The sequence below is a fragment of the Epinephelus moara genome, chromosome 2 (assembly GCF_006386435.1).
Source record: "Epinephelus moara isolate mb chromosome 2, YSFRI_EMoa_1.0, whole genome shotgun sequence".
Taxonomy (NCBI): domain Eukaryota; kingdom Metazoa; phylum Chordata; class Actinopteri; order Perciformes; family Serranidae; genus Epinephelus; species Epinephelus moara.
The window spans coordinates 20,040,368-20,112,456 of NC_065507.1; the positions used below are offsets into that span (position 1 = coordinate 20,040,368).

At 41.9% G+C, this 72,089-nt stretch overlaps 1 protein-coding gene across 4 annotated transcripts; it reads left to right on the forward strand.

The window, feature by feature from the left end:
• Positions 1–37,432: 37,432 nt before the first annotated feature.
• On the forward strand, positions 37,433–53,345 carry scn3b (sodium channel, voltage-gated, type III, beta). Of its 4 annotated transcripts, none has more exons than XM_050074460.1 (6): positions 37,433–38,190; positions 42,253–42,443; positions 42,532–42,760; positions 46,867–47,005; positions 51,748–51,831; positions 52,365–53,345. In XM_050074460.1, exons 1-5 carry the CDS (start codon positions 38,136–38,138, stop codon positions 51,809–51,811), a joined length of 678 nt encoding a protein of 225 aa, XP_049930417.1. In that variant the 5' UTR covers positions 37,433–38,135; the 3' UTR covers positions 51,812–51,831; positions 52,365–53,345. The 4 variants fall into 4 exon arrangements, with proteins under 4 accessions (XP_049930417.1, XP_049930424.1, XP_049930426.1 ...); XM_050074467.1 differs by having other exon boundaries at positions 51,748–51,819; XM_050074469.1 differs by having other exon boundaries at positions 51,748–51,813.
• Positions 53,346–72,089: the final 18,744 nt, after the last annotated feature.

A 72,089-nucleotide genomic window follows, 5' to 3' on the forward strand; every position in this document is an offset into this window, starting at 1 on the left:
AAACGGTACCGTATGGAAACGATGCCGCCGGTTGGAGCTCAAATTGAATGGAAAACAAAGTTCAGTGTTCACAGCTGGGTGTAACTTAGCTGGGCGATGTCCGTCGATAGCTGCCTCCGTGAGAAGAGAACAGGAGGAAGGGAGGGGGGTATCACTGTCTGAGGGCTGCCGTAGAATGGCAACGAGGATGTCAGCCGACCAACACTCGCTACCCGGTCCCTGGTTGCGGCGATTTGCGATGCTGGCCAGCTAGGAATGAACTAGCAGCCAGTACAGTACAGTCCTCTCTGGTCTAGCGAACATTTAGCCTTATGTCGAATCAAAAACTAAAAGGTCGGGAGCTGGGCCAGAAAGCTCGCGACCTCGTTCCTTTCTTCTCGAATGGACTTTTGTTGTTTTCTATTAGATATCAAAAAACTCAAATACTCAGAGGTAAAAAAAAATCACTGGAGAAACGTAGAATCAGATCCAACTGAGTTTTATTGTGCACGCAGGCATCAGCACAGCACAACTCAGTGAGTCAAACTCCGGAGCAAGACTGAAATTTCTTTGTTTGCGCACTCGTTTTTATTGTGAAGATTTTCTGCTGAGTCGTCTCTTTCTTAATCCTTTCCACTTGGCTCTGATCGTAATGATGTCACATTTCTGCTGAGTTTCCACTTTTTTCCTTTCATCCTACCACCATAACGGTGTCATGTTTCTGCTGAGTCTTCACTTTTTCTCCTTTCATCCTAAACCCTGCCTCTTTACTTGTACTCGTAATGTTTTCCTGGACAATCTAAGACCGCCTCCTCTTACCAGGGTCATATCAGGACAAGCTGTAATTCCCCTAACTTTCCACCAGTGTTTCTGAGCCCATCCTCATGCTATTTTTTAGAAATGATGCCTAGGTACTTCTCCACCACAATACTTAAGTGCGCAGTGAGTGTATGTGTGTCATAAGAATACATGAAATAATAAACCAGTGTGTGATTTGTCAGTTGCACAGAGTACATTGCTTCAACACGTATCTTTAAAGGTCATCTTAAAGGTACAGTATAAACACTTCAGTAAACATTACACTACACTTACTTAGACTTACTGATCCATTAGAAAGAAAGCTAGCTGGACATCGGTTTTTAAGCCTCTTTGGTCACGGAGCTCCCTCCATCTCTTGAACGCCTGACTGAGGTTTACTCTTGTTTTTCCTCTTCTTTTATCACTCCACTTTTTGCTCTTCTTTGCCTCCTCACACAGAGGAGCTCGTTCTCTTTTGCCGTTTTTCACTTGTCTCCAAACTTTGTCCGTCTGCCATTGTGCTCGTGACTCGACTATCTCATGCCCAACTCCTCATAAGGACCAGCTCCAGTCTCTGATTGGCTGACCAACCAGTTTCGCAATACATGATGCGTTTCCTGCCGTAAAATCCTCCGCGAAATTTCGGCACCGGTGGCAGAAGCTTATTACAAAGATTGCAAAGCCACTAAGTAACCTATGTAAACGCTGATAGTCTTATTTTACTGTGGCCACTACCCTGTGCAACCCACATTATTTTCATAATGATATATTTAGGAAAAGATGCTATCTGTTGCCTCTTTAAGTTGCCAGTACCTAAAAAGAGCAAATTAATTTCACTTATCATTTTCAAGTTCCAACAACTTCACAAAATTGAGTATATACAACTAAATTTGAAGTATACTTAAAAGTTTGCAGACGAAGAAAAAGATACATTCTACTAATCACCAAGGGGGGATTATTTATATACACACAGGCCCAAAATACATACACATGCACAAAGAGGACATATACATGCTTTAATTGGCGAGACGTCAGAGCGGGGGGTGAGGGGGCTGCCTTGCAGGTGCCCCAAGGTGTTGGGGGTTCCCTATTGTTTGGAGCACCTCTGGTGTGCAGGAGGCAAACTGGCACCTCTTCAGCTGCCAGTCCACGCTCCTTACTTGGTCCGTACAAGGACTTGAAGCGATGACCCTCCGGTTCCCAAGCCAAATACTTATGGCCTGAGCTACTGCCGCTCAAACGTTAGACAGAAAATAAACATAACTTAAGACTAATGGTCATATTTACTAACCTTTTTCAAGGCAAACAGTGCCCCAGATTTTTTTTAATTGAGTTCAGCCAGATTTTACAGTGATATGAAGACCTTAAAGTTGACATGCTGGAATGTGACTTTCTTCTTGAGGAGTTGCAGATAGTTACATAGTGGTTTGCAAGAAAAACAGCTGCACTGAAATAACAGCTAATGTCAGACCAGCAAGGAACAGATTACTCCCCCCTGGAACATTAAAAAATGTGTTGGGTTAACTGTAAATAGGAGAGGCAGAATATATGGGTGTGGGAATGATGGAATTTGAGAAAATCCTCATTCTCCAGAGGGAGTGTGTGCACAAGAACAGTAATCCTCCTGATTGGACTTTTGGTCTTGCTGAAGTTGATTTATATCAGTAATATTTTCGTGGCTATTTTTCAGGTTTTTATTGCCCATTGGGCTCTGCCTACCCTCAGCCCTGTGAGGCTGGCTCTTACTGTAACCAGACTGGTCTAGATGCCCCGGCAGGACCCTGTGCTGCGGGGTATCACTGCCCCACAGGCTCTTTAAACCCCCACGCCACCCCTTGCCCCAAAGGACACTACTGCCCCCCTGGAACTCCTCTTCCTCTACCCTGCCCTGTTGGAACCATAAAAAGTGAGCTTTTGCTTTTTTGTTAAATAGCTTTAATTGTTAGATTCCTTGATTTAATTGTCAAAAGAAAACTGTTTGCTAGATTTCATATTTATTTATGAAAAGAGAGACAGTTCATGATAAGTCAGTTATCCCCTGCCCTTTTTTCGGTCATGAATTAATGACGGATGAGTAACGAGACATAATACTAAACCGAGAAATACAACACCTAATCCTCTTTGTTGCACACGTCAGTTTTTCTTGCTAATGTCCTTACATGAACCGGTGTCTATCTTTGCAGCTCAGTGGTGCAGAGGAATATCTTGCATTGAAGCCTTTTTTCTCCCCCATGGGTGCCTATGAATAATTTCAGTCAAAGTGGTTTAATCGTGTAATTGTATTGTTGTCTCGCGGCGGACAACTCGAATCCTATTAAAATGTGCTGTAGCTCCTTTGTATGGTTATGAATTAGAAACTGATGAGGGAATAGGTACTGTACTTTGCATCGAATTAACAGTGTTATCTATTTTAATGCGTTAAACACGGATGCATAGATGAAACACCAATTAATTTAAGACGTTTTTAAGAAGTCAATTTATGACCTAATCTCCAATTTATATGTATGTTGTGTGATATCCATCAGGGTCCCTCGGTGGGTCAGCAGTCGAAACTTGCCAGCAGTGTCCTCCAGGTCACTACTGCCACCAAAGAGGAAAAGCCGAGCCAAGTGGCCGCTGTGCAGAAGGCTACTACTGTCCTGAGGGACAGAGCTCTGAGAGACCACAACAACATGTCTGCTCAGTGGGACATTATTGTGAGAAGGTCATCCATCCAGTATTAGCCTTCAAGCTATTGTCTGTCATCATCGCTGAATGTTGTATGTGATGTCTCTGCATGAGTCTTCCCCCTCAGCTGAGGTTTTCATTGTCTTGACAAGTGAATTACTGCATATTTAAAGTCAATTGATGTTTCCTCTCTGTTTTTTCCTGCCTGTCTCACTCCTCTTCCTGTGCTGTCTGTCTCAGTCCTCACTGTTATTGTTGCACTATAATTATGCCCGATGATGCCTGTTATTCCACAGATATAAATTCTAATAAAATCAATGTAATGGTTGCTCCAGGGTAGTGCCAGACAGACTGCCTGCCTCCCAGGCAGCTACCAGCACAGACAAGGCCAAGGCAGCTGTCAGACATGTCCTGCTGGTTTCTATTGTCGAGATCAAGGTGACGTTGAAGGGTCGACAAATTGTTGGATGACATAAGCATTTTAGCAGCTGGGAACTTAAGTGTAGTTAACATTTAGATTTAACCAGAGAATTCTTTGTCATTTTGTTGTACTTTAGGAATGACTCTCCCACTCCCATGTGAGAGAGGATCTTATTGTCCCAGCGGATCAGCAGATCCACATCCCTGTCCAGCAGGCACCTATGGAAACATATCAGGACTGGTTGAGGAACGGCAGTGCTCACTGTGTGACCCTGGGATGTACTGCAAAGGAACAGGTACATTGCATTCACCTCTCATATCCTTTATTTGTTGTGTATCTTGCAGACAGCTCCAGTGTAAATTTAGTGATGCTTTAAAAAACAATTAGAGGTAAATGGCTGCTCTGATATTAGGGTGATAAAAACCTTGCTTGAATGATATTTATATAAAGGAAGGACGTTCCCCAGTGGGCCGTGTGCTGCAGGCTTTGTTTGTGTTGGCGGAGCATCTGAACCTTCAGCACAAGACAGTCTGACTGGGTTTCCATGCCCTCCTGGCTTCTTCTGCTCTGTGGGGACTTCTGTACCAAAACCATGCCCAAAAGGAACATTCAGGTGCAATATGTCTATATACTTAATAATCTACCCATATGGGAGGGATATTTATGATATCCATGATATTTAGGATGATGAACTCTGAAACTACGCTAATACTACAGTATTACAGTATATGGTGACTAAACATTCCTCTGTATGTATTTAGTAGCTTACTTTAGTAAAATGAATAAATGCTGAGAATAAAATGTTGGCAGTGTATGTTCCTGCAAACTGAGAATATGTTAAACGTGTACATTTCATATGAATGATGGAGCTCAGATTACATGTGTATGAGCTGAGCTTCTCATCAGGAGGGGCAGGGAAAAGTGACACACACATGAGAAGGGCGCCAAGCAGCAGAGAGCAGCCGACCACTGTTTGAGACCAACAAAAGCAGGTCTTTTTTAACAATGGTTTAGGACATGTTCAGCTGTGTTTGTCCCAACAAGGGCAACTATTTTTTGACCAGAGTTTAGGACATTTCTAGGCATGTCTGTAGTGACCAAAGCGGGTATATTTTATGACAGTTTTGGACACGTCCAGCCATGATTAAAGCGACAACAGCAGGTATTTTTTTTAACAAGAGTTAGGGACATATTCAGGTGTGTTTCTAGTGACCAAAGTGAGTATCTTTAATGACAGTTCTGGACATGTCCAGCAATATTTGTAGTGAAGACAGTGGGTATTTTTAACATAAGTTGGGGACATATTCAGGTGTTTTTGTAGTGACCAAAGAGGGTATATTTTATGACAGTTTTGGACATGTCCAGCATTTGTAGTGAAGACAGTGGGTATTTTTTAATAACAGTTATGGACATTTCCAAGTGTGTTTGTAGTGACCAAAGCAGATATATTTTATGACAGTTTTGGACATGTCCAGCCAGGATTGTAGTGACGACAACAACAGGTATTTTTTTGACAAAAGTTTGGGACATTGTCAGGCATGTTTGTAGCAACCAAAGCAAGAATTAGGGATATTTACAGGTGTGTTTGTAGTGACCAAAGCCTGTATTTTTTAGCAACAAATTGGGATATGTCCAGCTGTGATTGTAGCGACAACAGCAGGTATTTTGAACAAGACTTAGGGACCTTTCCAGGTGTGTTTGTAGTGACCAGAGTGGGTATATTTTATGACAGTTTTGAACATGACCAGCCATGTTTGTAGTGACACAAGTGGGTATTTTTTAACGAGAGTTCAGGACATTTCCAGGTGTTTGTAGTGACCATTACAGGTATTTTTAACCAAAACATGATGTTTTCCTAACCCCTAACATGGTGAGTTTTTTTGAAACGTACAGTGCCGACCTTTATTCTGGCAGCTGGGTTGTATCTAGTACTAATATGTGAAATTTTGGAGATGTAATCGAATCCACTGACACTGAAGATGAACAGGAAATGTAATCTGAAGTGTTATCCTTGAAAATTGTTTGAGGTGCTGGCATAGAGAGCTGTGCTTTCTGTGATGTGTTACTGAGCATTTTTTATCCAATTGCATGAAATCACTTGACTACTGCTGTGGTTTATAATTAGCATGCATCCTCTGACAGTGAGCACAGTGGGCTCGTGGATGAGTCTCAGTGCCGTAGCTGCAGTCCTGGCTTCTACTGTTCAGAGACCGGCCTCTCTGCAGTCTCTGGACCCTGCCTGCCAGGTCTGAAATAAGACGGAAAATGTTGGTGTGATGCAATTTCTTACTTGATATCGAAGTGTAGCATTTCACTGAAGTGTTTCTCCCCAGGTTTCTACTGTTTAGAGGGATCCCAGACTGCTACTCCAATGTCAAGTATATCTGGAGGTGTTTGCCCAGCAGGCCACTACTGTGTCGAGGGCAGCAGTGTACCCTCACCCTGCCCAGCGGGCTCTTACCAGAATGAGACTGGAGGAAAAGGCAAAGACTACTGCAAAACATGCCCTCTTGGTAAACAAGGAGTTACACTGTTTGAACATACCTCTGCAAAACTGACTTTTATTTGTACTGTACAAAGCCCCTCACCCTCTCTGAAGATGTCATTGTTTGAATGTCTTTGCCAGGCTGGTTCCAGGATTTATCAGGCCAGAAAGAGTGTAATCCCTGTCCTCCTGGGTTCCACTGCCAGTCCCTGAGTCCTAGCTCCTCCAGGGGAAGCTCCACTGGAGTCTCCAGCCCTCTGCCATGCCCAGCTGGCTACATCTGCCCCAGGGAGAGTCCAGACAGTCAGCCTCTTCCCTGCCCCAAAGGCACCTACAGTCCCAGCAACGGCCTCACCACCACAGGTAGAAACCCAGAACCTTTGTGGGTCAATGACTTGTTAAGGCAGATGTTGTGGCATAATTCTTGAGGGCTTCAGTCAAATCTGAATTTTCTTTAGACAGAAAAAAATTTCAGGCAAGGTAATTAGACCAGTCAGCCCGTTGTCATGCAAAAGTCGTCGAATACCCCCCTTTGTCAATGATTTTGGGGTCAGACACTCGACGCCAAAAGCCACCTTTCTTGGCAGTATGATAAACGGCTGGGCGGTATCAGTATCTAACACGGCTGGACGTAACCTTTCGCGTTGGTATGATATGCTGCCGGTCGGCCGGGATGGCACCTGTTGCATTGGTAGAGGATGTCAGGTTGAAGCGCTGCCAGTAACAATGAAATTTAAGGAGCTGGATAGTCCCTCTATAGAGTGGATGGGTCCAACAAGCCCCAGACTTTCACACAGGAGCCTGGTGTTTACTTCCTGAATGCTAAACCAAGAATCTGTTTTTTCTAAACCCAACCATGTGCTTTTGTTGACGTCAACAGCAGACGCAGAAGGGTATCCAAACCACAGGATGAGATGTAAACAGTCCTTTAAGTGCGAACGCGTACCTAGAGAATACACTTGCCGATGTTGACCCAGTGGAGTTTTCTGGTGGGCTCTCCCTTTGGAGGGTGATCCAGGGTACACATCTTCAGTAGTATACCCCAGATCTCATCGGGTGTTTTGGCCATTACTACTAGACACCCTCGACTGAGGAAGGCCCTATGGGGGTGATCAAGTCCCCGCAGTGTGTCTCCCAGATAACCCTCTCAAACGGGGGCCCAGCAGGAGTCTTGCCTCTTCATCCACAGCCACTGGCTGCTTCTCTCAGCTGCCTCTGACACTGCCTTAATAGCTTGGCGCAAGCTCTGGCCTTTGATTCCCAGATCTCTACCTAGTGTGTAACATGTAGACGTGAAGGGCCACTGACAAAGCGGTCATTTGTGATGACTTGGGATGAGAACGTGTCGGACTAGCCTACAATGAAATAAAACTTTTCAACATTTCAAGTCTTGCAAAACAATTTCTTTATTTCTTGAAATGCACTTTTAACAGCCGTCTCAGAGACATACCCTGTAGGTAGCTTGTTTTGCTGTTTGGACTGAAGTCAAAGCTGTCAATCTTTATTGGCAGGTGAGTGCCTTGTGTGTCCAGTGGGTCAGTTTTGTGGGTCTGAAGGTTTGGTGAGGCCTTCAGGATCGTGTGCTGCTGGGTTTCTTTGTCTGATGGGTGCCACAGTGCCGAACCCAGCTGACAACAGAACTGGATCTCTCTGTCCACCTGGGATGTTCTGCCAACAGGGACTGACAGCAGGTAGGTGGGATAAAAGACACCTAAAATAACAGTTTACATTTCTCAGTACGTTTTTATATTTAATGCAAATTTCTCCTGATTCTTGGAATTTTAATGACAATATCCTCCATTTGAATGTGTTGTTTCAACTTATGTGCCCTAGGGGAATGCTGGGCAGGGTTTTACTGTGACTGGGGCTCGAGCAGAGCCGATAATGCTTTGTGCCCAGCTGGTTTCTTCTGCCCCAGAGGCACAACAGTCCCAGTTCCTTGTCCTGCGGGGACATATAGCTCTGAAACAGGCAACACACATCAAGACAACTGCACCACCTGTGTGCCTGGGTACTTCTGTCAAGGTGGGAAACATGGATTGTCTTAGAGGAGCAATATTCATTAAGAGAAGAATCCACGCACTGGGGGCTAGAGATTGTAATTCATTTTCCAGCAGTAGTCACAATAGATTAGCATGCAGTGCAGCCATGTTTTAACAAGGGACACAGCTAAGATCAGAGACGTGTTTAAAGGACACAAATCATTGGCTAGCCAGCTGCCAAATGAGCCCATATGTTCCCTTTTTAATGAAAGTGACAAATTCTCACCCAGTCTATGGGGATTGTCCACAGCCACTCTGTGAGACACATTAAGTAGTTTTACTTTTCGGAGCAGACCTAATGCATCTTGAGGACAGCTAATGGATGTTACACCTTAATTTATCTCAGCTAATCTATGTAAATGTTGACTGATTGTCAGCGTCAGAGTCTGTTTCTTTAATTGTCCAGCTGTATCTTCAAAGACAATGATGTTCGACATTCAAAGATTCAAAACACTGTTTATTTTATTGGTCTCATCTGATGTTATCTGTGTTCGTTAATTCTTCTTGGTGTGGCTCAGTTGAAGGGACTGTACAGCCTGCACTGTGTCCCGTTGGATACTACTGTCCTCCAGGACTGACTCTGGGACTGGAGTTCCCTTGTCCAACTGGCACTGTGCAGAGCCAGCTGGGAGCCTCCAGTCTTGATGCCTGCCTGCTCTGTCCTGCTGGTGTGGAAAGGATTAGTGTTTTGTTCTACATCATAACCTGACCCCTCATTCATTTAATATAATTTTACGTCACTCTCTTTCAAATGTTTATGATAATTCATGTATTCCGTCGGTGTTTCCTGCAGGAATGTTCTGCTCTCAGCCTGGTCTGTCCGAGCCATCAGGACTCTGTGAGGCAGGATACTACTGTCCTGCTGGATCAACCAGCCCCAACTCTACCGAGTATCAGGTGTTGTTCTTGTTCTCTGTTGCTTCAGTTGGTCTGTAACCTGGTAATGCTGGTCAGTGATGATTCTGGTGACATTATGACTTTCATCCAACGAAACTTCGTATGAAAGTTTCCACGTCCAGAAGGAATAAAATCAAAATCTGATCAGTAGTTTGACTGAGCACATTAATCCTCCCTGTTTTCCCTGTTTTACCCATTTTTCTGTCATTATCTCTCCTCTAGCAGCACCATTAGCTGAAAATGTCAACTTTGTACACAAGCTATAAAAAATGGCCCCATTTGCATTTAATTAGCTACACTTATTGATGGTTGCTTGATGATAAATCACTCTGCCTCCAGCAGTACCATCATGCCTAAATTTTCACTGGCACACGAGAAATATTTAAATCCAACAGTGAGCTTACCAAGACTGTCACTGGACACATTCCTGCTCTCCATTTTGGTCCCTCCATAAGCTTTCCTTAATATCATGGGCAAAAATGGCCCACACAACATATTGCACACAACAAATTAAATCAAATATTGCCATATTGCTGAGCACATTCATACTTTTACTTAAGTTCTGTGTTCATTTAAACACTTTTGCATTGTGGGGTGTACTAAACATTTCAGCCTCTAGAGAGGGCATTAGTCTGGCACATTAGAAGACATTAAAATGCATGCAGGCAGTTCATACTTATGTATATGTATTTAGTAATATGTATATGTTCTTAGGAAGTCATGCCATTAAGAATACAAATGTTATTTGTGTTGTAATGTTTTAATTTTTTCTCCTTTTAAGGGGAATTCTACCAGAAGTAACCTTTGCCCCTCTGGTCACTACTGCCCATCTGGCACTGGCTATCCACTCCCCTGCCCCACGGGTTCTCTTTCCATCTCCCGAGGACTGAGGGGTGTGGATGAATGTGCACCCTGCCCCCCTGGACTGTTTTGCGACAGGCCTGCTTTAGCACAGCTCTCAGATATTCTCCCATGTAATGCTGGGTAAAAACTTCCGCTCTTTGTTTTCCTTTTTTGTTTTTCATATAAGGTATCATTCTCATTTATTGCTTGGCAGTTTTAAGCTGACCTGGAGAGAGAGTGGTCAAGAAAATTGTCATGCTTTCATACAGTTTCTCTTCTTTTGTATGCTTCTGAGCCATTTCTGGAGGCATTATGTTTTTGGGGTGTCTGTCTGTCCCATTTTTGTGAACACGATATCTCAAGGACGGCTTGAGGAAAGTTCTTAACATTTGGCATTTACGTCTACTTGGACTCAACGATACGTTTTTGGTCATTACTCAAGAATTCATATGGTAATTGTGACCAAATTCACACAAATGTCTAATAGAATATAATGATGGAGTGAGGTGAAGACATTTGATATCCAAAGGGTCAAGGGTCAATGTCACTGTGACATCATAATGTTCTGTAAAAACACTTTTCTGGCCTTTTTTAATGTTATAACTCAGGAACAGAATGGGAGACTGAATTTGGATACTGAATCTGTGACACTGATCGTGGGGGTCCACCTAGGTTGAAGATGTGTCTGAAGCATCCACATTTTAGAATTTGTCGCTTCTTTGCATTCATATTTGAAGCATTGTCAGCTATCATGGTTACATACGAGTCTGGACAGACATGGAAGGAAACTGAAACTGCAACTTGACTGGTAAGCGGAGGCATACAACCGCAAGGTGGTAGCTCTAGGTCGATTTTATTTTTTAGAAAAAGGAAATTTATGTATCTCAGTCTCTCTCCTGCTTTCACTCTCGTCCTAATGTTGACTGCAAAGTGGTCTCACCTTGTCCTCTGAAAGTATATTTGGATTTATGTATAGGATTTATACAGGGATTAAAGGGACCAGACCAATATCCCAGCAAGATATCCGGTGTTCTAAAATCAATCGTAAGCCAGCGTACACATAAACAACAAAATCAGACGGATAATTGAGGGCAGCAGATGGCTTTTACATGAGAGTCTGTTGAGCCTCAGCAGGAGAGGGAGCAGGTGTCTTCAGCAGAATAAGATCCACACTCGAAACACTTTGCTATCTGTTGCATTGGGTTGCAAATGTGCCCCGCAATAAATAGTCAGAGATAAAACCCACTTTAAAGCACCTGTAGCACTTCACCGTGTCTGCTGCTGTTTATTTCTACTCCGTTTATCAGCGGTAAATGAGACAGTCTGAGAGGAATTTGAACTGGGGGGAAGCAGAATTAAAGTTCAGTGCAGTTCAAAGACATTGTGTCCATAATGTGCCCATGCAGCAGAGGGCCATAGGCTGGAATTAAACCCACGGATAGTGTGGCAAGCACATTGCCTTTGTATATGGGATGCCTGCTCTACCCACTAAGCCGCTGAAAGCCTGTAATTCTGAGTCATTAGAACTTAATAATTATAATTATATGACAGTAATGGTAACTGCATTAGCATTAAAAATACTGCGGAGTGCATTTCAAATGATTTAGATTGTCAGTACTGGTAGATTGGAGTGTTGCCCATTGAAATTGTGCCTCATTAAAGTAAAGTTTGGGGCACATCCTGAGGGCTGTGCTCTACCACGTTACATTACACATTAAATACCACTGCAAAAATGACAACTTCTCCCAAGTTTGGAGAGTATATTGCCTCACTGACAGATTTTTCAACATTGCTAATGGCAGCTTGTGGCGATACTTGTGACATCAAGATTGTTTTCCCTGTTTATGCCTACAGGTATGTGTGCTTGGGTGGCAGCTCCAGTTCCACCCCATCTGATGGTTCCCATGGCTACATCTGCCCCGCTGGCCATAGCTGTCCTGTTGGCTCAGCAAGTGAGGTGCCCTGTGAGCCAGGCACTTACAGTCCTGCCCCTGGAGCAGCCCACTGTATAACGTGCCCCAAAGGGACCATGTGCTCCTCCTCAGCTACTCGAGAGCCCTCTATCTGCCCAGCTGGTGAGGATGGTGAAAATAAACTTTAAATCTACAGCAGCAATACTGTCCAGTGGTCAAGTTCTGGTGTACTGATGAACCAATATTTGATAAGTGCTCTCTTTCTAGGTCATTTTTGTCCTGCTGGGACAGCCCTGCCTGAGCTCTGCCCTTTAGGGACTTTCAGCAACCAGACAGGAGCCTTTTCTCCCTCTGTGTGCACACCATGTCCCTCTGGACTGTACTGTGGCTCATACGGAGCGTCAACACCACAAGGTGACCACACACAAAGGCCCTGTGTAAGCCTGGTATTAACATGTGTCTCGGATGATCCAATTACAAGTGGACAGCTATGAGTTCTGTTCACACCTCACTCAGATCTCACTTACCCACTCTATATGCACATAAACATGTATATCATCTCCATTGGCAAAGACTGAACATGTTGTTGTTTTGACTGGCAAGAGCAAGCAGCAACCTCCAGGGCTGTGAAATGAAGCCAATGCATAACTGCAGTTCTTTGAATGGCTACTTGAGGCTGGCTCCAGAAGCGAGTCAGTCCCCATAGACCCCCATGTTCAAGTGCCCAAATTTACAGCAGAAATAAACATGTTTACAGCCTGGTACAATGTTTTGATCTTTGTAGATGATTTCAACATTCATGACAACTGTACAGGCATGAATTTTTATGTAATTCACCCATTTACATTTTATTAGGGCTTAAAATTATGCATTTTTAAGGGCTTGAGTGCCCAGCGAGGCAATGCTACAGTCTATGAGTCAGATCCATCCCTCACTCCTTCACCACTCTGCCCACTCCTCCAAGTATGGATACCTCTGGCTCCAAAAAAACAAGATGGCGACAGCCGAAATGCCAAACTCAAGGCTTCATAATGGGAAAAACGTGAACCAGTAGGTGAAGTCACGGCTGATCAGACCAACCAGCCTGTGGTCTGAGTGATCAGATCTTAAGACACAATGAGGACGAATGAGGGGACGCACGTCGAGCTGTCCACTTGTGATCTGATCATCCAAAACACATAGACACAAGATATTTGATGACACATTATTCAAGCTTTTTTTTATAAAATGTACACAGCCTTATTATACTAGTTCAGCAATTCATTGACAGAGACACAGATTGATTGTGTCTCTGTGTTTTGTCCAGGTCCTTGTTTGCAGGGTTATTTCTGCCAAGGTGGAGCCATTGAGCCAACACCGCAGCGCACCGACAACTCCTCCAGGAATGGCCCTTGCCCCGTGGGCCACTACTGTCCAGCAGGGTGCCTCTCCCCACTTCCATGCCCTCTTGGAAGTATACGCAACACCATCGGTACACATAGTGTTTACACTCATCATGAAATGGCATTTTAAGCTGCAACCTGCAGTTCTATACTTGGCTGATTGGTTGGTTCACAAAATGTTCCCCATCTGAAGAGGTCAGGGGTTTATGTGTGTGAAGATGTCATCCCACTGGTAGTGTGGAAAAGATTGGACAGGTAATTGACTGTTCACTTGACAAAAATGTGTGGATGCATGCCCATATGTGGTTGCAGCTATTGCAAATCCACGCTTGTTTTCCATTAGAGTCCCACCATTGTGTGATGGATTGAATAATTTGATATCCATAGCATCTTTTTAATTAGGAGCTAGCATTTGCATTTGAAAGAGGTCCTAATGGGATCTTTTGTTGTCGGCTTGTCTGATCTGCATCACTGTTATCTGTTGTCATAGGAGGGGTGTCCATGGAGAGCTGCTCTGCCTGTCCTGCTGGTCACTACTGCTCCACCGAGGGTCTGACCGACCCCAGTGGCCCCTGTGCTGCTGGTTTCTTCTGCCCTTTTGATTTCTCTTCAACCACTCCATATGCCTTCCTTTGTCCCAAGGTATGGGTTTTCCATATACAATTTAATTACTTTTTTTTTCTCTGTATTATCTCTCTTCCACTGATTTCCCTTCTCTGTCCTTCCCTTTTCCATTCAAACTATTGTTTTCTTAGCAGTATCTCTCCTGGAGAAGCTTGTGCCATATTGATTATTATTAATGTCCTGCTGCATTGAATCACATCCTCTTTGTCATTCTCATTGTCTCCAAGGGCCACTCCTGTCCACAAGGCTCTGCCCTGGCCCTGCCTTGTCCTACAGGAGAGTACCAGCCGAACCCAGGCTCAGATAGCTGCATCCCATGCCGACCTGGGTTCTACTGTGAGGAGGCCATAGTGGGAGAGCCATGGCCATGCCCACCACACTCATTCTGCCCTGCAGGTAATCTAAAAGGACAATTCTGACTACAGGGGTACATTTAATTTATGTGTAACCTTAAAAGCCATCCCCAAGAACACCAAAAATGTCTGTTATTCTTGTGTTCTAGTCCAAAAACATATTCCTTTGTAATAATCACCATGCAATTAATCACACTGTCAGTCTCCACTCTGTTGCCTCTTTTTTTTCCCAGGCACAATGGTGCCTCAGCCCTGTCCTAATGGGACATACACTCATTCAAACCAAGGAGGGCTACAGGATGAGAGAGAGTGTTTACCCTGCCCTCCGGGGAAGTTCTGCAGGTACACTGGATACATCACAGCCCCTGCGTGTGCATGCATAAGCTCTCAAATGTGCACTTGTCTCACATTCACAAGCATCCAGAAACACACGCACACAGAGGAACACACAAATGGCTACACGCACATCCCGCACAGACACATGCTCGAGGCAAACATTCATCTCTGCCCTGATTATACTCACAATTAGCACAATGCAGGAGTATATCATGTTCAGGAGTCATGGTTCACTGAACAGTCAAATTAACACCTTAATATGCATGAATATAATGAATGTAGATATGGCGGGTGAAAATGTTAGAAACAATGTAATTACCACTCTGTGTATCTAATGAAGCATACGCTGTAGTGTCTTTGAATTGTCTTTGTGTGTATACGTGTTTCTGCGTGAGTTTAAACTAACCCTGTGTATATATTCTTCAGGGCTGGTAAGATCCAGGGTTTGTGCGCGGCGGGTTATCTTTGCCTTTCTGGGAGTGCCGATTTCACCCCTCAGGGACCAGTGTCTAATCTGACCCAGTGCCAGTGGGGCATGCAGTGTGCTGGACCATGTCCGCCAGGTACAATACATCAATTATTTAACAAACAAACGAACAAAAACACTTTCATTTTTATGTTTTTTGTTGGTGTCATACTTATCGTACATTCTTTGACATGTGAGATTAGTTTTCCAACTTTTTAACTTAGAGATTTAATCATTTTACTCTTTAAATATTTAGAATTAATTGCTAATGCCTGCAAGTATTTTTTATTCCAGGTTTCTACTGTCCTGAGGGCACAGAGGAGGCTGAATTGTGTCCTGCAAACACCATGAGGAGCTCCCCAGGAGCTGCCAGCCTTCAGGACTGTCTACCCTGCCCACCTCAGTATTGGTGTAAACCTGGTATGAGCTTCTCTTTATGTCTGAGTGTTTCTGTAGCTAGTGTAATCCATTTTTCAGATTAAAAATGCAGGGTGGAGTTTTAATTATGAAGAGGCCTTTTTTGACAAATTGGTTTTGAGAAGTGATGAAAAGGAATGGCAGAGTTTGAGACATTGATTCAGGCAATCAAAGCAGCTCTGACAGTAATTAACACTGGTCATTTCTATTTTTGGTCAAGGAGACGGTTTTCAATTCTGATGCTTGGGAAGCAGCATAGTGTTTGCTTGCTGTCCTACATGATAGTTAATTGCAGCCACTGTGTGTCTCATGTGTAAACTGAGTTATAAGTGGGTTCCAGCAGGATCTTTGGATTACAGTTACAACCACAGGCTGTGAATTGGAAAGAGCCCTGCCTTAAAAAAAATACAACAGAGGATGGGATAATGAAGGGTGCACAGGTTTGAAGGGTAGCCAGGGGCGAGTACTTGATGAGCCTTAAAAGCGATCAATAAAGTATTGAACAGGATTCCTTGACTGATCGGCAAAACCATAACAAATATGGCATAAAATAACCTCACCATGACAAATCCGAAACTTTTCTTTTCCTTCCTAAATGTTGGCGTGTGTGTGTGTTTGCAGGAGACCCAGTCCTTCATCTGTGTCCGGTTGCTCATTACTGCGATGGTCTGCCTGGCAGTGACTTTAACGGAGGGACAGGACCCAGGCCATGTCCGCTGTACACCTATCGAGATTCCCCCGGAGCGGGCAGCAAGGGTGACTGCCTGCCCTGCCCTCCTGGTTCACACTGTAACAGCACAGGTCTGACATACTGCACCCCACGCAACAGGCTACAACCACTCATTAAGAATATAAACTTAACACATATGTTACAGATTCCTTCATTTTCCATTACGGGTGATTTTTCTCTATTCTCATTCTACTACATCCTGTGCCTGCAGTATAATGAAGTGTAAAGTACACCTTGGTAGTCCTTTCTCTGGTGGGTTCAATTTACATTTGTAAGGACAGATCAAAGAAAATTACCTCTCAAGGTTGTATTAATTTCAGTATGTACCTACATTATTATATGAGTGCCTGAGCCTCTGCCTGAGATAAGAGTGAAGGAGGTATAATGTGACAGAACACATTGAATTTAAAACTTGTTATATCTGAGGCTATAGTAATGATTTAGTAATGGATTTATATATAAAAAAAATTCAATCTTCTTCAAAAATGCTTGACATTATTCAAAATATAATCCACATTGTTACTTTATCTAGAATAGTGGATTCCCAGTATGTGGTCTCCTTCCCTCTTCTCCCTCTGGTTCTTTGTAGCCATAAAAAAGGCTTCTTAAATTGTGGGTTGTAACTTTGGAGTCACTTTCATGAGCTTATTAGTTCCGCTTTTATTCATTTAAGGTCCTGCTCAATGTGTGTGGACGATGATGCAGCAGATTTATTTCTATTTTGCTCATAGCATGTGAAATGATGAGCAGTTTTCAGAAAAGTGTTATTTTCCAGGACTTTCGGACTACTCCAGCAGTCCTTGCCCACCTGGTTTCTGGTGCAGTGGGTCTGGACCCCCCATCCTCTGCCCTGCAGGCACCAAGAGGCCTCTTCCTGGAGCTGCTGCACCCAGCCAGTGTGAGCCGTGTGCAGGTGGGACCTTCTGCCCAGACCCGCGGGCCACAGGGAAGCCTAATGAGGAGGGGATCCCCTGCAGGGCCTCCTATCAATGTCCCATGGGTAGGTTTATTGACACAGTGTATAATGTTGGCATTGTGTGTAATATTCTGTTTGCAATAACTTTGAGTCTTTCATTTTAATAAGCACCTTTCTCCCTAAAGACAGTAAAGAGGTACTGCAGTAATGAATTTTTGGTCGTAATCCAGGTGCAGTCTCAGAGAGGCTGTGCAGAGCTGGCTCATACTGTGGACCTCAGACTGCTGAGCCTCAAGTCTGTCCTGAAGGGTATTTCTGTCCGGAGGGATCTCAGTCCTACCAGACCCCCAAACAACTGTGAGTGCATAAAAGGTCCAATACTCTGACACCTGGAATGCAAACACACGTTTGTAAAATTGACATGGACATGTAACTGAAAAGCTTAATGAATTTTGCCTGATCGTACACCATGTGGGTAAAAGCTTTATAAATAACCCTGTTACTATGCCCCACAGCTGTCTATTTCCCTACTACTGCCCAGCCAACAGCTCTGCCATGAAGTCCTGTGAAGGGGGCTCCATGCCTGTGAATACCAGCGGGCTCAGAGGATCCAAAAACAGCTGCTGTAGTGTGTGTGAGGGGGGCACCTATCGTCCGTACCTTTCCCCCATCCCACATTGCCTTTCATGTCTGCCAGGTTACTTTTGCCCCCCAGGTACCTTACTCACCACCATACATCATCCCAGATATCAATGTATGTGTACAGTCTGTTGTTATGATAGGCAAACTCTGAGTAAAGTGTGACTATTATAATTCAACAGGTGCAGACCACTACAAGAGTTTCCCTTGCCCTCTTGGGTATATTTGTCCTATGGGGTCCACCCAACCAATACCATGCCCCCCTGGCTCCTTCGGTAATCTCACTAATGCTAAGACAATGGATGACTGTCATCCATGTCCAGTGGGCACCTTCAACCACCTGCCTGCTCAAAAGGCCTGTTTTCCCTGTGGCAGCTCCTCCACCTCACCAGCAGGTTAGATCCAATCAGATGTTCTTAGATATCCTTATCATGTTAATTTGGTATTCTTCAGACTGGACCCTATTTTTCTTTGCCTCTGTGTCTATGTGACTAATGGAAACAACAGTTTTTGAAATTGGTCAAGTATTGAGTGAGATTGCTGCAGCAGGCAACTGCAAAACAGGCTGCAATGTAACGTTAATGGGCAAATGTGCACCATCAGTTGACTTCCACTGAAAGTGCTTATCTTGACACTTACAGGCTCAGATTGTCATTCTAAGTGTCTGACAACATTATGTAAGGGATCCCTGTAGAGTCAGACCTTTTTGTTAAAGTATAAGATTTTTATACTTTAACTTTAAGATTTTTAACTAGAAACAGCCCCAAAAATCCCTACTGCTAAATCCACCAGACTCCACTTAAATAAACAATCATTTTGTCATTGTAAAACCACATTGTTCAAAGTCATCAGAAACAAAATTAAATGCAAAAGCACATTTTGGTTTGCCTTTCCATTGTTCTTACAATCATCAGCTCTGGTTTTCTTGGAATAAACCATTGATTCACCTAGTTAGATGTGAAAATATGCTGTCTCTTTAAATGCTAAAATGACTGTTTATTTGAATTGAGGCTGGTGGATGGTGACAGTGATTTTGGAGCTGTTTCTGGTTAAATGTTAATTTGTTAATTCTTTAACAAAAAGGTTTATCTCTGTAGGGATCCTTTCCATAATGTTGCCAGACACTTAAAATAACAATTTGAGCCTGTCAGTGGCAAAAGCAAGCACTTTTTGTAGACGTAAATTGATGGTGCACAAATGCCCCATGTAATTACATTGCAGCCTGTTTTGCCACTGCCAGCTGCAGCACTATTGCTCAATAATAGAACAATCTAAAAAATCGCTGTCTCCGTTAGTCACTTTGACATGAAAGCATGGGAAAATAGGGTCCTGGGTGAAAAACACTAGAGCTACCCTTTAAGTTAATTTACAGTTTAAAAAGTGTTTTTCATCTGCACAGGGAAATATGTCCATGTGTCACACTTGTTTCCTCAGGTTCTTCTTCTTGTACCTGTATTGGTAAGAATCGTGCATTCCAGCACTCGGATGGTTCATGTTTGTGCAGAACTGGTTTCATCTTCTACAATGAACTGGATTTCAAAAGCTCTACTTCTGACAGTGAACTGGACTGCCAGCCTGAGGTCAGTAGCATAATCAGTTCCTGTATCGAATTTCCAGTGATTCACATCTCTGGGCAGTTCATCCAAATACATTCACTTCCATCCAAAATGCTTTTTTTCAGAGTTTAAATTTGCCATGTCTTCCTTTCAACATTTTTTAGGGAAATGCAGTTGAAAGTTTGATTGGTTGAAAGTCTGCCAGACAGATCTGTCCTTGTGTAGTTGTATTGACTGGAAAAATGCTGAGCTTCAAAGACAAATTGTGAATGGAGAGTTGCTAAGCACCCTGCTGTCAAGTGTCTTCTATTGAAGTCCTCTGGTGTTGACTACCACAAATGAATTATCAGCCTGTGGAAATCACTGCCTCGATGTTGAGCATTGATTGTGCCTTGAAATTATTTTTTTCAGAGGTAACACTGTGAGATGGGGGAAATACTCTTCTACTGGTTTTCAGCCATGAATGATGTAACGACCAGCAAGGTCAATGTGTTTGAAGTCCTTTTAGATGTCTGTACATGCAGTGTGTTTGTGTATGTGTGTGTGCTTCAGGCAAACAGACGGTGTGCCACAGGACAGGTACGTCTGGCAGCATCCAGAGAGTGTGTGTCACCTTCCATCCACTCCTGTAATATCACCTGTGGGCAACATGGAGGAAGTCTGGATGTGGAGATGGGCATGTGAATATCTTTTATACTTTTCAATTCAACGTGGTCCTTCAAAATACCTTGCAAAATCAATTACTACACCTAAAAATCACCATGTAGAAACTACTAAAGGTAGATGTAATAAAGAATGCACTACCTCGTATTGGTAAATAGTCTGATATGCTGTCTTTCTGTCTCTTGTCTTATCTGCCTATTCCTGATGCCCCAGCTGCCAGTGTGAGCGATACGTGTCCGCTGAAGAGCTTTGCAACACTTCCTGCCTTTCCAGACTACCCCAGCTGTCTGCCCAGATCTCGCAGGATGGACACCTGCTGCTCAGCCTTAAAGAAAGAGACAAGATGGTCTGGGCCAGAGTAAGAGAGTGGTGACAGGGCTATTGGCAAACTGATGATTGGCTATACCTTACAAGATAATGGGTTTCTTATTTACCTTTTTACTCATGTATTGCACTAAATGTGTGTTTGAATGAGAGGAAGGATTTTTTGGAAGCTGCTGCAACCAGATAAGAATAAGCACAAATCTTATATTAGTGTGTACTGATGCAGCCAAAAAACTTTTTCGGTCTGTAGGGTAGCTAGATGGGTTAGTTGGCGGAAAGCTTGCTGAGGGATTTATCACGGTCTTGGCCAGGCTGAGTCTCAGCAGGACACCTGGAAAAGTGTTGCAGTTGCACATTCAGTGATATCATTGCATTACAGCAAAGGGAAAATGATAAAGAACGCCTTTCTCCATGCAGGAAAATGGATTTAGCAAACAAAATAGCTACTTGGTCTCATAATTTAAGGTAGTTTCATTGCCTATGAATGTAAATGTTTTGCGTGCACTGGGTTGAGTCCTGTTTAGAGATATTTGGCGGCCATGAATTGTATAATTTTTAGACAGCTGTCTGTGAAATATCATTTAATCACAATAGTATTTTCTCCAGTAGAGGAGCCTTATCTACACTTCAAAGGTATACTATGCAGGATTGTTGGTTTCATTTGTAAAGAAGAAAGTGAAAACCAACTCCAGATTTACTCTCCTTTATTGGTTGCATTGCTATATTTGCATTTTTTTAGGTGCTGTGTCTCCTGGATGAATCTGCTTACAGTCTGACACCTGGTCACTGCTGTATCATAAAGCAGAGATAAATTCAGCCATTATTTTTACCATAATCTTCATGTCTAGCCATTGAAACAAAAGTTAAATATGTAATGTACAACTATTTAAAATAGACATTAAAGCACATCGAACAACGAACACAATATGACATAAATATTCTTATTGGTTTTCCAATGAAATGCAAATGGATGCCTCATCAGTTTAATGAGAGAAGACATCTCCAAATCACTTATCGATATCTTGTCATATTATTTCTTGAATTTATGTAGTAGTAGCAGTTCTTATTGAGCTTGTGTCTGTTTACTTCCAGACTGTAATGAATGTTTTAGGACCAGATATCCATGCAACGAGTATTGGTAAAATCCATTTGGTCCAGTTCGACCCTGACGGGGTGTTTGGTTGGATTCCCACACAGACAGAGCTCATCAATCAGTTTCTGACAGGTGCCTGGTTTTGTAATAATTTTAACCAAACCATTTAATGTCTGTATTCAGCATCATTTAAAGGAACAAAGTGATCGTCTAAACCCTGAGCACAGATTTACCTTTATTCAGGACCAATAGAACTCCTGAATACAAGACCCAGAAAGAAGAGAGACACAGGACATGATGAGGATGATGATGATGCCAACCTAGCTGTCCTTCCTCGTATCCCCAACCCCATCGCCTGTCTGTCCTCTGGTGACATGCTCATTTTCCATCTCACCATCAACCACACTGGTACCGATTTTGTTTACCTTCATGTTAGTTTTTACATCATGACAGTGGGATTTCCTTTTGCTTTAAACACACCTTGCGGTAACTTTCTTTTTATCCCAAAGACCGCCATCTCAGCCACTTCCCGGTGTACCAGAAGGACCACCTGTTTAACAGTAATCCCAGCTGGGACTTTGGTGCCTTCAGACGTCTGCAGATACTCATGAAGCAGACAAACTTCAACTCCACCAGGTATAGTTGAATCTGTAGGTAGGAGCCTCAAGCGTTGATTATCTGAAATCTAATTTTGTGACCAAATCCCCTCTATACCACAAGCTTTTCTCTGCCCCTCTCCTTTTCTCAGGTTTGCCCATGTGTTTTTAGAGACAGGGAAGTATGTGTTTGTTGACAGCGCTGTCCCAGAGTGGAGCATTGTGGTTGTGGTCAGTGAGGAGGGGACAGAGTGTGACCCTCGGGCCTCCGTCTTCCAGCCCATGACCCCGGCACAGCTGGTTAAGTACGGTATTGTCAAGCAGCATAGACTCAACCTTCTACCTGACTGGGGAGTGATAGCAGGTGTGTATCCTTACTGTTCACTATTAATGCTGACTCAACATTTTATCATGCAGGTGCCTGGCTGTAATGAGTTTGCTTGTTATTTTATCATGACACTGACTGTGTGTAGGGATCCTGAGTCTGCTGCTGGTTGTCGTTGTGGTGTTGACCACCACAGTGCTAGTTCTGCGACCGGGCAAAGCAAAACTTGTCTCCCAGTGGAGGACTAAGCCAAAGTGGCGCAGCCTTGGGAAGCCCTTCTGTCCAGTGGATTGTGTTTGCAGTGGAGACAGGTCTGTTGGCTTGAGATCAGAAGTGATGGTGTGTGTGTTTTATCCTGGACACTGATGTTGGGTTTCCTTGTAGCACATAGGCTACTATGTCCTGTATGTACCCTTAATGATATATTCTGTCTCATTTATCAGGTCAACCTCTCTATATAAACCATGTAAAATGCATAACCTATGTTATACGCGTGGCTTTGTATTTGTGTTTTAGCATAGCTGTCCCAAGCCCAGGTGGCTTCCTGGGCAGTAGAGGTGTAGGAGAGGGAGCAGAAGCTGAGGAGCCCGCTATTTCAAAAGGAGGTAAGCTCACAGTTTATTATTCTGTGCTTAAGCAGGTATAATATTTACCATGTCCACCGTCTTAGTTTAGTTTCACAGTATGCTAACGTTTGCCAAGTAGCACTAATCACAAAGAAGGGCAGAGGCTGATGGGAATGTCATTGACTTCACTGGTGTTCAGTCACAAAGCAAAGTGCTGGACAAATTCCTGTCTATTTCAGTCTGGATCAAGGTAGTAGACATACCAAACCCCTGACAACCCGTCATTGCCATCCATAGAGCAGGCCCATAGGTAATGTGCCAGGCTTTAAAGCCAATTTTCATAGTGGCCAAACAGTGTAATTACATCTGTCACGTGCTGCCATTTGGCCCGAAAAGACTTTTTCCCATTGACTTAAATGGGCAAAGACACGTCTGTAAATCAGTGGTTAATTTGTTTTGAGTGTCACAACCCCCACAAAATGATTCATTTCATTATCAGAATTTGATCCATTCAGTCTGATAACATTTGGAAAGTGTAGAAGAACTGCAGTAATGAATCATTTTATCCCCATTCAAGTTAGCAGAGTGCTAAGTGCTTGGCAGGCAGAAGTCTCTAGTGTGCCTGCTCTAAGGGCTTACAGAGTGCAGAAGCAGTGCTGATAGTCCAGGTAACTTTATATGTGGCAGTTGAACAGCCTCCAAGGTTGTATCGAATTCTCTTTATGCATCCATGCTATAGAGCCGCGCTGCCAGCAGGGCTAAAAGAATACACAGTATATGTGAATAACTCATCCATTTTTATGTTTTTCTGCTTCTGTTTAATAACCTGGCCATAAATCAGTCTTTGCAAATGTTCCCAGAAAAGTCTTCACAATGCCTTTTGACTGGTTTTCAATATATTTGCCATTGTTTTTATCTGCTCTGTGGTAATGCTTGAAATAACTTAGATATAGAGTTGGCTTTAATGTTTCTCACTTAGTGCTCATTGCATTATTCATGCAACTTGATAGGGCGTTTAAATGCCCAATGGCCGAGTCATTATGAAACCATCACGCACGACCAGGTTGCAGTTAACAGCCCTTTCCCCATTTGATTGATGATAAAGAAAATAATGGCCAATATCACACTTAAATGACTTGTGCTGTTATCTCTGGCTCTCTAGTTTAGCCTCTGCAATTTAAATTCAAGTACTTATCATCCATTGCATGCTCCATCTGGACTGTCTAAAAAGCTAGAGAGGCTCCACTGAATTGTTATGGCGCCCAGTTAAGGAAGCTTTTGATTTCAAGGTGCAGCCATTCATCAGGAGAGTATCTTGGATGAGACTTTTTTCCTTTTCTTTCAGCCCATTTATTATTGACATTTACTGCTCCCGTTTAGGAAGTCTGTCAGGGCGCTGTGATTTGGAGGAGTTAAATGTGAAGACTTTGTACGACAAACTAGAGGATCAGAACCTGCACATAGCATCACAACTGGCTCGACACCGCAAAGACACACAGGAGTTTTACAGAAATATTTGTCAGCAGACTGAAACACTCAAGGTGAGTTTTATAATGGTGGAGTTAAGGCAGCAAATAATTATTTCAAGAAAGAATCAACTATTAAAATATGTAATATTCAAGACTCAAGTGCCACAAAACGCAATTAAAATCGTATATTTTATTTCAGAATGTCTTCGACAGTATGGATCACAAAAAACTGAGTCTTCTTAAGGAGCTGCTCGTCCACAATGCAATGAGACATAAACCATCTAACAGCAGTGCAGGAGGCAGAGATACACAAGGTAAAACTTAATGATGGGAACAGATTTCGTTAGAGAAACTCTTCAAAGCAATAGTCAATGGGCAAAGAAAAAAAAATCTTCTTTTGAAGAAACAAGACAAACTTGTCAAATCATTAAACCAAGATGATAAAAGGAATACCTTGTACTTAGTTGCTGAGAGTTAGATGAGAGGATTTATACCTCTTTCTCTGTCTATTAAAAATGTAAAGCTACTGTTAAGCTTAGCATAGCACAAAGAACCAAAGCATAAAAATAACAAAATAGTGCAAAAACAAAATTGTGGTTTCATGGTGGGTTATGTGTTGATTAATTAATTTATATATTTTTTTTTTTGTGGGGTTTTGGCATCATTGGGCAAAAAAAATAAATCCATAAGTACCTCTTAGCATATTATAATTCAAGTGGTGTGAGAGAAAACTAGACTTCTGCACCTCCTGTTGATTCTGTTTTCAGTCTTTGAAAATCAAGCCAGTGATGGGAGGCTTTGGCCAATTGGGGGTCATTTCAGCGAGAGAGTGATCCAGTGGCTGTTCTACAAATGCAGATGTGCATACATGCCATTTCAGATGGTGAAACCTACCCTGGCAATCCAGAGTTCTTGCGAGAGCACAATTTGAATTCGCTCAGCGAGTCACTCTGGCAATCAGTAATGATGCTCATTACCTATGCCCATAAAACCGAGCTGCACCAATCACATCGGTGTATCTGATATAGACGGGCCAGAGGCGAGCTAAACAGATGGCGACAGCGCTGCGACGACGAAGTCCGGAATCAGTCAGTAAACAGTGCAAGATGGCTACGGATGAACACCAGTTGTTTGAAACGTCTTTGGCCGCTACAATGAACGAGTTAGACTTGGCTTTTTCTCTAAAAGAGGAACAGAAGATGGTGCTCTAGTCTTTCCTTTGCAAGAAGGACGTTTTTGCTGTTTTGCCGACCGGATACGGCAAAGTCTAATGTACCAGTTAGCTCCACTGGTAGCACTCTGGATACGTCACCCCGTGTATTGTTCTGATTGGTCGTAGTGTTATCCAATTGCATGCAGTGATATTTAAAAATGCATGCTTGGTGTTGGCCCTCGAGTTGGGCCATTTGCATTACTCATGGCCAGACCCTAAATTTTTCTAGATTTGGGTCTGGATTTCCAGGCTAGGTGAAACCCTGATTCCATGGTAGAAAATATGGCAGAAATGGTGCTATTCCAGCACTGGCACCAACTGCCTCCACCCCAAAGCAACCCAAAAAAGGAAGAAAGACTTATCAAAAAGAGAGTCTGAAAATAAATGCGATATAACACTTGTCAATATCGTTGAAGCGTTTTTAAGATGGAGAAAAAACTCAGTAGAGCAGAGAACCACCTACCCCAGCTTTAACCAAATAGAATATAACATGTTACCATCAGACAAAGAAGTTTCCCCCTGTGTCAAGCCTCAAGGGGATAACATGTAAAGATAATGCAGATGTATTCAAGTACGTCTTTTGCATTTAATGGTCCAAAGACTCATACAGTATCTACCTATTTTACTCTTTAAATCACCCATTCTTGTTCTTTGAGAGGCTGAAAACTTTGGCATCCTTAATTAAATGTTTTTCTTTAAACTCTGTCTTGCATGCCACCGCACACCCCCATCACCCCAGCTGAGGCCTCTATAGCATTACTGGGCGCTGTGCTCAGGTCAGTGGAAGCTCTCTTATGCAGGCTGACAGGAGAGGCTTGGCAGAACCAGGATTTGCCTGGTCCCCTGTACTGTCTCAGCGGCCCTCATGATGCCAGAGAATGTGAGCCGCAAGCGGGATACACACAGCCCGGTGACACCAACATGTGCTATACACAGGTACTGTAGTGGCATTCATTGTGTTTCTAGCATTGACTGTGTATAAAGATGGATGACATGTCTCCATTTACCACCCACTGTACAGAAGTGAAGTGAAAAAACCGACTGCTGCCATCTTGCTCTGGTGACGTCATTTGGAGCCAGAGTCTGAGTTTCCCACCCATACACCCATCCAACCAATTATGAGCAGCGCCACTGAATGCAAGCCCACCAGTTGGCTCACGCGGTTGTCAATCATATTGTAAAATCCCCATTTTAAAGCATTGAATAACTAATTAAAACCAAACTTAGCAGAAAAGCGAACACTTAAACATACAGCAGCGGGATAAAAACAACCTTAAATGACCAAAAACATTTTTTGATGTGCTCTTTCAGTTTTCAGTTTCAGTTTGGCCCATGTCCCATCCATGGACATAGAGAGGGCAGGCTTTATGACCTGTACTGCAACCAGCCACCAGGGGGTGACCCAGATGTTTTAGCTTCACTTTTGGGGAGCTGTCTCATCCATCTTTATATGCAGTCTATGGTTTGTAGAATACCTTGGGATAATTAAGTGGCTAGTAAATTTGTCTTTAAAATTATGTACACAGTTTTCATCAATGAATATGACCAAAGCAGAGCCAGGTAAGGAACAATCTAGACCAAGGTTTATTGAATTTTCGAGACAATCAGGATGTAATTCACCCCAGTGAGATGATCCTGTCTTTGGCAGTCCATTCACAGAGCACAGCTCCTTGTCTAAGCGACCACGACCTGTCCAAGCTGGTCAGCATATCACCTCTATTCAAGACGCTGCAGGAGATCCAACAGTCTTTACAGAGCCTTAACACAGCTGAGTCTGGTCAGCCTCTCCACAATGGTACAGAAGCATGATGACAGAAGGCCCAAGAAAGATAAATTAAACTCATAATTAATGTGACATAGAATTATGGTAAATATGAAAACTAAAATGCAGCATTTTCCCTCCGTTTTAGCAGCTCCAGAGCGTTCTGTCCAGGAGAACCATGATGGGCAACTTATCCCAACTGCACTGGATAACCTCTCACCTCAGCACTCTGCCGTTTTCCTGTTTGGCTGCCAGGTGATGCAGTCGCTTGCAAACTGCCCGCTGTTCCCCTCCGTGCTGCTGCTGCTGGCCAAGTCAATCCCTGTTTCTTCGTCTCCCTCTAACAAGGATATGCTGGCACATTGCTCACGGGACTTTTATTTCGATGCATCCAATCAAATCCTTTATCTGTCAGAGGCAAAGCTTCAGCACGTGGGACATTTCATCGCAACTATTCTGCAGTCCATGGCCTACATAGCATCAGGTAATCAGACAAATAGTATAGAAGAGAGTCCGAAGAGCCAGTTTTGTGTCATTGTTTGGCAACAATTCATGTAATACAGCACACTAGCTTTGGCAATCATCCTTAAAAAGGGCAAAGTATGTAATCTTCTTTGGAAACAATATGATATTTGTTTTTCTTTTTTTATCCAGGATCCAAACCCCAGAGCTTTATGCAAGCTCTCCACGAGGCCATTTCAGCTTTAAGCCTTCAGCTGTTCAACTTCTCTTTCAAATGGAACACAGCGGAGGTGAGTAAGTGCTATTTAGGCCTCACACATCATCCATCTTACTGCGTGGAGAGGCTACAGATCACTGTTTTATGCTTCCTGTTCACAGTCAAAATTCAACGCTTCAGATGGGCAGCATGGGGCATTGGTTGAGGAATTTCTCAACATTACAGTTCCCACTGAAGCGCAGTTCTCTCAGCAGCTATTAGCAAGCAGGTTGGTGATAAAAAGACCTTCAGCAGAGTTTATAATGTTCCTTTTAAACAAAATTATGTATTTTAACACTTTTCTGCCTGTCTTCCAATTTAGACTTCAGAAATACAAATATTTCAAATTAGAACAGCTCATCACAAACCTCAAACAGAGTTCAACTGGGGGTGCAGACACAGGTAAGACAACTGATTGAACCCTAGCCCCTTAGTTTGACACTATGCATCTATCACTGCAATGGCAATGGCACGAGACATGCATCAACAACGAACAAAAAGTGATTGAAAATATCACCATTTAGAGACTGGATAATTGCTAAATTACTTAATTTAGGAAAAATAAACATGATATTTATGACATTCATAGTCAGAATACCAAATAAAATACCTTGGCGCACAGCCTTTTGACTTTCAATCAATGGAAAACATATCAAGGTCTGAACAGCAGTCTTGCACACTGTTTTTTTATGTGGTGATGATGGATTTAATGCTTTCAGAATACAATTTCCTGCCATGGAGCCATTAATCCATAACGGCAGGCTATCTAGTGAAACCCATAATGTTCCCACATTATATAAATATATACTAATAAACACATTTAATTGTGATTTTAGATTGAAGTCAGACACTTTTCTATTCCTCCCCATTCACAAGGCCTAAACATCATTAAACTATTATCGGAAGTCCTGAAAAGAAAAAGAGTGAAGTCGATTTTCACTTCCATCAACTAAAGAGCTTTTGTTCCAGAAGAATGGACCAGTAACTCAACACAAACAGTTCATGACTTTAATGGCAGCATGCCAATAAGCACTGAAGCTATTCTGAAGGCAATAGGAGGCTGTGCTTCTCCTAGATACACAATAATCATATACTAAGTGTTTCAGTTGTGTGTTAATAGATCAATGCAGATTCCATTAAGACATCACCAGTGCGATGTGAAAATGTGCGGAAATATGGAATATTCGCCTGTGGATTTCCTGTGACAACTATGCACACAGGGTCTGGTGCAAATTATCGTCAAGAAAAAAAAGTTTCCTCCTAAATAGTGCCTTTGTCCACTCCACACAACAAAAACCTATTCAGACACAGAATTTCATCCGGAAATTAAACGCCCATTGCTTCCAAGTTCCATTTTTCTCTGAAAAATACGCTCTCCTTGCAGTTTCAAAGATTAATGGCCCGGAACTACACCTCTTGGTAACTTACTGACTACACCATTTGGTTGCTCCAGACATCAGATCTCCGATCTGACAAATGGACTTGCACTTGTATAGCACCTCTCTAGTGTTTTCCGACCACTCAAAGTGCTTTTTACACTATGAGTCATATTCACAAATTCACATACTGGTAGCCGAGGCTACCGTATTCAGTATTTAGTTTTTTTTCCCTGTTAAAGGTTTTTTTGGGGGGGAGTTTTTCCTTATCCGCTGTGAGGGTCCTAAGGACAGAGGCATGTCGTATGCTGTAAAGCCCTGTGAGGCAAATTGTGATTTGTGATATTGGGCTTTATAAATAAAATTGATTGATTGATTGATTGATTGATTGATTGATTGATTGATTGATTGATTGATTGAGTATCTTGCCCAAGGATACTTTGACATGCGGACTGGAGGAGCAAGAAATATCAGTAGCTTGTTCTTCTTAGGGCCCTCACTACCATTGTTATATCACTACTGCATGGAACATTACATAATGCCAACCAGGGAAGAAGGATTGTTTGATTAAGGTCCAACAGGCTAGCACCCACTGGTCCGATGACATCATTCTGCATAATTACCAGCCATGTGCTTCTGTTTGTTTGAGACCATTACCAACTTATAACATTTCTTGAACAACATACAACTAGCAAGTGCATATCAGCTACATTAGCATCTTCATTGTATCTCAGCTAAGCAGAAACCAAATTGATAAGACATTTACCATTTTAATTACAAGCTAACTGAGCTAGAGGTATGACAGCAGTTGGAACAAAGGATTTTATTGGTCAAACATATGCAGGGGTGTGCAAGCATTCATAAGAACCCACAAAATACGTTTTGAAGAATCAAATATCTTCGTAAGTGCTTTATCGTAGGCGACTGGACTTGCTTGCGTTTCTTGAAGATGTTTCGCCTCTCATCCAAGAAGCTTCTTCAGTTCTGGAAGAACTGAACGCAAGAACGCAAGCAAGCCCAGTTGCCTACGATATAGCACTTACGATTACCATGACCTGGACGACTGAGAATCTTCACCGACAATCAAATATCTTGTTTATTTTCTGCAGGCTTACCACCAAAAGGGACACCGATGCAGGTACCACTCTACCACGCTACAAATCATAGACTATCTTGAAACTGTAGAGAACAGTAACTGTTCCTCAGCACCACACGTGACTTTACCATTTCCTTTATCACAGATGTCCTGCATAGAAGAAGAAATTGACCGCATGAATGAGTCTTTCTTGCAGCTAAGCGTGCAGCTACAGAAGAGAGCTCAAATGAGCACATGGCTAAAGGAGAGAGAGAACAGTGCTGGCGACCGTTCTGCGGTAATTATATAGAATACTATACATTTCATGTATGAGGACATAATCCAGAAAACTAATCTGCATGATAATTTAATTTTGTGATGTGAGGGGCTTAGAGAATAATCTGTTAATAGTTCATTTCTGACATTTTTACTTCCTCACTACTCACTGTAGCATTTCATACATATTACATACATACTGTAGGTGGCATATTACATTAATAAATTTAGTTGACTCATTCAAGCATCATGCTGTGTTCATGTTCATTTGCTCCTGTTCAGCCCTGACTAAAAAGAAAAATGTGTGAATCATTATGCATGAATATATGTGCCTGTATTTGCATATTTGCTTCATTAGTTATGACTATGTGCATGGATTCATTGATATATTTTACCACAAATCATGGATAATGTATTTTCTGTGATACATCCCCATGCAGAGGGCAACACCTACAAGCATGCCGAGCCTGAGTCGTAATGGAACAGTCCTGCTGGAACTGAAGAGACGCTATGTATCACAGCGCCTCAATGAGCTCCAAATCACATTAGGCCACATCAGACAGAGCCGGCAGCATGACAGCAAGTCAAAAGACGGGACAAGAAGCAGTATGAAAGCAGACAGCAGCACCACTCAGCAGGGGCAGAAGGAGCGTTATCCTGGCATGGAAGGCTACAGCCCTGCTGACGGCCAGCAGCAGGACAGTATTCTTGCTAGCAAGAGTCACAGCCAACAAAGAGTAGAGAGCAGAGGTCTCAGTAACTATAAACTGGAGAGTCATATTTCTGACCAGCAGAGGAGTGACACTGTCCAGAGCAACAACCCTGACACATTGCAGGATTGCCAGATGCTGGAGAGCCAAGACTGCTTGCATCACAGCGTCCCAGGAAAGCAGGAGCTGAGCAGTCAGATCAAAATACAAAATACAACTGGGCATACAGATATTGATGACCTGTGGGAACAGAAACTGGATCAGAATGTGGATCAATGCTGAGAAATATGTTCTGCAAAATAGCTCTATTATGTGTGCACTCTATAATATTCTTCCATGTTTGTTGAAGGATGTTCTGACCGACCTCTGTCTTAACTCGCACCAGCTTTAAAACAATTAAGCTGTGTCCTTTTTAATTATCTGTGATCCTGAACAAAATTATTCTCCGGCAACCAGCAGCCGTGTGACACAATCTGTCATCTTGTCCAAATAGTTTCTCAGTCAGGAGTTAATAAAGGCCTTTTAAGACAGGCCTTGTTCATTACCATATTCTAATTGAGACAATAAACTTCTGCTAAATGAACACAAGGTGATACTTATGCTCCCGTGTTCCTGCCCGCAGCAACCTCTCGCTCTTGTAGAGGTGACGACCCACAACATGTCTTCATGAATATTTCATGTTAAACTACAATTCTCTCACCTTTCCTCTGTTTCGCAGACGTGCAGGTCCTCCAACTGTTCCTCTCTAAGCCCTTTTTTTTATTGCAGTGAACTTTGACTATAACCAACAGCTCACCCAAGTGAAACTAAAAGTAGCAACTAAACTTTAAATCTTGTTAAAGAAGTCTGTGCTGCACTGCTGCTGCCTTCCTCTGGTTTGATAGTTTATCCGACGCAAGGGGTTCTGGTTCTTATAATAGAAAGTGAGTATTCCTACAGGGGGCTGTGAGCCAAATCAGAAGGTCAGATGGAACAAGTCTTCACTTACTATCAGTGTTAGCTTAGAGCTCTGTGCCAAGTCCCCCAGGTTGAATCTGGCAGTGCCCCGTAGCAGTGTGTACATGTGTGTGTGCGTATGAGGGGTGTGGTTCAGTGGCTCCCTGAGATTATGTGCCTTATCAGTTAGATTAGCTGCTACGTGCCGCTGATCTGGCCTGTGTGTGTCTGCCTCACTGTGGGACATGGCATCATATAACTCCAGGCTGAGCTGCTCTGGAGCCATATATGTGTGTGTGTGTGTGTGTGTGTGTGTGTGTGTGTGTGTGTGTGTGTGTGTGTGCGCATCTTTGTGTGGCGATGTGCAGTGGTACATTATGCTTGCTCTAGTTGTTTACATCAACAAGGGTTATTTTTAGTAGGATTGTATTTGTGTGTTGTCTGTGTGATTATATGCATAGATATGTTTATGTATGATGTATAAAATTACATACGAAATGCAGCTGTTGGGAATATTTAATAAAAAACAAAATGCTTACATCTGAAAAGAGTGAACTGTTTGGAAGAATCAAAAAGGGCTGTGTTTACTTCCATCTGTTTGTTGCCATTTTAACGGGGAAAACAACCACAAAACAACATTCAAATCAAACCTGAGATCACACACAAAATCCCATGCCGTGTGTGTATATATATGAATGTTCATTTCACAACCGCAAGTTGTCTTCAATGTTGTTTCTGTGAATTTGGCAGTACATCCAACCAGCTTCACAACCGCAGACCAATGTAAACCAGGTTTGCACAACTGAAGAATTTCTGCAAAACCATCTGAGGGAAGCTCATCTACATGCTCGTCATCCCCAACAGGGTCTTGACCTGACAGCAGTTCATCGCCGTTGAGTGGAAACTGCTCAGCTTCGATGGCGTCTGGCACTGTAGAGAAGCGTGCTCTCCACGGATGAATCCCAGTTTACACGGTGCTGGACAGATGGCAGACGGCGCGTGTGGCGTCATGAGGGCAAGTGGTTTGCAAATGACAGCACTGTGAGCAGAGGGGTTATGGAATGGGCTGGCGTGAGCTATGGACAACAAACACAGGTGCATTTTATTGACTGCAGTTTGGATGCACAGCGATATCGCAACGAGATCCTGAGACCCATCATCATGCCATTCATCCGTCGCCATGACCTCATGTTGCAGCGATGATAATGCACGGCACCGTGTTGCAAAGATCTTTACGCAGTTCCTGGAAGCTGAAAACATCCTGGTTCTTGCATGACATGCAAACTCACCAGACATTTCACCCACTGAGGCTGATTCTCTGGATGAGTGTATGTGACAGCATGTTCCAATTCCTGCCAATATCCAGCAACTTCACACAGCCATTGAAGAGAAGTGGGTCAACATCCCACAGGCCATAATCAACAAGCTGATGGACTCTATGTGAAGGAGATGTGTCGCGCTGCATGGGGCAAATGGTGGTCACAGGGGATTCTGGCTGCTTCTCTGGGGTATCTGTGACCAAAAAAAATGCATTTCTGTAACACAAGTCATGTTAAATCCTAATAAATGTATTTTTTGTCATGATAAAGCAACACATTTTAGAGCAATGCTTCCCAACTGGTGGGTCACGGTCCAAAAGTGGGTCACGGGTCCATTCTGAATGGACCACAAGTGACTCGTGAACATGTCAGGTTTGTGAAAAATGCATTTTATTTTTGAAGTAGTGATTTTCCTCACAAGCTTTTGTTTTGAAGTGTCATTTCCTGTTGTAGAGTGATTGACTGACAGACTTAACAGAGACAGCAAACTGGCTCGATGACATGGCCAAGCGCAAATATGTGTGGACTTTGAACCAATGACAAAGAAGAAATCTGGACCCCGTGGACCAGTTGGGAACCACAGTTTTAGAGCATCCTTTTATTGTAACCATCCCAAGGTTGAACCATGTTGATATGCCACACGTGTCAGGTGGATGGATCATCTTGGAAGAGGAGAGGTGCTTATGAACACGAACAAGTTTGAGACCAAAATTTGAGAGAAATTATTCTTTTGTCTGCATAAAAACTTAGATCTTTAACTGTAACCTGTAAAAAATGGGCGATTTTTGTTCAGAGTGCATATCTATATACATATACAGCAACTCACCCTTGTTAGACTCAAGCATTTTGTTTTTCATTAGATATTTCTGAACACTGACAGACTTCTTCTGATATAATTTAAATATTTATAACTGCAAAATCTAGTGCTGGCTGTACAGATACAGATGGATTGAGAATGAATATGATAGATGTTCAGAGTGATGAGTGAAGTCCTCCTTACACTGACTTAACTGAGCTGCAGATGAGATTTACATCTCAATTTCCAACATGTTTCATCCATGGCTGTCTGCTGTAATCATGTTATAATCTTGAAATCCTTCCAAATCCCTAGAAATCTGCTCTCTTCAGTGCATCCTCGAAGGGGCTCTGCACACACACACACACACATACACACACAGGCACATGTATGTAGTACATACATGAGCAAACACATACTGTTTCTGACCTACTTCTTTATACACTCAAGTATTCATTCCCGTATGTAGAGTGCTGGTTAATGCTGTCCTCTTGCTCCCCTGTTATGGAGTTGGTGCTCTCTTATTCGGTTCACTTCAGCTCCAAACACAGATGAGCACTTGAAGAGTGAAAACACACTTTTTATTCACCCTTTTCTTTGAATTGCTTTTCTTTTTGTGGGTGCTTGTAAAAATAATAAAAAAAGAGAGAGAGCTGGCTTTGAGGCTTCCTGTTGTCTTCCTGAGTCTGCGGTCTGTCGCCTAGCAGGCCTCCTGTAGTCACCATGGTACTGCATTACGGTTGCTATGGTTTCCTTATCTGCAGGATGTGGTTCAACCAGGCCTGCCATATTTAGTCTGCTCCTCAGAGTGCCGGCCTACTGCTGATGCTGACAGCAACACAAGAGTGCACTCAGCTGCCTCTTTGCCGTTCTTTTTTACATTAAAATCTGCTCCAGCAACTGAGCAACTGTTGATTGACTCTGTCAACACTTCTCAGCGTTGTACAGCTCCAACACAGTGTGTCCTCATTCTGATTTTGATGTGTACAGATAAACACAGAAAAAGAAACTGTGGTGGTGGTGTTGTAAAGAGATGCTGAAATTCTTCTCAGGCATAATCCTCTGATTACTCCAGATACAATGGCTGCAAGATTAAATACTGTGATGTTACAGTGAGATTATTGTGGATCTCTCAGGGTGCTGTATCACTGGTTCATTTTTCAGTTTTTTTTTCTGTGTTCTTTCACAGAGTTGACAGGTCACATCAAACATCACAGTAATCCTGCTTTCTTTGTGGGTGTCTCAGAAAGATTAGGGATAAGAAAACAGTGTGAGTGTGTGACAAAAACATGGAAACAGCAAATCTCATCTTCAGATGTATCATCATGATATATACATAATAATAATAATATATATATATATACATATATACATATATAGTACATGACTGTATGCTTTGTAATAAAAAAGTAGATTTACTTTTCTGTGAACAAATCAAACATTAAACTAAAAGATGTTACCATATAATCAGTAGGCCTAATATGTAAGAGGTTTTCTTTGTAATGAAGCACAGCCCTTTCACAAGCCTCTTCATACAGAAGGGAATACAATACACATTAAAGTGGGTAATAGATCAGATAGATTTTCCACATGAAACTGTGGGGCAATCAATACTGATAATCACACTGGATGTGCTGCAGGAATAGAGAAAGACACGAAAAAGAGCAGCCTGTTCTCTTTGGATTCAGTCTAGTGGCCATTTTATTGCATCCTCATCACAACTCTCAGCCTTTACCAGAGAGCCACATCACTGCAGCTTTCAGCGAGAGACACAGATGTGATATAATTACACCGTTCAGCAGTCACTTCACTCCTCTTCTGGGGCAGGCTGTGTTGGCGTGATGGGCAGGAGTAAGGTTTCAGTCCTTTCCTACCTGAGCCAGTGAATCATTTCTTCTCTCCCCTTCATATTCTGCGTTATTGTTCATCCCTTAAATGATTAGAGAGAAAGGGAAGGCAGATGTTTCCGGTGCGCAGTTGTGCAGCATGGACAAGTTTGTACCCAAATATAGACAGAATATGACAGAAAAGGTCAGGCCCTTTTGAAGCTAAACTCTAGAGGATAGAAGATCATTTGATTTGTAGGGCTGTGTGTCCTGCACGGTACTTTATCAGCTTCATTGCTGCAGTGGACAAAGATATAGATCAGCCTGTGGATGTGCTTATCATGAAGCCAGGGTAGAAATCCTGACATGTATGATACTATTTCATGCTTCTATATGCTTGCATCCTGTGCAGAGTATGTGGGACAGTCCATACTGACTTAGATTTCAGCTACAGCAGCATCATTAAAGTCTTGAAATCAGGTTATGAATTGTGGTTTTGGTGTCCCATCCTAAGATTTTCCGTGGCCCCATCTGGCCACCATGGTGAAAGATTTCTCCGGGCACCACTGCTCGGACTACGGCGACATTACAAAGACTTGGGAAGTAGAAGGAATGCACCTACTGATGTGTAACAAATGAAAAGAGCTCCTCTAGCAGCTGCTAAACATGATTATATAACACATGCAAAGCCATTTTTTCCTTGTTGTTGCTCCTAGGCTTTAATACAGCTGATTTACATTTGGTTTCTATAGCCTATGCTCACGTGATGAAAGGACATATTATGGTTTGTTTGTTTAGCTCCTGCAGTCAAAAGCAAAAGCAAACAGGCTGGCGTGATGAGTCGGTTAGGCCGACCCAAGTGACAATAATATGGCCATGCACATTGTAGTGTAGGAGGGAGTGACTCACGCATGCGTATCGAAGCCTCCGCTCTCCCAGCGGTAAGTGACTGCTGAAAAACAAAGGCAGCGAGACGCGGCTGGGAAATGTCATCAGTCATCCTTAATGGAGGAAATAGACTTGAAACAGTTGTTCTCTGAAGGGTGAAATAAGAGAACTGTTATCACTGCCGTAGCTGTTTGTGTGTGAGAGCAGATCCCGCAACTGCAAGTGACTAAATCGGCTTTTGAGAATCCACAGGTTCCTCTTCTTCGCTGCTTTTCTTTTTTTATTGTCTCTCTGGATGGATTTGGACTGAATGACAGCAGCAGGAGGAGTGGTGTATCGCTACAGTAGCTGTCTCGCATCACGGACTTGTTTACTGCACCGAGTGGAGTGAATAATGAAGTTAGTGCTTCTCTAGATAGATGATGAACAGCGAGTCAGGGGGTTGTTGGAAGACTCAGATTCAGACGTAGAGATTGCAGCGCATCGTTTCCACAACTCTTTTACACCTTTTGTGTTTTGACGCCCTGCCTCTGGGGCTGAGCTGACAGTCTGGTTTTGGATTTTCAGTCGTGAGGAGGGAAGTTACCTGCGCGCTCATCTGCCGAGGAGAGGCGCTGTCTGTGGTCCTGAAGTCATTTCAACAACTCCTGCTGTCTCACTCCTGGCCTCCTTAAGGGATTCTCCAGGAAGCAGCGTCAAGAAGGGACACTGTCCATCCGCAGCTCCAGACAGAGCCTAATATGGTAACTCACACCAGAGTTCATCTGCAAACTTTGGCACTTTTGGTTTTTGTTGGTAAGTATCACTCTTAAGTACTTTATAAGTTCTCCAGTCTTTCTGGCCTGTGGGCTACAAACACTCTTATTCAGTAGAGCAAGACAGTGTGCATCCAACTTGTTGCACCTGTTACTTAGAGATTGTTACACTCACACCTGCCCCTGCAAACAACAACAGGTAGGAACTATAATTACCCTGAGGCTAACGACAAGCAATAACATTTTGCACATTACAATTTTAAGCATAATAGTAGTTCAAGTGCTGCTACTGCTGATGGTATAATTACTCTGCAATATTGCAATTTAATAATGCAAGTCCAAAATAACAATGTGGAATTATTCCTACTAATATTGCATTTAATTTTATTTAATGTTTACTTGATAAGGACAAATGCATAGAAAATTACACAACAGTTATCTAATGCAGCTAATGCTAATTTCCAACAAGCATAAAACATGATCACAGACAAGGTAAAACTAAGTTGTGCTACATTTTGTTGGCCCTATAGGAACAGCAGTACGCACATACTCATATATACAGTATGAACACATATAGACCTACACATATATATGGTAGTTGATGAGGGTTGTGTACAGCTTGGTAGTAGGTTACCAAGGAGGAAGTGGATTTACTCGCACATATATTCCAGTAGATGTTTGGCTTATAGGTGGGTGTACTGTAAATGGCTAGAAAAGTATACCCTGTTTGCCCTCCAGTACATACATACATGCACATATGTACCTATCTACCTACCCCCACCCCAACATATGACATGATTGACTGGCTTTTAAAGATGGAATAAATATCAGTGTGTCCTGTAACAGCATGAGTTAGTATGGTTAACTTAAGTAATTGAAATAATCCAAAAATATAATGTGTACAGTAACTAAGGTTAGAGTAAGTATATCTGTGCAACATGTTCAAATATCTTGTTTTTATCCACAATATTTTTGATGTCTGACAACATGAAACACAACATTTTACACTCATGTGATATGCAAAAGAAGTCCATATATAATTGTTGCATTTTCACGAAACAAAAAAGACGAAATAAAATAACCAAACTGACTCAAAACAAGAATGTCCCTCCTGTTTTAACAATTCATGTTTGCTTCTTATCTTTACAAAAATCTTGTTTGACTGTGTCTTATTCCATCAGATTCTCAGTTGCATAGATGCGCAGATGAGTAATCACAGGCCTTACTAATGGTTTGTGAACCCTCCAACTGTCTGTGAACTCAAAACCCACTTCCAGAGCAGTCCGAGTGACATGTGCACAGTTTAACGCCGCCCAGTGCTGTCAGTATTAAGTGAAATAAATCGATCCATTCAACAGAGGACAGCTAGGTTAAGCTCCCCCCCCTTTCTTGTCCTTTCTCTAGTTTCCTCTCTCTCTGTTGTCTCACTGTTCCTCTGCCCTCCTTTCATGTGTTTGTATGAGCCCTCAGTAAAAAAAAAAGATGAGATGGAATCGATGTTGTCACTGTCTGCCCAGGGGGACTTTGGGTTATATAAGAGCACTGGAGCCAACACGGCAACAGTCACACAAAGACATCCATGTGGCGAGCTCACTGAGAACACTGCCCCACTTCATTCTGCAAGAAATCTCTGTGTTCATAACGCCCAGCTCTTCCCCTCCATGTTTTCACCCACTTCCTGCCTTCCTCTAATCATCCCGTCTCCTATAATGCATTTACTCATCAATCGATTCTTTCTCTTCTTCCTGCTTGCTCACAATATTCTGCTGTCCTCCTCCTACACTACCCACAGTTCCTGCATTCAACCCTCCCTCCCTCCCTCCCTTTATTCCTCCTTCTAGAAGCTAATACTAATGGGCAGAGGCCATCATTAGTGCTTACTGGCCCAGATGATCTTAGATTTGCTATCAGTATTGTGACTCAAGTCTCTCCAGTGCTCACGGAGGTGTATAATTGAATCCGTGGCTTTTTAACACTTATTGAGTTTTGCGTCTGGCTCAGCGTTGGATTGAGTGTAAGCACAGAGAGCTGATGACCTCAATTAGAAAGACTGGGCTATATGTTTATTGCTGTAGTTAAAATCTGCACCTGTCATTGTGGTGTGGGTAGTTGCGTTCTCACAGTCATTGAATAAAGCCTTAAAAATATCAATGTAGACTTTGTACATGATGACTTGTAGCTATATCTTGGACTTTTATTTTGAAAAGCTCTTGTATTTACACTGGGCTAACTCTGAGGCAACCTGTTTGGTTCAGCAGATATTGAAAAGCTGTCTCAAAAACTACTGCCGTGTATAGTTTATACACTAACTGAACTCAACACTTAAAGGATAACTTTGGTATTCTTCAGCATGGACCCTATTTTCCATGTTTCTGTTTCTAATGACTAATGGAAACAAGAATTTCTGAAATGGGTCCAGTACTGAGAGGGTCAGGGGTGCAGCCGGCAGTGGTGAAACAAGCTGCAGTGTAACCACTTGGGGCATTTGTGCACATCCACTAAAATCACTTCTATTTTCCACAGACAGGCTTACATTGTTATTATAAGTGTCTGACAACATTATGTAAAGCACTTTACAGAGATAGACCTTTTTGTTAACTAGTAAGATCCTTTTTGTTTAACCAGAAACATCCCAGAAGTTGCTACCGCCAAACCCACCAGACTCCTTTTAAATAAACAGTCATTTTATAGTCGTAAAACAACTTTATTCAAAGCTGACAAAAACAAAATAAAACTTACAACAGCTGTCTTGGTTTGTAGCTCCACTGTTCCAAGAATCACCAGCCCTGGTTTGGTTGAAATACAACCATGATTCACCCAGTTAGATATCCCAAAATTATTGATTATTTAATGGAGTCTGGTGGGTTTGGTGGTGGCGTTTTGGGAGCTGTTTCAAGTTAAACAGACACTGATAATCTCAGCCTGTCAGTGGCAAAAACGTTCATTAACAGTGCACAAATGCCTTGAATAGTTACATTGCAGCTTGTTTCACTGCTGCTGCCTGCGACCCTTTTGCTCAATACAGGACCAATTCAAAAACTGTTGTTCCCATTAGTCATCCAGGTTGAAGGATACAGACATTACCATTAAAAAATGTCCTACCAAAAACATTTTAAGACATTTAGAAATACTCTGCTTTTAATAATAATAATAATAATAATAATAATTAGCATCCCTTATAGTTTAGCCACAAAAAATTAGATAAAATTGCTTGTTTAAAACTAAGAAATTACATGCATTACATCCCCCATACTGAAAAAGACAAAATCCTTAAATATGCAAATACTGTTGTATTTCTAAAGTTAAACAACATGTCTCCTACTTTAGTGAAAAGTCCATTCTTTGTGTTTGTGTACTGGAGGTTTTAAGTTTTCATGCGATACTTGCATATTAGTTGCATACTGGAGCAGGACTGGCTTACTAACTAGTTGTGATTAGCTTTTACTTAAACTTAGATTTGCATGAGCACAGATACACTTTCTCCCTTCAGCAGTTGAATGTAAAAACAGCCTCTAGTGTAAGATTCACCAGTACAGGTTTGAACCCAAATGCATGACAAAGAGGCAATAGAGTTGCAGGGAAAGTCAACTTTACTAGATGAGGCAGTTCAGGCAGAATCAAAACCAGGAAATCAGTCCAGTCCAAAAAACAGGCAGGCAGGGTCAAAAACAGGTCATCAGGGGAAAAAAGGGAAAGCATGCTGGACAGCTTGGCAGAAACACAAGACAATCAGGCAAAGGGCAGGGGAAAATGGACTGATATATATATTCTGAAGGACTAATGAGAGAATGAGCCACAGGTGTGGAGATGGGCGGGGAAAACCAGGTGCAGGTAATGAGCAGATTGAACAGGCTGAGAGGGAGGCGTGATCTGAAATGACAGGAGAGTTAGTGATGAGACGTGAGAACAAAACCTGATGAAAACAAACTAAGAGTTGGGATTCCTGACATCTAGTTTCAAACTTTGCACATACATCCCTCTCACAGTGAAGGTCAAACATCCAAGAGAAGCTAACAACAGGCAAAACATATTTTCGAGTGAAGGAGGACTTTAAACTTGGACATTTTTACTGAGTGTTCTGAACTTTTCCATGCTCCTCCAGTCCGCCTGAGCCGGCCAGTATGTGTCGAAGTCCCGTCGGAGACTGACGCAGTCCTGGGGAAACCCATGAAGTTGACTTGCATCTCCTGTATGAAGAGGGAGGAGATTGAAGCAAAGACTCATGTGGATTGGTTCTTCACGCCAGATAAAGATAATGACAAAGATCAAGACAACCTGCCTGAGAAAATTCATGTAGGTCACTGCTAAAGTAGTCTATATGATATGTGTCATATATATATATAAATATTAAACATGCCTGCGTGCCTCTCCTCTTTCCTAGATATACAAGTATGATATTGACACTCCATCTGACTCTGATGGACCATTTAAGAACCGTCTGACCTGGAATGGGAGCCAGGACTTGCAAGATATCTCCATTCAAATCACCAATGTCACCTTTAACGACAGCGGCACCTATGAGTGCCAAATACATCGCGAGTTTAAGTTTGACTTCTTCACTCCCTCCATCACAGCCCTCAAGAAAATCGAGTTGAAGGTGAAACAACAAGGTGCGGCTAATAGTTTTCCACTTCTTCCTATGTTATTCCACCATGTTCAGTGCTCAGGTTAAGCAAAATTTCTCGGGTGTCATATCAGTGTTAAGTCCAGTTATGGTTCTGTGTTGAGTCGAATCAGTTTAGCAGGGTAATTTCAGAGCTACGCATGAGGTCATTCAGACCACAGACTTGTGTTTGCCGTTAAGTGCTTTGCAGTCAGTGGCATGCCACTGTGATGTTACCAAAAATAGACATCAGTCCCAATAGATCTTCAGCTCAAATCTGATACCTAAGCTGTGTTTTTGAAAGCATTTTTTTCCTCAATCAATTTATTTATTGCATCACAAATTCGTTTAAGTCAAGATTTTAGAATAAAAAAATAAAACATAAATACTTTTACAGCCCTAAAATAAATGTATAAGTCATATTTGTTCTTAATATAAACATAAGTTATCATAAAGCCAACACTGGTGCTCAAAATATCTAATTAATCTGTACATAATATATTTTCCTTCAGGCTTTACAATATCACCAATATTATCAGAACTGAGATATGTTTAATCAAAGAAATTGCTTTGCAGATGCAGGACAACACAACTGATAATTTCACTGCACATTTTAAAACTGAATGGCCCAGATATAATATTAAATATAATGATAATGCAGCTGCATGCAGTGTATGCTGGAGAGGTTCAGCTCAGGCGTGTTAATTCCCAATCCCTCCTGGTAGAAACACAAGTCTGTGCCGTGTTGACTTCTGCGTACTGGGTGTTCTCTTTGTGCTGTACATGCCCCTCCTTCGATGTTGCATAAAGTGTTTATCTGACTGCTTTAAGTGGGTTTTTGCATTTTATTATATATTTCCAGCCCGTTGTTTTCACTAAGTGATGCATCAGTGTGAGGGCACTCTGCCACTAACAACACCACTTTCCTTCTCTCCCTTTTGTTGCCACTGTACTGAAGAGGAATAATTGTATGTCTTGTTTTGTCTGCCTTTTATTGTTCATCAAAGCTTTCTTCTGTTGTCATGAAGGGGTTAATTCAAACCAACTACTTTGCTATCTATAATAAGGGGTAATGTATTCTGCTTCCCGAATGCTTGGCTTGCTGAATGTGTCATTTCCCACCTTGATCGAATATACAATACAACATGTATATTTGGGACTACTTAACTCTCCCCATTTCTTTAACTCTGCATTATTTAAAGCTGCTTGCATGTGGTATATAGTTCACTATCAGAGGCAATTAAAGATAAGCCAGGCTAGTTGTAACCCAGTGTTTGATCTGTACCTGGAAAAAAGAAGAGACCAAATTGGATGCGATTATCCTCCGAAGTGCAACTTTCCAAAATATACTACAGTCTGATCTTTTACACATATTCAACAGTCTCTCCTTCACATCTCAAACAACTGTGCAACCAAATTTCACAAAGCCGTCAGCCAGTGTACTCTGCATTACAGCTGGGGAATCATGTTACAGTAATGATGTCCACAGTATAGAATGGATTAGCTCACAGCAAACGTATCTGTGCTTTCCCATCTTAAGGATTATATTACACTAATAGCCTGTATTTGCAGAGACAGCAGAGGCAAATCAGTGAAAGCTGTCAACGGTCTGGTCAGCAGGCTTTCTGGAATTTGGTACACACTGACCGAAACAGTGGTTCACAGTGGCTCATTATGAAACATATTAAAGGATAGGTTCACATTTTTCTCAAGTCAGATGCACATATGCACAGTGAAACAGTTTTTGCTCTCTGCAATGATTCCTCCTGTTCATACCGGCCATTAGAAGATCCCTTTCTAATGTGTTTTCGGTGTAAGTGATGGAGAAATTCCACATTCCTCTGTCTGCAAAATATACAACAAAGTAAAGTTAATAGCAAGCTTCAGCCTTAGGGAATTCTCGGTAACACTTTACTTGAAGATATCTACATAAGGGTGACATGACACTGTCGTAACTAAATGTCATTTGTTTTTTTTAATGTCAAGTTGACATTGTTTGGGTTGTCTTGATTATGACAACTTGACATTAATCAAAGTGACATTACCAGAAGTTGCCTTTGTCATGACAAGTTGACATTAAGTTTGTTTGGGATGTCCTTATTATGACAAGTTGACATTAACCAGGATGACCTTACCAGAAGATGTCTTTGTCATAACAACTTGACATTAACAAAAAAATGCACCTCTTTTTGTGTTTATGACAAGGTGACACAGTGATTATTAATGTTATGACAAAGACATCTTCTGGTAATGTCATCCTGGTTAATGTCAACTTGTCATAATAAGGACATCCCAAACAAACTTAATGTCAACTTGTCATGACAAAGACAACTTCTGGTAATGTCACTTTGATTAATGTCAAGTTGTCATAATCAAGACAACCCAAACAATGTCAACTTGTCATTACAAAAACCAAATGACACTTAATGATAGCAGTCATAAACATTTATGACATGTACATAATGTTCATGACAGGTTCATGACCGTTTGATGTCATAGTTATGACAGTGTCATGTCACTCTTATGTAGATACCTTCAAGTAAAGTGTTACCGAATTCTCTACTAAAAAGAGTGTAACTTTGGCAGTTTGAGCTGATGGACTCAAACTGCTGAAGCCTCATATTATTTCAGATAAAGAAGGACTGTGGCTTTTGTTTTGACACTGAAAGCACTGTTTCACTTTTCATATGGGCATTTAAGTGTTGTTCTAAGACAGACTTGAAATGATGTGAACATATCCCCTTCAATAAAATGTACATACAGTCTTACATTTGTATACGTAGAACCAAAATATGATATGATGGAGTTAAATGCCCTGAGAACCACTGTGACTTTGCATATCCATCTTATGTCAAATTTAAAGGTAGCCTGTGGAGTTTCCGACCACTAGCAGCACATTGGAGCAATTGTTTCACAAGTGGGTCCCTGTTTTTTTTTGTCTCGTGGATGCACACATGCACGCACATGCACCCTGCAGTTGGTTTAACGCTATTCTACTGACCAACAGTTGTTGGTTGCACCAACAAATACAGCAAAGCAGCAAAATGATTTCTGCAAATATTTTTTTAAGGAGGGAAGTGAACATATTAGCTAGACCTAAAGGATCCACACCACGCCTTCTGATATGAAAAACACTGAATTTAAACTTTTTTTTCTCACAAGAGAACTCCACAGGGCACCTTTGACTTCCCAGGCGCTATAATCATTGTACTCCAGGTAGGGTCATAATGTTCTGTATGCATTACAGTTAGTAATCATTTATAAAGTGTGTCTTCGAATAGGATGCATACCAGGAAACATAACCTTGCTTTGCTTAAAGGGACAGTTCACCCCAAAAGTAAAAACAAGTGTTTTTCCTCTCACCTGTAGTGCTATTTATCAGTCCAGATTGTTTTGGTGTGAGTTGCTGAGTGTTAGAGATATCGGTTGCAGAGATGTCTGCCTTCTCTCCAGTCCTCAAAGCACCAAAAGACCAAAATCAAAAAGTTTCATGTAGGAACTATTTTCTGTATACCGAACTACACCCTCCAACCGCATTATCATGCAGAAGGAACTGTGCATCTACTCATCGACGAGAGGCTCATGGCACATGAAACTGCTCACGACAAGGTCCAGTGAGTATTTTAAGTAATTGGGTCATGATTTCTGGAAAGAGACATTGCTGTTGAGTGATTCAAATGTATTTTTGGCGCTTTGTGCACCACAAGCTGAGTGCCATCTAGTTCTATTATATTAAAGAGAAAGCAGACATCTCCAACACTCAGAAACTCACCCCAAAACAATCTAAATTGATAAACAGCTTTACAGATGAGACGAAAAACATGTATTTTTGATTTTGGGGTGAATTGTCCCTTAAAAGTCCAGATGCACAGTAATAAGTTGAGCACAGATTGAGTTGGACTTGTCCTTCAGTGGAATGTAAATGAACTGTTGAACCACAGAAATATTATCCCGACTGACAGTTTGACTGGGGGTCAGCAGTGCTTGCACATACACGAACCAGCTTAGTATACTTCCTTAAACCGGTGAATAAATTCTCAACAGACACAGACACCCAAAGGAAAGATGCATACTGAATAATACATTTTCCTTGTTATTGTTTGTGCTCCACAGCCGCCAATGACCCCACAGCGCTTTACTCTGAGATCATGATGTATGTGCTGTTGGTGTTCTTGACCTTCTGGCTGCTGGTAGAAATGGTCTACTGCTACAGGAAGATCTCCAAGTCTGATGAGCAGGCACAGGACACAGCGTGAGTCTCACACAGACACAAATGTACGGATGTAAACACAAATTAGTGTATGTTGGGTACGATGGGGAGCAGCTAATTAAAACACTGTGTGTCCTGTGAACAAACGTGCTGTCAAATTGTCCACATACGTATCTGTACTTTCTCTTTTCTATGACTCACTACATAGCAAGACAGTGTTTATATTATGCATCACCAAGACAGTGTGTGCCAAAAAAGTGTTACCTGTGTATGCCTGGGTGTCTGGTTGGTACAAAATAGTGATTTAGGGACACGTCGGAATGAGAGAGATTTAGGAGGCAATCAAGAGGCAGAGAGTGTAGGACAGACAAGAAGGGGAAGAGTCAGACAGACAAACAGACAGAAAGTTAATCGTGTCTCCGCTGCATCAGTTTGTTACCCTCCTGCAACAGTAATTTGTCTTTTCACTTAGACTACCTGACAGGCCTGAATAATTCCAAGCACTGCTGACTGCTCTTTTTTTTCTAAACAACTTTTTTAAATCAGTGTTGGATTTGCAGCTCCAACAGAAACCCACTTTCTGCATCACCTTTTCAGCTCTGAAAAAAAGACCCAAATGTGCCTGTACAGTCAGCTCCCTCCGGATTGTCATGGGGTTGACGAGGCCAGTCGATCCAGGTTGACAGCTTTTGAACGGGCAATTTATGTCGGGGAAACACAACAATCAGAGATGACGCAGAGCACATGTGCTGATCCAGATATTGTGGTTTTTGCGGACAATTAAGCCTGATTCCAAATCTGACTCCTGCGGTGACGCATAAGGCCCAGAAGAGTAAATATACAGGGGGTGCACACACTACAACAAAGCAAAAAACCTTGTAAACACTTTATTTTACAGTTTACAGTTCTATAATACGGTATCCATTTCCTTCAATGTGTGGAAGAACTGTGTTTTTTGGTATTAATTCCTGGGAATAATAGGAGTGTCCTGAAAGAAAAGCACCATATATGCATTTATTATTCAAAACTTCATTGTCCATGTAGCTTGAATTGTAAACCTGGCCATTCTAGGTTACACTAGCTTGCGGCAACTAATTGTAATTATAAAATTAACACTCTTATCACTAAAAATAGAGAAAATAAAGGCAGAAAATGAGAGTTGCAGACCTGTAAAATCAAACAAAATTACAAAAATAAAATATACAATTTAAATACAAACCAATGCAACTGTATCACAAACTATGGCCTCAAAACCACTGATTGAACTTTGTGTCCAGCTGCCCAAATGATAAGATGTGCTGCTTTTCTTTGTCACATACGCTAAATTGAATATTGTTACAGTTTTGATTGCTGAAGAGCCAAAATGAGTGATTTGAAGATGCCATCTTGGGCTCGAGGATATTGTAAACCAACCTCGTCTCACTCAGAACTCGTCGAAATCTGGCGCTTGGGCAGTGACTTGCTGCTTCAGACCAAGGCGAAAAAGGCCGTCCTTTAATGTTGGTATGATGCACAGCCGGTTGGCATTATAGTTTAATGGTGCTCGGTGGCATTAGGGGGAAACGCTGCAGGACAAGAATGAAAGTCAAGGCAGCTTTCACAACCTTAACTTTCACTGACTGTCACCCGGAAGAGCGGTGTTCGTAGGATTACAAGTACAGTAAGATTGTAAAGCCAAACCCTGTTCTTATTCCTAAACCTAACCACGTGTGTATTTGTTGCCTAAACCCAACCTAGGATGGTATGGCTGTTGATGAATTGTTTTTTGTCATTGTGGCTGTCAAAGCATTTATGGCACAGTTGCTGAGTCCAAGACAAATTTCCCTATATCGTATTGTATCGCATCGCATCGTATCGTATCGTATCGTATCGTATCGTATCGTATAACCATGTGTGTTAGTTGTTGGTGGAAAAAAAACATAAATTTGTGTTGTTGTACTGACGAAGTGCTTTTATTTTGAAAGAAACTGTATGTAAATGGTGAATTTCCTGTGAAAACGGAAGTGTATTTTGAAAGAAGACAGTACATGTAACAGGCAGAACTTGACACAACGTCCCAGAACGTCAACAACAAACGCACTCAGGGTACCTTGCACGTTGTATCTAGACGTGGAAGATACATGACCAAATGTTGATATGCAATGAGTTCACAGTGAGAATGTGTTGTGTAAAAAGCATTTTATGGACGAAATAGTTAATCAAGAAGATAATCTGTAACTCAATTAATCAATAATAATGATAGCCCTCACAACGCCCGTATCAACTAAATAGATTAATGGATTGCATGGTATATTTTCCCAATAATATGTTAAATAACTCAGGTTTTGTGGATAAAACATTTTAAGAACTCACCAAGCAACATAAAATAAACCTTTCTGCATTTCTGATCAGTTTGAAAAACTAAAAAAAAGCCTCAGAAAGTCAAATAGGTCCTTTTAAAAAGCAGTAAATAAAGGCCATGGTGGGTAATGTGTAGTTAGATGCAACACTTAGTGGCACATTAAGCACTTGGAGTGTTAATGTGTTTTAAAGTAGAAATCAGCCTTCTGCATTTAAGTACAGTTTATTGATCCATGAACAAATCAGGAATGCACACTTATTTAAGCATCAAGTGATCGAATGTGCTTAACTCCCTAAATTTTATCAGCTCCTGCAGCTGAAAGAGTTAATGGGTTGTGCCTGCCTCACAGCCATTATTGACCTGTATGACATCACACCCCTCAGCAAGAAGCTACACCCACTCAAAGAAGCTGTTTTGTGGTCGGCTTCTTAGCTGCCTGGGCTTAATGGATGTGCACCTCAGCCAGAACATTCTGAGGTGATGCATTAGTGGCTCAGATCATATTAGTCATGTTACTGAGGGAAAAGACGGAGCGCAGCAGCAATAGAGATAAACTGTCAAAGAGATGCAAAATGAGGCTGTGTTTGAGACGCATAGAATCACAAAACTCTTTTCTCTATTATGAATTTTGCTTTGTCTACAGCTACTGTGCAGCTCTGTTCAAATGGGTGCATATTAAGTGAAGGTATTGTGGTTTTTAGCAATGTGAAAGTATGCTTTTGAATACTGCATGAGGGTGTCATGCCTTCCTGATGCGCAGCCTGTACAACAGCTCCCCACTGCTCACATTACAGTGATGGTTTTTATCTTTTAAAACTAATTTCCTCTGGGGGTGTATATTGCTGTTGTAATATGAATAAGGAACAAATGTGAATCCACAAAAGCCTCACAGAGCCAAATGAAGGGAAATCAGTCATTTTCCACTGTAGTCAATGCTGTGTAAACCTTAACCAGCAATATGCTGGGATATAGAACAGCCCAGTCGCCAGAAGAAAATATTGGCATTGTACCTTCCTACATACCGTTCCTACGTTTCATATGTATCATAACAACATTTCTAAAGTGGCATAGCTCAGATTAAAATGTTTATGAGCTGATATTGTCACTGGAAGGTGAAGAGAATGATGATGTGACATCACTAAAAACTTTAGGTTACTTTCGTAACCCCGGTTCTCAGAGTAGCATGAGTGAGATGTCTCACCAGACAGATCTTCTTGCTTTGGCGAAGCAAGAGGAGATATTTTGAAAAATGCTGCATCGTAGCACAGGCTATTTAATGGTAGGTGGATCCACCTGATGCTAACGTCGCAATCACCAGCCAATCAGGATTGGTGTAATGAGATAAATGCTTCTGAGGAATACGCAGGGAGGCGTATCCCATAGTGAGACATCCAAACGAATGCTATGAATTAGAACCACTGTTAAAGAACAACAAATCAGCCTGGTTTCACTCTCAGCTTGTCAAATACAGATGCTTGGTTTTGTCCTTTGGCGTCAGATACCATCACAAAAGGACACCATTTAGCGGCAGTATGAGACGCACCGGGCGATGGCATTCTTTGACGCTCCTATTAACTGCCGCAGTATAAAGAGTGAGGAAGTTGGCATAGGGCCAGTGGGAGGAAAGGTGGATGTGTCAAACAAATTAGACTTTCTACTTGAAGACAGCTATTCATGTCCTGTGTGAAACCAAAAGTCAGTGGAGCTAATGTAAAGACAGCTCTGTTTAGAGCATTTTGTACCCCGCTATATACTGCCCATATGTGGCCCTCCTATACGAAGAGCAACATGCAAAGATTTAATGTGGCCTATAATGATGAGACTGCAATGAAACTGCTTATTAAACTTCCATGATGGTGTAGCGCCAGCCAGATGATTGTTAATGTTGGTGTGTCTACCTGCCCTGCCTTAATATGAAACCTTATATATCGATATACGTGCAGGCTCTGTCTCAGAAATCATCCAGGCCTTGGGCAAGCATTTAATGAGTGGAAGCTGTACATTTCTTGTCAAAATGGAAGTTTAAGACATAATGCATATCATGAATGTAAACACGCTGTCCCTGGAAGTCCAAAACTGAAGCTGGAGGGGCACCTAGCACGTCGAAGTTTGACATGTATTGCCCCTGACCAAGTATCGGTATTTCAAGAGTTGGGAGTGAGAATGTGCTGAACAAACAACAAAACTGGTTGTTTTTTAGCAAGACATTGGCAGCATTTCCAGCCATGATTGTGTTACCATAACTGAGTATTTTAAGCCAAAACATGAGCTTTTCCTGACAGAGTATATTTTTGAATTCACATGAACCACCTACATATGTTTCATATCTGTGGTTTACAGAGATGTACAATGCTAACATTTATTCTGGCAATTGGTTTGGGTAGAAAGGGACCTACCACCAGGTCTTAGACACTCCTCTGTTTCTCTACCAATCTGCCTGCAGGACAAACTACCTAGCCATTCCCTCTGAGCAGAAAGACAACCCAGCCGCTCCTGTTACCGAATAAAAGTGGTTGTCAGTGATACGGTATTTTACATGTGACCCCGATCAGTAAAACCATCCCCCCTTTCTTTCAACTCATTGTTTGTACATTTATTACTAAGAAACTGTGCAGCTCTGTATTGGAGTCCTGTCGCTTCAACACCCCCTGTGTCTCCTCTTGCTTGTTCCCTTCGAAAGGGCTTTCATTCCTTCCATTTTCAGAAATGTCGCCTGATCACAAGTCCTCCATTCGTACTCACTCTCCATTCACTGTACGGTATTTCATTCGACAGTTCAATATGAGCATGACAATTTTAAGTAGATGCAAACGCAGTCCCCTTAGGCACTTATCTGCATAGTGAAGATGGTATATTATAGCAATATAAATATGTACGGCATTTGCATGTTTATGAAGTAGGGCTCCTGAGTTGTAACAATCCTCAAGGACACAGTTGTTTATGTGGATTAGATTATGGTGAGTTTGTATGTTGTTTAATATTGCAGACATGACACTGCTTATTTAGCATATAAATCAATCCATGTTGAATTAGATTAAACATGCTCTTTGCTCTTTTTAGGTATTAACCAATCATGACGGGACTCCGGTGTCAGGTGACAGAAACAGGCATAGAGTCCACAACCTCATCTATGCCACTATGAAGGTATCATTACCCCCGACAGCCTTGGGGATCCCGCCAACCGACCTCCCCTGTGTATCGACTGTGTTTGTGTAAAGAACCAGTCATAAATGTCCAAGTGCTCAATTTTTCTTCTCCTTTTCCTCTCAGTTGTTTATTTATTTTTTTTACCTTCATGCCCGGCATCTCAAATGAAGCGCTTTCACAAATAGAGCAGTGTCCATCACATATAATCACATAAATACCAGCCATGCTTCATTTCGACCTGCCAGTGCGTAGAGTTACTAAATATTTTCTTAGTAGTTAGTGGTGCCTCTGTGATTTATAACCCATAAACAGAAACAATCCAGTGAAAGAAGCTGTTCTACTGCTATCATGGCTGTTATATACAACTCATTTAATAGTATTTGCTCAGCTCATGTTGTTTTATTACAATTTTATAGACGGCGCTTAGATTTCGGGTCACACTTTTATTTATATTGGCCAATATCTTTTTGATGTCTTTTTCAGGAAAATGGATTGCATAGCTTTTATACTGTGTGGATGTGCATTTCTCCTTATGTTGCTGTGTGCATCAGTGAAACCACAATGTAATGGAAATATAAAGACAAGTAATATTGCATTGCAACTGTACGTCACTCTATTTGAGTTGATCTGAATTCATTTGGAGGTCTTTTTTCTAGTCTTTCATCAATGTTTACAACATTCAATAGATCCTTCTGCATACAGTTACTTGCTACTATCTTTGACTGTTGCTGGTGTTCTACAGAAGCATTGCTATTGAGACTAACTGTGTGCCTATTTCTATAGTACAACACTGTAGAAATGTATATATTTCCTGATACAATCGCCGTTCTCTGTCCATTACAGATATGTATGAGTGAGCTGCTTGTGAACTATTAAATTCAATGCATTCCTCAGTCTGTGTTGAAGCTCCTCTGTTAACTGAAATGTTCGTACCTCTGTGTAATTGTGAGCACAAATGCCAATGAAATGCACTGAGATGGGTCCACTTGGATGTTGAGAGGAATGTGCAGTATTGACTTTCAGCAGCCTCTGTCTTATGTTTTCCTTATTATCTGTGACTGTGGTGCTGTTGAAAGGAGAAACGCAGGCTCTAAATCAACCAGAATAAGGGCCTCTGCTTTTTGCAGCTCTCATTAACAGTGCAGAAATGCAGCTCACAAAGAAGACTTTCGATTTGTTTCTACTTTAAGTGTATTTTAAATGTCAGTCATACGGAGCTGAGATGTAGTGCTGTACTCTCTTAAATAAAGGTGCTAACCAGAATCATACAGGGTTCTTTAGCCTTTGGCCTAAAACCCAACATAAAGGGGGTTTCTATCTGGAACAGGGGTGTCAAACATACGACCCAAGGGTCAGAGGGTCCAATTCGGCCCACCAAATGACTTTGCACACCTAATATTGAAGCAGTTGGGAAGTCTAAGAGGTGCAGCTTTCAAGACTTAGACTTCGACTTCTTTAATGTCCATCAAACTTTACATAAAATGGATATTTGTCTTTGACAGTGGCATAAAAAACACACAACACAGACGACACTATGCACAATATATACATATAAATAAGAATAACCCCTCAAGAGCAAGTTGAATGAGTTTCCTTCTTCATATAAAATGCTGCTTCAAAGGCTTTTCCACCCTGACCAGAATACAGTTCTCTAAAAAAACATACTTGTTGTGGTCATATTTAAAGATATTGAACATTGTGCAAAATATTGTCAACCAGCAGCTTCAGTACAAAAGAATCTGTATCAGACTTATATTTTAAAACACTTTTGGTGGAACCCTACAGCTAAGGTACGGCCAAAACTTTAGATATGTAAATGGTTGTGCCAGCATTACTGCAAAAGAGTGGAGATATATGAAAAAATGTAATGACAGCGAGCAGTAAACTGACTGAATGTGGAAAAAACATTTATATTGCTTGGCTTGTTTTTTTTAGATACCTCATAATCTGAAATGAAATATTTTTAAAATTTACTTCTTTACACTAAAAGAAAATGAAAAATGCGAAGGTTGTTATTATATCCAGCTTATTCTTCAGTGGTTTTACTGGTCCAGCCCACTTGAGATCAAATACGGCTGAATGAGGCCCATGAACTAAAATGAGTTTGACAGCCCTGATCTAGAACTCTTCTAAGGATGCTGGCAAGAACCCACCCAGAGTTTTCTACCTGGAACCCTTTTATATACCAAAAGTTTAATCTAGAACCAAACCAGGTGGGCTCTTAAGATAGGAACTGAATATGTAACCCATAGATTTATCTCCCATTGCTCCTGGTTTTAGTGTAACAGGTAAGCCTGGGGCCAAGGGAACCATGTCCAGCAGCCTTGGGCTGGAGCTGATGTGGTCCAACCCAGCCTACAACACTGATGGTTCACAATCATGATTTTAGGGGATGAAGCTTTTGTTAAATTACTACTGCAGCCTTTACTATTTCAATGACTCAGTAGGTTGACAACCGAAAGTCAGCTCCAGATTAGAACCAAATACAAAATGCCAAGTACTGGGTACCCATTAAAAAATGATGATAAATAAAAAAAGAATTCTGGCAGATCATGTGGTATTGCGTGGCATGAAATGATGGTGAGGATATCAACATGGCAGTAACATTAATCAATTAAGGGGATGTAAAAACAAAACAAAACAAAATACCATTTGAAACATGAATGGACATTTGAGTATTTGAGGATAAGGATCCCCCATACTTTCAACAATCCTCGAAGGACCCACTCTTCCAAGAGAGGTTCTTCAGATGAAAAGGGTTCTTATGGAAATCCTCTGCTGCTTTCAAATTGAACATGTGTTTACGACACAACGGTAAATACCACCCCTATTTGAACACAGCATTAGTCTTACAACGAACCCTTCCTTCAAAAAAGAGTTCTCCATAAGCAAATGGTTCTGCTAGAGCCTCAGCCCTTCAGGAAGAACCCTTTGAGCACCCTTATTTCTAAGTGTGTATGGCAGAGAGCGTTATCCAGTGGGAGCAAGGCTGGTCCAGATAAGCACAGCCCAAAGGTTGTGGAAGAATAAGAAAGATGACAAAAGGTGAAGGCAAGAAGAGAAAAAGGGAAAAAGACTTGCAGTTACGGAGAGACGTGATGTACATTGCTCTTTTAGCTAGCCGTGACCCACAGCAGTGACAGATATAGCAGCAGCTGTTGTTATAGCAACCCAGGCATGCCTGTAGCAAGGCAGATTGCCTGGCAAAGATATTACCATGTGATGGTTGAGACAGATTCATTTATGCACAGCTATAAAAATGTTTTTAACACGCTTAATTACTTACAATGCACAAACTATATAAAGCAGCCACCCAGCATGCTCTGCTATACAAGGCTTGATAGACAAAAGAAATGCCTCCACAAACCTTGCAAGGTTAGGTATATTGTCTGACTGGCAAATAGGTAAAAAGTGCAACCTTTATCCATCTCTCAAGTTCACATAGATTGGTTATTGATTGTGCGACACATCCCATAAACTGGGAAACAATACGGCATTATGGGTTTGAGATGCTTCGTGAAAGTGCAATTCTGTAACCCTCCCCCCTCTTCTCTCTCTTTGTGTCTCTGGCCCTCTCCCTGCCTCTCTGTGCCTCTCCTCCTTCCCTCTCTATTGTTACAACGTGCCTCCCTGAGGATACAACCCAGTAATATGGCCCACATCCTCCTAATATACGTTTCAATTAAACCACCAGGCCCCAAACTGCCTCGGTGCTCTGGTAAGCATTTCAAGTCACATCACACAGAGAATGCGGATTAGCAATGACAATAAACACTCTTAATTTGGAGCTAATTTTCTCTGCCCATAAATGGGAACAGCTAATCATGTGAAGTGTCACTAATGACAGAAAGGGATTAAGTGGCTCAATTTCCCACTGAAAAAGCAGCCTGCACATACAGTAGCCTACAACACTGCTTTCCTTAAACACATGGGCCTAAAGTCAGTGTATTTAAAGTGTAGCCATCACTTTCTCACACTGAGCCTTAGAATGACCAAAAGAGTTGCAGCTATTTTTCATTTTGCCATCAAAAAATATGAAATCATTATTTCTGTTATCAGCAGTGCACAATGCATGTCCAGTTATGAAGGGTCTTTGTCTCCCCCTAGTGTAAAGCACATTATGTCATCAAATGTTGACATGTAATCAAAGACAACTTATTAATGTCAAGCTCTCTGCCTCACACCCAAAAGAAAAAAAAACACACTGTTACACAATTGTTTGATGAAGAAAGCATTTTTTATTTGCACATTGATGATGATGAGGGTATTTTACAATAATTTCTTATATTTATGTCATTGATTTATTGATCCCACCTGTTTGGACGGAGGGTTGATCAGCGACACTGTCTGTGGCCTGATTGGGAATGATGCAGCATGCTCTATGCTGCCAGACATCGCAGTCACCCAGAAACACAGGTTATTGATTGTTGTGGATCAATACTCACTTTGCCAGAGCTGAGTTCTATCTGTTTAAACATTAAAGAGTTATGATTGATGGGAACATATTGATAAAATAAAGTGAGTCATTATTATGCGTTGGTTTTCCACTTTCTAACTGAGTGTAACCTGTTTACCATGAAACCTGCTTTTCCCTTAGTATCCTCTCCTCTCCCCACCCCTCTCCTCCTGAGGGGTCCTTCCTCGATGTGGCACTGGTCTCTAAAGGGATTTTCAAAGCATTGTACCAGACCAAGCTGGCGCTAAGAAGGTGTTTCCACAGTAATTCTCCTGCCTGCCGCTTTCCGTTTCTTTTAGCAGCTGAAGACGGATGTGCGAATTTTAAATGGAGGCACAGAAATTGAATCATTTCTTCCATGGAGGCTTTTCTGAGATAACCATGGGCAGTTATAATTCTAAATCTCTGTATAACGTATACGTCAGGGCAGGACTGTTGACTTTGCTATGTAAAGAAAAATCCCACACTTTATTAATTCATTTCTGGAATGTCCATGTTCCAGCGTGATTACAGACTTCAGGCCAGGGAGAGATGAGAGATATTTTTGGATTGCAAACAATCTCTATTTTAGCAGACATAAATTAAAGTGGAATTCAGAGTGTTGGACCAAAGAGAGAGCTAAAGCCAGGCTGTGTCTTCTGATCAGGCTGGCTTAATAATAAATCAGTTATAATTAGACTCACCTTTTGAGAACAAATGACGTGATTGAGAAAACAATGTGGTTTATTTGAAAGGTAAGCCAATTTAGAAATGTAACAGATCATTGCACAGTGGTGTCATATGTTGATTAAGGATAAATATCTTGACAGATACACCACATTAAACATCAATGATTCATTTAGCACATATTTACAGTCCAAATACACTGCTCAAAAAATTAAGGGAACACCTAATTGTCACAGTCAGTTAAACTTCAGGGATATCAATCTGTCTATTTGAGAAGCACAAGGGATTGTGAATCAGTTTCAGCTGCTCTGGTGCAAATGAAAGTGACAACAGGTGCAAGACAACCCCCAAAAAGGGAATGGTTTTACATGTGGTGGCCACAGACAGTTGCTCTCTCCTTATCCTTCCTGACTGATTCATCTCTAGTTTTGTGTTCTGCTGGTGTCCCTGTCACTGCTAGTAGCATGAGGCATTACCTGCAGCCCAATCAGGTTGGGCAGGTAGTCCAGCTCCTCCAGGATAGCACATCCATACGTGCTGTGGCCCCCAGCACAGTCTCAAGAGCATGGAGGAGATACCAGGAGACCGGCAGTTACATGAGGAGAGCCAGACAGGGTCGTCATCAACCTAGCAGGAGTGGTATCTGCTCCTCTGTGTGAGGAGGAACAAGAGGAGCACTGCCAGAGCCCTACAAAATGACCTCCAGCATGATACCGGTGTGCATGTTTCTGACCAAACTGTCAGAAACAGACTCCATGAGGGTGGCATGAGGGCTTGACTTCCTCTAGTGGGAGCTGTGCTCACAGCCCAGCACCGTGCAGTTCGATTGGCATTCACCAGAGAACACCAGATTTGGCAGGTCTGCCATTGGCACCCCGTTCTCTTCACAGATGAGAGCAGGTTCACACTGAGCACATGGGGACAGGCGTGAAAGAGGAGACGGCGTGGTGAACATTATGCTGCCTGTAACACCATCCAGCATGACTGGTTTGGCGGTGGGTCAATGAATGATGGGCTGGAAAGACATATCCTTAGAGGGTCACACAGACATCCTTGTCATTACCAGCGGTACCCTGATTGCTGTTAGGTACCTGGATAAAATTATTAGAGCGGTTGTCCGATCTTATGCTGGTGCAGTGAGCCCTGGGTTCCTCCTGATGCAGGACAATGCCTGGCCTTTGTGACCAGAGTGTGGGCAATTTCTGGACGACAAAGGCATTGATGCCACTGACTGGTCCAATGGAGCACGCATGGGACGTTATGTATAGGTGCCTGCCTCTGACTGTCCTGTTTCGCTTGCTCCCTGGTAAACCACTCAGCCTTCCATCCCCGACCAAGAGCCTTCATGCTCCTGGTTTCTGTTTGCCTTTCCCCATGGCTGTGTGGAGAGACTGCCAGTCAGCTCTACTTTGTGAGTTTACCTGTTCTGCTGCCTGTGATTTCCTGCACTGCAGATTACCTTGCCGCGTGGCTGCACCTTCTGCCTTTGTGTGTGTGCCGTAGCATCCACTCATTGTCATTGCTCGTTCCAACCAACCTACAGCCCGCTTCCCACATGTGTGGTGGCTTTCCTTGTGTGTTCACAGGTTTCTGACCCTCAGCTAATCTGACTTTGCCTCCTGTCTGCTCCCTCATGGTAAGGCTGCACACGTTTGAACTGTTTGTTGTTTGTGTGCATCCAGCAGACACCAGTGACTCACCTGCTCTCTGCTTCGGAGCGCTACGCCGAGTGACTTTATACTGAACACGTGTCTTGGAAGGCTTCATGTTGTTTCACCTGCCTTCTCATTCTGTGTTTGACGAGCAAAATATTAAAGGTCATTACAAACTCTCCTGTCTGCCTGTGGGGCTGCAAGTGGGTTCAAACCACTGGCCTAGCTTATCCAGCAACCAAAAGCTGAGCTATAGCGTGTTAATCAGTGGTGGTAGCCAGATTTTGTTACCTTCAGACAGAGCCAGACTGGCTGTTTCCCCGAGTGGAATTGATCTTTGTCCGAAAAAACATATTGTCCAAAATATCAAACTAATCCTTCAATTTATGTATAACAAGACTAAAAAATGTCACTCAGATTAGTGTTTTAGTGCAAAGAAACAATAACTACTACTACCATGAGTGTATTACCAATCAGGCGTACCAGGCCCAGGGGCTGAAGGGCTCAGGAGTCCCTGAGTCAGAGCTTCTGCCTTAAGTCACTTTTATTAATGTTGCATTTCTTGTCAAAGCGCTCAGTCATTCATGTCAATAGCAGAGCCCCAAATGTCAAAAAAACATGAAAGAATAGAGTAAACATTCACTTTGAAGATGTCGCAAGAGAGAAACCATCTTCATACATTTGAAGTGAGTGTAAATCCCCTTACTTTATTTATAGGACTTGAACTCTGTAGGGGGAAACAACAGCATGTTGTACCTGCTTACTGGGGGATGTAGGGGAGGTCTTTTACATGCAGGGATGAGACTCTTGCTCTAGATAGCTCTCCAAAAATGAGAGAAAATAAACCCCACCTGATTACAAGTTTTGCTTTTGAACAATGCACACTGTCAGCACAGTTCTACTAATGCGCGGCTGTGATTCTAAATGGCAACAGCCCACTATTATTTGGTCAATATTTGATTAGAGGTTTACCTTTCCCCTCTGACTCATACATTCTTCAAAGTCAGTGCCCATTATGGAAACAGAAACCTGCTTGCACAACACATCACTCAACTGTTTATAGTGTCTTTGTCAGCTGTTAAATTGCACCTGGACAACTTTGAAGCACCTCTGAAGAACCTTTCCATTTAAGTTTTGCATAATCTGTCTTGGGACAGCACAGCCCCCGTGAATTATTCCTGAGTGTCTGTATAATTATATCAACCTTGCTGCTACAGAGTTGTTATCATCCCCCTGTGGTGTCATTGGCATAAAGGAGAGCAAAGAGGTAGATGTGTTTGACAAATAGGGAGCATCTCCCAACTGCTGAATGAGAAGCCTATATTCTCAGGAACATTCATTTACTGTCATGTAATCCATCAAAGCTCTCTTCTTAACACAAGTGGTCTGTTGGGTATTTCAGTTTCCTCACTTCTTGTCTCTAGCAGTAGATTTTTTTATTGTGCACATATCTCACTTTGGTCCTCTTGCCGTTACACACACGTATGATATTTGTAGTGACATATTCCTCAAATCTGTCACGCGTTTTCTAATCTGTTTTTTTTTTCTCTCATAGCGACAAAGTTTATTTGCTTTATTTGATTCTTCTTTAAATTCAACACATACACAGATATAGCAACAGATGCAACAGAGCTGTAAGTGGATGTCGAATCAACAATAAACCATATGGAAGGCTGTTGCTGTCAGCCTCAGTGTCATCATCGACATTTCATACACATGGATCATACTTCTGCTCACCTACTGCGTGCGTTAAAGAATGCAGCTACGTGTTTATTTTCTCAATCTCTTTAGTCAAATGGTGTAGCCGATATGGGATGTATCCCTTATCTGTAGTGTGTGCTCCCAAATAAATCACCGATCTCAAGCCTTTGCGTCGTCTTTGTTGTTGTCACTCAGGGCTGATACTGTGAGAAAAAAGAAAAAAAAAAAGAGCGAGAGATAACATATCCAAATCCCCAGCTGTTTAAAACCCCTAATCAAAACTGAATCCATGAATTAAACAGGAACCCTTTCACCGTATACCTTCACCTTTCCTCTCTCCCATCCATCTCTCCTATCCATCATCCCATCCTTCATTTCATTCACCCGCATTTCAAACAAGAGGCATCTTTGATTAGCGAGACAAAGAGGATGCCTTAAATAAAAAGACCATTTACAAGTCAGACTCGGAAGCGAGGCAGTGACTGGGCCCTGCTTTCTAATTTGTGATGAGAGGATGGAGCTGGCCCATTGCACAATGACGTCGCAGCTCCATTGTTAGTGAAATGAACACCTGGCTGCCGGAGAAGTGCTAAATCACGGCTGTGTGTTCAGACACACCTGAGGCCCTCCACACAAAATGACACAAAGCAGAACATTACAACGCAGGCTGGCTGAATTCAAAGGTAACTGTGCCTGAGATGCGGGGTCTTTATCTAATCAATCAACAACTGGCTGGTTGATTACATGAAAATACACTGTGTGTTTCTATATCAACTGAAACATTGTTTTCTTGAAGAAGAGGTTAAATAAAAATGGGGGAGAGGGATTTCTGAAGATTTCTATATGTGCCGTGGAGTCAGAAGTTGATAGCGGAGAAAGAGTAGCCTTTAAAAAAGTGCTGGACCTCTGACAAGCTTGGTGCTTTATTACTTTTGTGCAGCAGCCAAGGCAGTGGTTGACTGATGTGCTTCTTGACACTAGTAGTTAGAGAGAGCCCCATTATCTGAAAAATGTTGTTTCCTCAAGACAGATAACAAATGGACATTCTTCACCCAAGAATACTCACATGCATGCCTCAATCAAGGGCAATCATTAGGAATTATAACTCAAGTCTCACAACCACTGACATATTACTATTGCTTGGGATCAAAACCCAACTGATTAAACTTTAATTCCCTCTCACCTCAGCAGCAGGTTCAATAGGAGGACAAAGTTTGAGATGGGCAGTGACAAATAACAGCTGCTCTTCTCTGCTGCTATCTCACGCACATCGGGGCACCCTTATTTCAACCATAAATCCCTAGTCTGTAAAGGTACTCAAGTGAAAGCTCCTTTCCACAAATCCTCTGGGGTCAATTAAGGCAGGGTGCACAAGACATAGGAAGTTTTATCCACAGCTATAACCTCTTTAAAACGGCAGGTTATTTCCTGTGAGTTAATATTATTTACATAATTCACGACGTGGCGTCTGTACTTTGATTAAGCCTTCAAGCTTATCTGGCAGAGATGAATGTAAACATCCTCTGTGACTTCAATAATTTGGAGCACCAGCTAATGAACACATAGGATCAATAGCAAAACCACACACCGTAGCACTTTACTGAAGACTTCCTTTCACATCCCCATAGTGGACAACTACCAGTGGGAACAGCTGAGCTTATGTGATGCTACTCCATGCTGGAAACAGGAGAAATTGTTACTGAGACAAAGGAAGTTACACCAGTGGGTAGAGGGGGATGCTGAACAAAAGGTCCATCCTCATCTTGTATTGGTACAACATCCAAAGCAAAATCATCAAGCTAAATCAAATTGGGCTGTGCAGCAGAGGATAGTTTGGTGTTGAATGGCCAGGGAATGGAGTTGTCTATGCAACCTGTTCTTAATTTTTAAAGTCAGGAGGTAAGCTCATTGTTACCACACTGTGCTGTAGCTTTGCTCCAGGGCCCAACCCTGCGTGACCCAATACAAGATCAGACTGGCAATTCTGGCAAATGCCTAAAAAACCCAGAAAGGCCTACTTAATGTTGGAACAGCCAGTCTGATAAGAGGAAACACTTGCCCAAAATTGTCAGTGTCCTACCGTAAGGCAGGTGCTGTGGTACTAGCCATCGTCACCTCCCCTCACCCCTTCAAATGGATCGGTCCATATAATGTCAGAGGTCAAACAGGAGGGGTCAAGAGGGAAATAAATGAAATCAAGACAGAAACAGAGGAGTAAGTGGAATGGAAATACAAATTAGATGGATACAGGATGAAAAGGCCAGACACAAACAGAAAATAAGTAGCACTGAGCACGCGGCTGACACCAGCTGATTAATGTTGCCCAGGGGCAAGCAGAGGAGGTTCCTGCCTGCTGCTGAGAATGAGCAACATGACAGCCTCTCAGCGGGTGATATCACTAGTGATAGGCTAGCTCGTGTAGTGACAGTTAATGGAACTGGCCAGTTAGCAGCAGTACTGCCAATGCTGTACCACCCAGGTAGCTTAAAGGGAAATTTCGGTTTATTTCAACCCGTCTTCTATCGTCCTAAATTTGTTTCAAGTCACTAGTGACATAGAAATAATAGTTAGCATGTTAGCCGTTAGCCTAGATACAGCCGTAGTGTCAGACCTGTTAAAACGTAAGTGAACGGGCAACCTTCAAGTGCAAAGTTAGTCCACTAAACAAGCTTTTTCTCCACAAAGACCGCCTCATATCGTTAGGATAAATGTCAGAGAACATATAGAANGTCACTAGTGACTTGAAACAAATTTAGGACGATAGGAGATGGGTTGAAATAAACCGAAATTTCCCTTTAAACTGGTTTGTTTTCAGGCTTTAATTGAGTGTATGTGTGGTGTAAGTCCTGTTTTAAATCACTTCTATGGTTTATTTCTGATTAGCACATCACTGCCATGAATTACAGACTGTTGCTATGGACAAAGAGATAGCAATGGGGCTGGTCCAGAGGAAAATTGGCGGGTCTGACCCTGACCCATACCCATTTATAAAAATTAGCAACAGTGATAATGCAAAGAAAACTAGGTGTATTGTGAGTTTGTGGCCAGCCAGATCCTGAAGATCATTTTGTGAATTATATTATGTTGAAATGACGACAACTGGATGTCTATAGATATAACCTATCAAAACACAGCACAACAGTACAGCTATTCTAGTGGCCCTGAGAGGCTGTCCATCGGCATGGGGTGCTTTGAGTGTATTGCTAACTTTAGCATGCTAACATGCTAGCATTTAAAGGGGCAAAAAGCGAAATTGTTTCACCGCTAGGTTTGCTAGGTTTTTGTATTTTGCCCTCAAAGTTCACTAACAAGTTTGTGTAATGTAAATATGCTCAACTGTTAAAGCTGGGGGTTTTTTGTTGTTGTAAAAGAGTGCATATCTTATCTTTGTGATTTTAAAATAAGTGTGGGAAACACACACATATCAACTATTTATGATTATTTCTTGAATATTTCGAACGATTGAAATCAAAGCACACAATGCATGAAATTAAAACATCTTTCGAAAAAGGTCACATTTTAGTTTTAATGTAAAAAGCAAGTTCCCTGAAAACATAGAAAATAATCTCGCAATATAGCCATTAAAAATTAGAAATAATAATAATAATAATAAAATTAGAAAATAACATAATGTTTGTAAATTTGTAAATAACTTAGTGTTATCGAGGGTTACTTTGTGGAGGCACTTGTTGGTGGGCCCTCAGTCTCTTTCTTTTTATGAGCTCTGCTCTGTTCATATTCGGTAACATGATTGTGCTCCAAGTGCTGAAACAGATTAGTGGTATTACCTTTGGTAGTTTTTTTCACAGTGTTTAAATTTGATTTCTTTCTGTTCGATGACATCTTCACGAAAGCCAAAGTGTGTCCAAACGACAGACATGGCATTTCTCTTTGGGTCAAGTTGCTGAGTTGGCTTGGTGGAGGGATGGGGCGGGGCCATGGGACCACACACACAACAGTATATTTTTAAGCGGACAGTACATGAACACACACAGTGTGGAAAGTATTAACAGAATTTAAAAAATGATAATAATTACAGACATGGGCAAGATAAAGTCGGTTAGAGGTTCTGAATGTCGGTTTCGGTTAATTTTTTATTAACTGCCCAGCCCTAGGTCATAGTATGTAACAAAAAATTAAACCTTGACTTACTGATGTAGATCAATAAAAAGACAGAGATTACCACGGTTATTTTAATTTATTCCAAGTGGATGAACTAATATCTGCCTCAAATATCATGGAAATCCATCAATTTTCAAGACCTCTTATCAGGGGAAAAGTCAGGGGATCACTGAAGTCATTACAATTCACATTCACATCCATAAAGCGTGAATGTTGGTACGAAATTTAGTGACAAACCGTCTAGTAGATATGGGAATATTTCAATGGATACAGTGATTGATGTACCTGTTGGTGGAGCCAGATGAAACGTCAAGAAAGTCTGTAGGATTCACCCTATGGGGATCATGAATGTCTATAAAACATTTCACAGCAATCTATCTAAAGGGATGGAGAGGAAAGGATCCTAACACTAATACCTACCGTGAGGCTAAAAATACATACATGCATATATATGAGGCCAACAAGCCAGATTCAATATAAAGGACAGACAAAGGGAATCTCTCCTCCCTGTGCACTACATTTTCTCCAGCAGCACCTTCCTGTTGCAGCTCTCAGTGGTGTGGATCAAATTTACCTCCCCTAGTGAATCTGACCTACACTGCACCATAAAAAAATCACTTAACCAAGTGAATTTGATCTAGGTTGAATTGGATTGGGTTACGTGTTGTGCAACTGTGGAAACCAGCGAGGAAAAGGTGTGATTGAGTACTAGAATAGACCTTGACTGAGGTGAGGCTTTTCCAATAACGGTAAACAAATTGCTTCTCAGCAGCTGTCCGGAACCAATTAACCTGTGGACACTCACGAGTAATTTCATACTAAAACTGACAGTTTGAATTGATGGCATGAAAACAAAAGCCTTACCTATAAGCGCTAGACGGGGAGAAAAACAAACAGTATTATATCTTATGAGAACTGTAAATACTAACCATATCACAGAACCAATTTTGAATTCTTAGATAAGGGACGTCAAATTGGGACTAATGGGATACATGGCAGCAGCAGTTCCGGGTCTCTGTTGCCTCTCTTGATTTTAAGCTCCATTTTGACAAATAAAGAAGGAAAACATTACCCTTATTCACTATCATTATATGCAGCCAGCTGACGAATACGAAAGAACTTGAGCTGATTAGCCATTCAGCCTTGACTCAGTGCAAAACTGGTACAGAAATTGCATTTATGTTAGGTTTTGTTTTTATTCTAAAAGAGCAATTCATTTCCTAAAGGTCTCTAATGGCAGAGATAGGTCTGTCTCTGTTCAGTCACTGTGACTGATCTATACAGAGAGACAGAATAGAAGCATACAGTATAAACAAGGCACTTTGGACAAATTAGTTTTCCAGGTATCGCAGTTGTATTTATGGTTTCTGGTACATTTTTCAAATAAAACGTTTTCTTCTTACATGTAAAAGGCTACCTCGATTGTGGAAGATGGAAGCATGCGCATACACACACACACACACGGGCGCGCACACACAAACACGTCACATTTTTTGTCCGGCAGTAAATTAATTTCCTGGGGGAAAAAAAGAAAGAGTTATGCGGGAGCTTTTCTTGTTTCAATCTTGTCATAACAGGCAGACTGAATATATTAGTCTCCCCCAGTCACATAATGAATTATACTATGTACTTTTTTCTCCTTACTGGGAAGCCAGAAGATAAACCAAAATATTTCAAAGAAAGAAAAATGAAGAAGCAGACATGTGTGTCACTGAACTGAGCTGAATACCTTTCAGGACACAGTGATTTCTTGCTCATCAGGAGTAAAGTTACAGCCAACACAGAGTCACTGTCCACTAATACTGTGCATGTTTCTGTGTGCTCATATATTACAACCACTGAATTCAGACTGAATGACAATTGGTCACTTGGCATATGCTACTTTATATTCATACAAAGAACCAAAAACACCTCTGGGTGAACTGTGGCTGCTCTTTTAAAACCACACACAAGGCTTTCATCCTCACACAGCCCTCTTGCTGCGAGTGGTGACATCTACTTTTCAATGACACACTTGAAACACTTGCACATTCACTGAACCATTTATACTCTAAATACGATGTTTAAATATCATCAACATGGAAAATGAACGGCTCCGAGGGATGTTCATCTTGTATGAGTTTGTGCAAATACTGGGGAACTGAAAAATGAGGTTCACTGTGGACATTGTGGGATGCGTGAAACTAACAAAAACAGCATACAGATGAATAGAAATAGGATGGAAATATATAAGCCTGAGATTTTTTGATATTAAAACAGGAATATGGAAATTAAGCAGGAAAAGCTTGGTGAGAAATCACAAGGCTGGTCGGCCGTGTTTTTTAATAGACCTGTCTGATTGCTAACAGCTCTGCAGAATCAACAGTGGGGGCTGGTGGTCGCCTTTATGTTGGAGAACAAGACTGAGCAGCAGAGGAGCTGTGCATGGGTTCAAAATCACTGATGCTTGAGAGGAATCAGTGGGGAGGGGGTAAGGTATTGCTTATCATTCTCCTGTCGCCAAGCAACAAATGTGCCCATGAGCAAAGCATCTTACATCTAACTCCAGCTGCTTAAGTGGAGCCATTCAGCAGCTGGACTGCAATTGTGCCAAAAAAGCAGCAGAATCTCACTGATGTAAACGCCCCCAAAACATTGAAAGCATATGCATGTTACCTTCAGTTATTCTCCTGTCTGTTCTTTGTTTCTTTAATTTGCTCTGAGGGGGGATCTTACCTGCACCACACTGTAATCCGAGGATTAGGCAACACAATGCTACACAGGGTTTGTGCAGTTCTGTATATGATACTGAGACTGTATGATTCTACTTGCCACATATCCAGTTGTGTACGGTTACTAGCTCGTCATTGTCCTCTCTCAATGGGTAAATTATGTTGGTGGCTGTGAAACATCTGCACACACGTTAGCATTGCGTAACATGGGAATGTAATGCATTCTACAGCTGGACATATTACACTTGACATCTTCAGGCCAGTCAGATTGCATGATGAATGACCAAGATGGTTGCAGCGAGGGGAAAAAAAGGACAACATGAGCTGCTGATTTTGCAAAGAGAGTCTGGGGTAAATATGTTTCTAAGCACAGCAGCAGTGTCACGCCAGCTTGCCGGTGTATTTTGCAACATGTCATGTCTTATTCAGATAGACATACAGCATAGCAGCAGTCAGATTGTGGGAGCTTGATTGAAAAGTACTGACACTGTAAGAATTTTGATGAAGTCTCTTTGGTCGCAGAGGCTTTAAATTGGCCAGCAGCTGGCCCGTCTCACAGTGTGATATAGAACCCTCATTTGTGATGTGAAAGATTTTACCATGTTTCTCTTTGATTGATGTAGAATATGTAGAAGCTCTGTTCTCCTGTGGGTCACTGTCATGAAAAACATCATAAAAGCTGTCAAATTAGAAAAGAGATGAGGCAAAAAAAATCAGACTTGCTAGTCTTGATTGAGGCCTTGTGAGGTGTTCAGGTGCTGTGTTTGTTTTCTTTGATTATGACCAGATACCCACTGTCTGATAGCTCCTATGGTCTGATCTGGGCATAATACAATATCTTTCTTATTTGTTAATGTAAAGTTATGCCCAAGCAGCAACTTCTGAGGCTGAAAAATAAAGCCAGCGTGTAAGTGCCAAAAACTGCAGTTCCCCAAATGGCCACTTGAGGCTGGCTCCAGAAGCGAGTCAATCCCCATCTAGACCAAAAATGTCCAACTTTACAGCAGAAATAAACATGTTTACAGTCTGGTACAGAAACAGTTTTGATCTCAATAGCTATTTTCAACTTTCATGACAACTGTATGTTTACATTTTATTAAGGCTTAAAGTTACGCATATTTAAGGGTGGGGCTGTCTGAGGGACCAGCTGTCAGATCCACCGCTCATTCCTCCACACCTTCACCCTCTCGTCCAAATATGTTCTCTTCCAGCTACAAAAAACCAAGATGGTGACGGCTGAAACACAGACCTTGAGACTTCAAAACAGGAGTCCACAAACCCATGGGTAAGGCCCCAGTAGCTATGTCCATTAGTTTATAGAGTCTGTGATTAAAACCTACATAGTAAACCACTGGGATTCTGCTGGTGAAATAGAGCATTTAAGAAACCGGCCATTTAAAATGTATTATTTTCTTTCATTCAGCCATTGTCTAAGTCTTATTTTCAAGAAAGCAGCCTGCTGTCAAAACAAAAACTTTGCAGACAAGCGCATGAAGTACAGCTCTTCACTTAAACCACCTCAAAGTCCGTTATAATCGTTCCCACTCACACAGATTTTAAAATATTCTTGCAGTGGGAGTTAGAAAGAGAGAGCCATACCACTAACATTAAACATCCAATCTAATTGAGTGTAACTTTAAACTAAGGGTACTGGCACCTCACAGCATCTGAACTCATTAGCTGGGGAACTTGCGGTACTTAAAAGTTTTGGCATGAGGAGAGAAGGACGGAGTACTAATGAAGAGCCATAGGAGGCAGATACCTACATTATATACTGCTGATTCAATGTCCTTAAAGTTTGTATTTTGTATGTGAAATAAGCCACTGTTGCTTTATTTTTCTCACAGTCTGTCCCATCTGATAACTCATGGGTGCACAAAACGATTCTTTCTGCTGCTGTAGTTGGCCACTAGACTTGATCAGATGATTGTAAAGCGGTTGTTAATTCAGTAGTATTAATTTTGTTCCACCTTGAGGTTTCTCGTATGTCCTACTTACGCTGCTCAGCCACCATAATAAACTTGTGCAAATGGGGTGCTCTGCTCATATGGATGTTGCCCTTGAATTTAACACACACACACACACACACACACACACACACACACACACACACACACACACACACACTCCTGCCACTTCTTGGCTATATGATAAGATGTTAATTGATTGTGATGGTTGTGAAGGTCCCACTGAGTGACAGTCAATAACACATTAAATGCCTTGGACTTCTGTCACCAGTCTTTCCAGCATACGCACACATCAAGTACACACTCATATATCCCCACGCATACCCACGCAAATCAAAGGGCAGTATCACAGAGGGACAGAGAGTGCAGGCAATGCCACAGACGCTCTGCCATGCCAAATCTGGTTGTGCCCTGCAGACCTGTGAGGCAGTGCTCTGTATAATACATCTCCCTTTTGAGGCTGCATCAATAAATATTTCAAAGGTTCTCGTTGCTGATATCTACTCATTGAACCTGCTACAGAAATACAAAACACAAACTTGTTTACACACATAAGCAATGATATTTTTTGGGGGCGGTGGGGCGGGGGTGGCTGAAAAAAAATCCCTGCGAAGTGTCATGGTACTTGATTGCAACTGAATAAATGCCTGAATAAAAAATGCATGTTTAAATGCATAGATTTTTTTTTTCTAAAACTGTATTCCCTTCAGCCCTTGAGACAGCAGGGTACTTCAGATCTTTCCTTTGTGGTGTCATTTCGTATTATTCATGGCTTCCCCCCAGCTTTCATATGCGTCTCTTTTTCATTTCTCCCTTTGGCACCTTGCCAGTCCCATCTTCTTATCTCTCCTTTCTCTTCTCCTCCACTTTCTGCATCCTTTCCCCATCCTCCTCCTGCCTCACAACATTCATGTGGCAGCAGCAGAGCCGTGGCCGTCCAATACTATTGTGCTCCAATCAAAAAAGGACTCATTAACACTAAGGCTGCAAGGACGCTCCTGATGGGATACTTCTCTGAGTTCTCCAAATGGACACGTTGAATTCAGTGCCATGTAAAACTGCTGACACAGAATGATCATATGTAAGAATCTCATCTCGAACTTAGAGTAAAGAGAGTGCAGTGCTGTAGAGATGGCGCGAAGACAGAAGGAAGAGGAGGGAGGGAGACAAATGCAAGACACAAAAAGATGACTTTCTGCTCAGAGATAACAGTGACAGTGGAGGTACCACATGATAAAATGAGAGAGGGGAAAGAGAGATCAAAAGAAAGAGATGGAGGGTGAGAAAGAGAGACACGGCATGACAGTTTTGAAGATGACAGGCTCCATGGACGAATACAAGCAGTACATAGGTTGCCTAAGGATGTGTGTGTAGAGTCAGAGGAGACAGCACTTGGGCACACCAACACACCCTGGGCAAGGAGACCTCTTGCCTGGTCCAGACTCCTTATGTAAATACAAATCACAGCTTCTCAGTGTTTTGGGGTGATGAATAATTCGAAAAATGCAGATGAGGAGAGTGTTTGCACCGTAAATTCTTGCTGCTGGAAGGCAGCGCATGAGCGCAGTTCCAAGCCTGGACATGAAAGGAGCCAGAGCTGAAAAGAGCAATGTTGTAATGTAAGCAGGTAAGTCTAAACCGGCGTGTGCAGCCATTACACTGTCATGAAAATCAATGCATGGCCTTTGACACGGACTGTGCATGCTTCAGTTACACTCCCTGTGATGTAGGTGGAATGTGCTGCGTGAACTGTTTCCGAGGGATTGTGTTTTGGGATGTGGTTCATTTCTCCATCTCTCATGCATTTGTTGTTTGCTGACACAGTCATAGAGGTCTGTGCTCCCAGGCCTTTCTCTTCATTATTTTTCCTGGAGTAATGTAGAATGAGGCCAGTTTCGGTCACAGTGCCTGGCTTTGATAATTGCAGGCATAAATTAAAACATTTTCTCAAATAACATCCAACACAGAGCTCCACCGTGACCTTCACCTCCAAATAAAATATTTAGCTGGAGCAGTGGATCTACTAATTAGATAAGGCCATGTGGTCAGGTGACTGTGCCCAGCGGTAAAGGGCAAAGGCTCTTCATGTGAGAGATAGATGGCAATGGACCAAATAGAATAGGAAGCTGCGCTCCATCAAAGGTGCTTTTAAACAACCTCAAAGCCTCCTTACCAAAAAGCACAGATGGAGCCACTGAAAATCTTGGGGTGAAAACTCATGTCAATATGGAGAGTTAAGGGAGAGCATGCTGATATACTTTATCTTAAGGAGAGAGTTCAAGGGGCCCCTTTGAAAATGCCCATGCCAGTTGTTTCCTTTGTAAAAATCTTTGGAGCGTTGATGAGCCCCCTTTCTGACAAGG

Excerpts from the sequence above, each read along its gene's own strand:
- scn3b (XM_050074460.1), top strand. The coding sequence starts at position 38,136 with ATGGTAACTCACACCAGAGTTCATCTGCAAACTTTGGCACTTTTGGTT. Across the intron at positions 38,191-42,252 it reads GGCACTTTTGGTTTTTGTTG|TCCGCCTGAGCCGGCCAGTA; the intron begins GTAAGTATCACT and ends ATGCTCCTCCAG. Across the intron at positions 42,761-46,866 it reads GTTGAAGGTGAAACAACAAG|CCGCCAATGACCCCACAGCG; the intron begins GTGCGGCTAATA and ends TGTGCTCCACAG.